The following is a 72089-nucleotide window of genomic DNA, read 5'->3' as shown; positions in this document are numbered from 1 at the left end:
TAGAAAGTCGGAGAACGTTATGCATGTAAACAAACAATGGTGAGTTCAAAGACCGCCAAAATTAGTAGGACAAAACGTCTCTGCCGAATTCTGGAATCAGGGAAGCATGTTTATTAAAAACAATGTGCTTTATAACAATTAAGGAGGTTTGTGTCATGTTTGTCTTCCTGCAGAAACCATTTTAAAAGAAAAAAATATATATTTTTTCCACCTCATCTTTTTCCATTTTTCATACATTTTTGAAAAAGCTACAGAGAGCCACTAGGGCAGCGCTAAAGAGCCGTGGGTTGCTGACCCCCGCTATAGGACGTAGGCCGGGGGTCTGCAACCCGTGGCTCTTGAGCTTTTTCGAAAATGTATGAAAATAGAAAAAGATGGTTGGAATTGGGGGTTAAATCACCAAAAATGATTCCTGGGCGCGACACCGATGCTGCTCACTGCTCCCCTCACCTCCCAGGGGGTGATCAAGGGGATGGGTCAAATGCAGAGGACAAATTTCACCACACCTAGTGTGTGACAATCATTTGTACTTTAACTTTAAAAGATGGCGGGAAAAATATTTTTTTGGTTTTAACATGGTTTATTTAGAAGGACAAACATGACACAAACCTTCCTAATTGTTAGCAATCCCATTGTTTGTTAAACATGCTTCACTGATGAGAGAATTTGGCGAGCGCCGTTTTGTCCTACTAATTTTGGTGGTCCTTTAACTCACCGTAGTTTGTTTACAAGTACAGCTTTCGCCGATGCTGCCACAGAAAGACGGGTTTTATACCACACTTTGTCTTATTTTGTCCACCAAACTTTTTATACTGTGCATAATTGCACAAAGGTGAGCTTTGTTGATGTTATTGACTTTGTATTGCTCATCATTGTAGCAAATTGGCTGTTAAAGTTAAGGTGTTTCGTGATTTCAAACTGAGTGCACCACAGGGATAGTGACAGTGTGAGTGCGTGTCTGCAAAGCGGCTGCTAACGAGGACAGTTCAGCCAGTTGTTGTAGAGTCTTTCAATAAATACTATGGACAACTGATAATTAGCTTCTTGTTATGTTTGTTTGATGTACCAGGGTTTCACTTACATTTAATCAACTATGGCTTCAATACGAACACTTCTCTATTTACGAACACAGTTCAAGAAACAATTAAGGCTGTGATTCGAGATTAGATTAAAACTAAAAGTGTGCGTGTACCTTCTTGACCATCTTGTTGCTTTCACGGCCATACATTCGCAGCAGTGAGCCCCAGTTCTTCACATGAGGATGAAGCATCTGCAAAATCTTCTGTGAGGCCAACTGTTTACCAACCCTCTTGTTCTTGCCTGAGTAAAAAGAAGAACAATTTCCGTTACACTTTTTTTTTTTTTAAAAAAACATTTTTTTTTTTCAAATTTGGAGCAATCTACATATTACATAAAAATTCTGAATCCTTTCTATTACTGCCATATGCATTTGTAAGTGAGCGATGTTTGGACAAAGGTGTGCTTTTGTGGATCAATAGATGAGGAGGGTTGATGATGCCTCGGTCTACATTATCAACAAAGAGAGTACATCCCACATATTTTAGCAACTATTTATTGTAATACTGACTATGACACTTAAACATAATTTAGTGTGGTCAGGTATTTAAGTTAATACAACAATAAACAACAGGCATGTGCTCAATCTACTATCCCCTGCTACACAAAATAAAAACAACCCTCTTAAGTCAATAACTTCATAGTCCGTTGTTAAAGTTCACAAAAAATAAAAGAGAATAAATCACTCAAATGTTGCAAACAGCCCCTTAACGGTAAAATGTCTTATTTTCAATTGCAGTCTGTGACTACCGGTACATTTATTTTTAATAAAACTAAAAAACATTTGGAGTTTGTATAAGGAGTTTATGTGCCTATTTTTCTGATGCTGTTACAAAAGTCTTTTTGTTTAAAGCTGGTGCCTGCTAACTTACATCCCCTTCACTGTGAGCCAAAGTACTATGTGCTTCACTGCAGACATTTACCTGCAGTTTGTAAGATTAAAAAGAACAATTATGCCACACTTTCATTAGGGATTCATGATGTATAATAAATGTTTCTGCAAAAACCCAGTTTATGAAGGATCGCACAATTGGAGGCTAGGCTCGACCCACGTAGCCTTATTTCAGGTTTATGCCAGGTTTTTGGTTAGGGAATTTACAAATAAATTAAAAATGTTTCTACTTCAAAAGATGTTAAAAAAAACACCTTTGGACTCATAGAGAAAATACATTTACAACACTGTTTATTGGTTGAACGTGCATTGGGGTTTTAATGTTTAATGACAGATGAGGCTCTGACTCACTGCTGTGAGGTTGACTCACTTCAGTTGCCCGTTTTTAAACATTAGAGGCATGTGTTGAGTTATTTTTAGAGGATAGTATATCTATACCATGTTACGAGCTGTACACAAACCACTCAAAGTCAGTGGTTCTCAAACTTTTTCACCAAGTACCATCTCAGAAAACAATTGTCTCTCCAAATACCACTATAATGACTAACATTAAAATACAGTAGCATAGTAGAATTACCGTATTTCCTAGAATTGCCGCCGGGTATATAGTATGCGCCTGCCTAGAAATTCTGCCGGGTCAAACTCCTTTCGCAAAATAATTAGCGCATGCTTAGCATTACCGCCGGCTCAGGATTAACGCCGGTTCAAACTTGTTTCGAAAAAAAAAATAAAAAAATGTATTAGCGCATGTCTACAATTTTCGCCGGGAGAAACTCGTTTCGCCAAATAATTAGCATATGCCTAGAATTTCCGCCGGGTCAAACTCGTCACGAGTTACACTTCACCTGACATCATTTTCAAAATGGAGGCTGATTTCAATCATTTGAAATCGCATAAAGGGAAGAAGATTAAGAGCTATTCAGTAGGATTTAAGGTCCAAGCTATTGAATATGCTAAAAAGAACAGTAAGCAGCTATGATTTATTATTATACCATAGCTGCGTGTGTCAAATATGAGTCATTAAATGACTCCCGCCTCCTGGTGGTAGAGGGCGCTAGTGATCCTTCTTGCGACTACTCGGCTGCAGAAGAAGTGACAACAAGCAGCAAGAGTGAGCAGTGATCGATTATTTTTTCCTCTCGCTTGCACTTTTAACATGGAGGATTACATATAAATCCAAAATAAAACCGTTTTCTAAACTGGACTTTCAATCGAAGCAGGAGGTAATAAAGAAAGATCTCCATCGAGACAGAGAGACTTTTAAAACTGAAGAAAGATAAGGAAGACTTCTATAAACAAGGTATCGATGCTTTTGATCAGAATGAGCTGTGTATGGACTTCATTTATAAGTAAAGGTAAGACCATAATAACATTTTTTTAATTAAATGTGCTTTTCATGATGGTATCCTTACATTACACTCAAATTTATAAGCACAGGTTTAAATTTACAGCATGCCTTTGGTAAGCGCCGGAGTGAGAATAGGTTTTAAAATAATTAGCGCATGCTTGCCTTCACCGCATGCCTTTGGTAAGCGCCGGAGTGAGAAGAGGTTTTAAAATAATTAGCGCCCCGGGGGCAATTCAAGGATTTACGGTGGTCTAAATATTCACTAAAACAGTCCTTTTAAAATCAGTTCCCCCTGTGGAATATCACTGCTCAAAGTTATATACAACTCTTATTGTACTCTCACTTCTGTAAGGTACTGTAGGCACAGTTTTTGCTTGCAAAATGTAAAGGGCAGGCAATTACTTACACCAACCACGCACAGTATGCTTGCCACAAGTCATCACATATTCACTCTTCTGATTCTTTCCCGGAATCACCTCAAATTTAATGCTGGTATCTCCCATTCCATGATTTCTGGTGACAAAAACGACAAATTAGGTCATTCTCTTAAAAGTGTTAAGTGCTGATTTCACCCTGTCCAACAACCATTTGCTTTTAAAGGCCTACTGAAATGAGATGTTCTTATTTAAACTGGGATAGCAGGTCCATTCTATGTGTCATACTTGACCATTTCGCGATATTGCCATATTTTTGCTGAAAGGATTTAGTAGAGAAGATCGACGATAAAGTTCGCAGCTTTTGGTCGCTAATAAAAAAGCCTTGCTTGTAGCGGAAGTAGCAGACGATGTGCGCGTGACATCACAGGTTGTGGAGCTCCTCACATCTGAACATTGTTTATAATCATAGACACCAGCAGCAAGCGCGATTCGGACCGAGAAAGCAATGATTTCCCCATTAATTTGAGCGAGGATGAAAGATTCGTGAATGACGAAAGTTGGAGAGAAGCACTATAAAAGAAAAAAGAAAGCGACAGCAGTGGGAGCGATTCAGATGTTATTAGACACATTTACTAGGATAATTCTGGAAATTCCCTTATCTGCTTATTGTGTTACTCGTGTTTTAGTGAGATTATAAAGTCAAACCTGAAAGTCGGAGGGCTGCGGTGACCGCCAGTGTCTCTGAGGGAAGCCATATGGAGGAGCAAAGAAAGTCACAACTGCTTTTTTGACAGCTGCTGCAGGAGGACGCAAACTCCGCTCAAGTTTCCAGTACGAGGCGACTTAATATCACAATTTTCTCATTCAAAAACTTGCTGGTTGACATGTGGTAGAGAAACATGTTCGCTTGACAGTTCTGTTCCATATTAAAGCTTCACAACAAACAAAGAAACACCGGCTGTGTTTTGGGTGCTAAAGGCAGCTGTAATCCACCAACAGCATTTTTCTTTGACGTCTCCATTATTAATTGAACAAATTGCAAAAAATTCAGCAACACAAATGTCCAAAATACTGTGTAATCATGCGATTAAAGCAGACGACTTTTAACCGTGAGTGGTGCTGGGATAAAATATCCGTTTCAACCAATAACGTCACAAGCACGCGTCAACATAAGCGTCATCATTCCGCGACGTTTTCAACAGGATACGTCGCGGGAAATTTAAAATTGCAATTTAGTAAACTAAAAAGGCCGTATTGGCATGTGTTGCATTGGTAATATTTCCTCTTTGATATATAAACTATCAGACTGTGTGGTCGCTAGTAGTGGCTTTCAGTAGGCCTTTAAAATGTGTTGTTTTCAATTTCTAAACTCTTGAATGTCTTGGTATTTTACCTTTTAAGGCACTCGTGAAGAATCTGATATGGCGAAAGGAGCCCCGCTTTGTTGGTCAGCTCGTACACTCTCGAGTCTTCTATACTGATATGGTTAAAATACTGTGGGGCAGATCACACAATGTTACTGTTGTTATTTCTAAGAAGACAAATGTATCTTTACAAAGCAACATCCACTGGATCCCTCCAGTGTATATGCGGTTCATTTAAGTTTTGAGCTCCTGACCAAAAAAGGAAAGATACAGAAGAAGCCAAAGTACCTCTAGTTCATCTGCCTCTACAGGTTTTTCCTCAGTAGTCTGCTTCACAAAGTCCGGGATAAGAATTTCCAGTGTGGCTCTTGCTGCAGTATACATGAAATTACAGGTCAGTGATGTCAAAAACCATATATAATCCCCTACTGTGATGTTTCATTGTATGTCATTGTGATAAGAGTTCAGTGAGAATTACCAGCTTTATTCTTGGCAAGTTTTTTACTACTTGCAGTGCCTGTGCCGTAAGTGACTCCGTCTATAATGACTGACGCACCAAAGGGTTCACTTGGGTTCTCTACAATGGACAAAAACATGCTCAGTGATGAAAATATAATTAAAGAAAAGAGGTATAGGTGCTTAAAATAATCAATTTATCTCAAGACAAAGCTTACCACATTCAAAGAAGTTGTAAACAGGACGAACTTTTAGGACACGCTGCATATATTCATGCAGGATGCAAACTTCAGACTTCCCATTGGGATTGATGACAAATTCTGAAGACAGAATTTTACAGAATCAGGTCAATTGTCAAGATTAATTGCACTTCATTGTCTTATTTAATTATGAAGAGTATGAATAATCTTAAGTCATTTTCAATATAAAAGAAGACAACCAACAGGAAAGACTATTTTAATCATGATTAGGGATGTGCCGATCGATCTGCCAATTTTTGTAAGAAAGTTGTGTGATTGGCAATCGCTAATGTTTGTCTTTTAGTGCCAATCACAAATAAACACAAACAATCCCGTCTGGCTGACACTGATATTGGTCCCCCAGGCTGACAAGCGGCCAGCAGCTAATTGTGTGTCTTCACACACAGTGTGGAGACGCTCCCCTAAATGAGTAATGATCACCCACATTACAGCAAATAAACTGCATTTTGTAGTTTCTTAAGTTACAAACCGAGCAACCTAAGAGCTAGCATGCTAATAGCTGGGCTAGCTTGAAACAACACAAAATACTTAGTGTTTAATAAACTTTAAGAAGTCCATGTGGAACGCTCACACTATTAACTAGATCCACTCGACATCCATTGCACTAGTCGCCCAGGGGTGGGGGTCCCCACATCTGCGGTCCCCTCCAAGGTTTCTCATTGTATCCCATTGGGTTGAGTTTTTTCTTTGCCCTTATGTGGGATCCGAGCAGAGGATGTCGTTGTGGCTTGTGCAGCCCTTTGAGACACCTGTGATTAACGGCTATATAAATAAACTTTGATTGATTGATTGAACTATGTTACAGCAGAAAGTAAGCAGCTATTACTGGAAAATTAACAAGTATGTTAAGAGTTACAGAGAAGATAATACAACTTTTGCTGCGTCAGCATTGTCACAGTCAGTACACCACACGTAAGGAGGCGGATCAATCGATAAATTGGTAGTGTCGATAACCAGGGCAGTATCAGTATATCATGGATAAAAAAGTTATTAGATAGGTTTTTTTCCCCTCAATATTTTTTTTTTTTTCGTGTTTACATCCTTCTATCCATCTTCTTCCGCTTAGACTTAGACAAACTTTAATGATCCACAAGGGAAATTGTTCCACACAGTAGCTCAGTTACAATGATGGAAAGGACAATGCAGGTATAAATAGACTAAATATAGCGATATAAAACATAACATATATACGTAATATTTAAAAAATATATGTACAGTATATTATGACTATATTATACATACATTATATAACAATTACCATGTACAATATTACAGTATATGTGAAAGCTGCAGCATAAAATGGAGTAAATCCAGCAAAAAATTGAAAATAGACATTAAAAACAAAGAGAAGTAGCTAACATAGAAGGTGCCAGGTAATAGACAGATATCATCTATTGCTGTATGGCGAATGATTATACAGCTGGATGGAGTGTGGAATGGCTCCACTTTGGACGGGACTCTCGCTACTATATTCAATCCACTTCGGACTGGACTCTCACAATTATGTTAGATCCACTATGGATTGGACTTTCCCAATATCATGTTAGATCCGCTTGACATCCATTGCATTCGGTCCTCTCCAAGGTTTCTCATAGTCACTGTCACCGACGTCCCACTGGGGTGAGTTTTTCCTTGCCTTTATGTGGGCCGTACCGAGGATGTCGTTGTGGTTTGTGCAGCCCTTTGAGACACTTGTGATTTAGGGCTATATAAATAAACATTGATTGATTGATTGATTGAATGAAGGAGTTCTTGAATCAAACACTGTGGGAATGAAGCTGAAGGAGCCTGTTGGAGTATGAACTCTGATGTCCCTCAATTGTCTGGTGGAGTGGGTGGGCAGGATTGTCCATAATGGCCGGCAGTAGGTCCAGTGCCCTCCTGTCCCTCACTGACACTAACGCCTCCAACTGCTTCCCAATAGTTTGGCCGGCTTTCCGGATCACTTTGTCAATCCGGTTTGAGTTCCTTTTGCTGGTGCTGATGCCCCAAATAATCCTGCAGCCTAAGCAGAGAAGCCCAGATTTCCCTCTCGCCAGCCACCTCGTCCAACTCCTGCCGTAGATCCCGAAGGGTTCCCAGGCCAGCCGGGAGACACAGTCTTCCCAACGTGTCCTGGGTTTACCCCGTGGCCTGCTACCGGTCGGACGTGCTCGAAACACCTCCCTAGGAAGGCGTTGGGAGTGGCATCCTGACCAGATGCCCGAACCACCTCATCTGGCTCCTCTCCATGTGGAGGAGCAGCGGCTTTACTTTGAGCTCCTCATCCTCTCTCTAAGGGAGAGCCCCGCCTCCCGGCAGAGGAAACTAATTTCGGCCGTGTTTACAAAATATAGGAGTATTTCCCTCGACACATCCATCCATTTTCTACCGCTTATTCCCTTTCGGGGTCGCGGGGGGCGCTGGCGCCTATCTCAGCTACAATCGGGCGGAAGGCGGGGTACACCCTGGACAAGTCGCCACCTCATCGCAGGGCCAACACAGATAGACAGACAACATTCACACTCACATTCACACACTAGGGCCAATTTTAGCTTCGCCAATCAACCTATCCCCAGGTGCATGTCTTTGGAGGTGGGAGGAAGCCGGAGTACCCGGAGGGAACCCACGCATTCACGGGGAGAACATGCAAACTCCACACAGAAAGATCCCGAGCCTGGATTTGAACCCAGGACTGCAGGACCTTCGTATTGTGAGGCACAGTAGGACTAAAAGGGCAAAACCCAAATAATTTAATTTAGTAAGTCATTTTATATTATGTTAAGTTATTGTATATTATTGACTTTGACAATTGTATGTAATAAAAAAAGATTAGGGAACTAGTTTAAATATTGTGTTTATATTGTCACACTGCAATACTACTCATCTTAATTAAATGTAAAAATGTAAAGTTAACACTTGTGATCAGTATTGGCCGATTGGTATCACAGAATCTGCAGCATAAAACCCTGATCGGAACATCCCTAATTATGATCATTGATGATCAAACACATTTTATATTTAACAGTATGTTGTATTTCACCTTTCTTAGTGGGGGCATCTTGGACTGACAGTGTGATGAGTTTCTGGTTTGCAGGCAGGATAGGCCTCTCCGACTCAGCCTGTTTCCTCTTCATGTCTCTGTTAAACTGTCTTCGCTCAGCCCACGTGCGGAACTTCTTCACGGTCACTTGTTCAAAGTCAAAGCACTTTTCCAGGTACAGGCGAAAGTCTTCACGGTCTGTTTAAAGGTTTTAAGACTTAGTTAACTCTGTGGTTAATTGAACCTGCGTACTACATTTTTTACAGTTTTGTTAAAAGATACATTTATATTGACTAAATATAGTAAAAGGTCTTACCTATTGACTCATCCTTGCACACCTCAACTTTTGCCCTGACTTGTCCTAATGCTCCTTGGGCAATGTCACATGGCTGGGCCTCTTTAGCAGGCTGGGGGTGGTTGGCGGTCACATCACAATCTACGCTAGCATCAGCAAGACAGGATGCAGGTGTATCAACCTGCACCCCGGCGGTGTTGTCGGGCTCCCCTGCAAGTTCTTCACCATTTTCCACCGCGCTTGACTTATTAAGAGATTCTTCAGCTCGAAGAGCCACCTCATCATTCAGTTCTTTCTCCTCTCGATCCTTCATGTTCTTATAGTGCAAGCAGGGGATGCTGCTGGTTGGAGGGTCATGTTTCTAGATTTCAAAAGAAAATTAAAGGCTGCACAAAATATCAAAAGCACACAAATATCCATTTCTGTAGATTGACTGCTATTTTAGTCTTTTTTTTTACCACATTGACAGGGAACCAGAAAAGATACACTGTAACCATACTAAAATAAAAAAAATTGTGATAAATATTTGAAGTGAAAATCCAACTTTCAGTTTTAGTGTATCTGCTATCAGAGACATACAGCAGTTGAAATATTAGTAAAAACAGCCTAACAATTGGTTGAGGCAATTTTGTCTATGTACCGTATTTTTCGGACTATAAGTCGCAGTTTCTTTTCATAGTTTGGGTGCGACATATACTCCGGAGCAACTTATGTGTGAAATTATTAACACATAACTGTAAAATATCAAATAATATTATTTATCTCATTTGCGGAAGAGACGAAGAAAATGTCAGCAATCGTCACACACATCAACCAATAAGAATTTGGCGGGGGAGGGTCATGGCAGAAGTGCATTGTGGGTCATGGAATGCTAACTGCTATATGCTACTGCCGTAGCTATTAAAGTGGATCATTTCATCGTTGGCGGTAACTTAAAAAAAATGAGAAGGGCCGAACAAAAATGGCACCGAAAAGGAAATCATGTACTGCAGATTACACAATATCAAATATTATTTATCTCATTCGTAGAAAAGACGAAGAAAATGTCAGCAATCGTCACACACACGTCAACCAATAAGAATTCGGCGGGGGAGGGTCATGGCAGAAGTGCATTGTGGGTCATGGGATGCTAACTGCTATATGCTACTGCCGTAGCTATTAAAATGGATCATTTCATCGTTGGCGGTAACTTATAAAAACTGAGAAAGGCTGAACCAAAATTGGACCGAAAAGGAAATCATGTACTGCAGATTACAAGCTGGACGTAGTGAAATATGCAGCAGGAAAGGACAAGAGGAAGCGGCGCATACCTTTGGAGTTGGCAGAGTTGTTTGGAAGCGACATCGAGGAAGAAGATTTCATGGGATTTATGGATTAGGAGTGAGAGATAGTTTGGTAAAGGTATAGCATGTTCTATATGTTATAGTTATTTGAATGACTCTTACCATAATATGTTAGGTTAACATAGCAGTTGGTTATTTATGCCTCATATAACCTACACTTATTCAGCCTGTTGTTCACTATTCTTTATTTATTTAAAATTGCCTTTCAAATCTCTATTCTTGGTGTTGGATTTTATCAAATACATTTCCCCCAAAAATGCGATTTATACTCCAGTGCGACGTATGTTTTTTTCCTTCTTTACTATGCATTTTTGGCTGGTGCGACTTATACTCCGGAGTGACTTATAATCCGAAAAATACAGTAGGTAACAGTTACCTATTATTGACAGAATGATAAGATCCTTATGCCAATTCTCACCCTTATACTGCCAGTCCCAAGGAAGTAGGGCCTGGACCAAGTTACTACTCTGGTCTCTCTGTGCAGGTACACCGGAATGCCAGAGTTGTGGAATGTCATGATCCAGCCATCAGGAAGAGGCTCGGTGGGTGGACGTCCCCGACCTGTTTAAAAAAAGAAAGATAAAGTCAAGGAAGACAGTAATGATTGGATTATTTAACAGTGCAGACCATGTGTCATCCACGCTGTAACCTACATCAATGAAACAGAGCACGGTAAATATATTTGCAGGAGTCTCCAACCTGTTGCCTAAGAAAGGACGCACGAATACAGTGCATCCGGAAAGTATTAACAGCATTTCACTTTTTCCACAGTTTGTATGCTACAGCTGTATTCCAAAATGACAGATTCAATTTTGTCTTTGGTCAATACTTTGTCGAAGCACCTTTTGCAGCAATTACAGTCTCAAGTCTTTATGGGCACACCTATGTTTGGCCCAAATTCTTCTTTGCAGCACCTCTCAAGCTCCAACAGGCTGGATTCAATGCGTCGGTGCACCAATGTTTTCAGATCTCTCCAGAGACGGTCAATTGGATTCACTCTAGAGGTATTTCACAGAAATGTCTTGAAGCCATTGCTTTGATATCTTGGCTGTTGTGCTTAGGGTCGTTGTCCTGGTGAAAGATGAACCGTCGCCCTAGATTTTAAGCGATCTGGAGCAGGTTTTCATCTAGGGTCTCTGTACATTGCTGCATTTATCTTCCCCGCTATCCTGACTAATCTCCCAGTTCCTGCTGCTGAAAAACATCCCCACAGCATGATACTGCCACCTCCATGCTTCACTGTAGGGATGGTTTCAACCTGTTGATGAGCAGTGCCTGGTTACCTCAAAACATTACACCTGACATTCACACCAAATAATTTAATCTTGGGTCTCATCAGACCAAATTATTTTTTCCCCCATGGTCTGAGAGTCTTTCATGCCCATTTTGGCAAATCTTTACAAAAGAATGTCTTCCGTCTGGCTACCAAACAGGCGTGATTGGTGGATTGCTTCAGAGATTGTTGTCCTTTAGTAAGATTCTCACTTTCTCCATAGAGTAATGCTGTAGCTCTGACAGAGTGACCATCGGGTTCCTGGTCACCTCTCTGACTAGGGCACTTCTCAACCGATCCCTCAGTTTAGACAGCCGACCAGCTTTAGGAAGAGTCCTGGTGGTTCCAAACAACTGCCATTCATAGATGATAGAAGCCACTGTGCTCATTGAGATCCTCAAAGTAGCTGATATTTTTCTGTACTCTTCCCCAGATTTTTGCCTCGAGACAACCTTGTCTTGGAGGTCTACAGACAAATCCTTAGATCTTGCCATGCACAGGACCTACCAAAACATGTCCAATCAACCGAAATTACCACAGTTGAACTCCAATTAAGCTGTAGGAACATCTCAAGGATTATCAGTTGACTCAGGGAGTCTGGTGAGCTCACTTTTGAACTTTTTGACAAAGGCTGTGATTTCTTATATTTTTATTTTTAATACAATTGGAAAAATCTCTAAAAAGTTTTCACAATGTCATTATGGTAATGTGTGTAGTATTTCAAAAGGACAAAAATGTATTTATAAAATTTTGGAATAAAGCTGTAACATAAAATGGCTGTAATGTAAAATGTGGAAATGGTGAAACGTTGTGAATACTTCCTGGTGGCACTGTACATTGATTAATACATTTGAAGGGGCAATTGTGATACTACTTAAAAATCATTCATCATGCATAGAGGTGGCAAGTCTCAGGATAAGATCAGAGACACCACGTTTTTCCTAAAAATATGCTCATTCCATTTGACTTTGCACATGCCATAAATTAACTACTACTCCTCTACGTAGTAAAATAAACAATTATGCGCTCACTAATAACACTATAACTGAACTTACAATGTGCAGTGGATGCTTGGCTGTCCAACAGCAACTACCCCAAGGCTACACAAGGGCAACATATTGGATTAATTTTATAAGTGGGACATCTTGCGTGATTTGTGTCAATAGTTGATGAATTTAGAAGTTTTATTGTGAATGATCATAATAGATTATAGCATTAAGAAATTTATAAATGCATCTTACTCAAACAATTTATTTTGTTTGCGCATGCTCAATTAACATAATGGCCAATGGTTACTTGAAAGGTAGCGCAGGTTGCTGTAAATACAGTCAGTGATCAGGTCGATGCATAGGCCAGTGCAAAAGATGAATGAGGCAAATTTGGCTTAAAAATACACAGACAAGAATGGACATAAGACTTATTGAGTTTCAAGCAAATAAATAACGAGCATTTAAGTAAAAAAATGTTCTTTTAATTTGTGTAAGATATTCTGACAACAAAAATACATTTGTGTCAAAATATTTGAGTCTATTTTAAAGATAATTAGATTTTTTAAAGTAACCGTTTGACAGCAAAACACAAACACACAGCACTATTGACAATAACAGATGCCAAATGTGAATTGAGGACACATTAGTGTTTATGTACAGACCACAAAACAAGTGCAGTTTGTTTAGGGTTGAAAAAACCCAAACATAAATGCAGCTCTTGGCCATTTTCATTTAGTAGCTCTCAAAAGAAAAAAAAGCTGCACTTACTTTTAAGGACAGTTTTAATTTTGGTCATCATGGGCTGAACGCCACCTTCTTCATCTGACTGGTGATCACTGTCACCAACATTCTTGTCTTCTGCCAGACGCATCTTTTTTGGGACTGGCATTCCCTCCTCCAACAAGGCGTCGACGTCATTGTCAAACTCCTCCTGGAAGCGGAATGTTAAGGTTGGTAGAAAGATGGGTCAAAAGCATCAGGGTGAAGAAAAATATTCCAACAACCATCATCATCAATTAAAATCCTGAAGACAGAACACACTCTCCATTTACTGCCTGGAAATACAGAAAATAGCACCGACGTATGGGCTAAACCTTTTCTTTGCTTTGTCGCGTCACACCGCCATTTTTACACATGCCGTACCATAATCATCCAATTTACTTTGCAAACTGTACATTTTGAAATTTACATTAAAATATGTATGGACCCACACTTTATTTGTATCATCACTTTCCATTGTAATTGTTATAGCAGCCAGTTGTTCCTGAATAAACTGCACGCCTGTGCTAATTGCTGCCAAATTACAAACTCGATGGTGGCCTGAAAAGCTGCAAAAAACGAATTGCAATTTTTCTCTCCAAGAATGCTATTGCGACTTGTATACTTTATAAAATGCATAAAACTGCAAAAATAACGAGTGAAGGAAGACATGCCACTTTTAGACTGTCATGTTGTGCATCTACATTGAAGCAACTTTTTTTTTTTATATTACCGCTGAAAAGGGAGGCTGCACTCATACTCGCCAACCCTCTCGGATTTTCCGGGAGACTCCCGGGACAAATTTTCTCCGAAAATCTCCCGAAATTCAGGCGGAGCTGGAGGCCACGCCCCCTCCAGCTCCATACGGACCTAAGTGAGGACAGCCTGTTTTCACGTCCGCTTTCCCACAATAAAAATAGCGTGTCTGCCCAATGACGTTATAACTTTAGAATGATCGAGGGCGAGTTCTTGGTTTCTTATGTGGGTTTATTCTTAGGCAGTTTCATTAACGTCCTCCCAGCGAGGTAACAACACACAACAACAGCAGTCATGTTTCCGTCTACCATAAAGCAGTTCGTCTGTTGTGACACTCTTAAACAGGACAATACTGCCATCTACTGTACATGCATATGGTTGGACAAATAGTGAGAGAGAATAGAATAAGGATGGACAATTCAACCCTTCACTCAACACCGATTAGATGAGTGTTATGTGTGTGTAAATATGTGTAAATAAATGAACACTGAAATTCCAGTATTTATTTTATTTATATGTACATATATATATATATATATATATATATATATAATACAATAAATATATATATATATATATACATAGCTAGAATTCACTACAAGTCAAGTATTTCTTATATATATATATGAAATATTTGACTTGGTGAATTGTAGCTGTGAATATTAACCACGGCCCGCCCCACCCAAAATCGGAGGTCTCAAGGTTGGCAAGTATGGCTGTTCTACTGTGCTCAAGACGCATAAAATGTATATTTCAAGTTTTTACCATATAGAATAAATCTTAGTAATACGTATTCCATGTGAAAAAAACAATCAGCATTAAAAAATATTAAATGACACCAAAATGAATCAACGGAATTTGTTTTAATCAACCCATAATCATTCAGCAGATATGAAACTATAAAAGAATGTTGCTGAAAAGACTGTCTAATATTTTTATTATTTCTGACCGTCCAAATATGTTGAAACATGTATGTAGCACAGAGGATTCTCTGTCCATCTTGTATCTTTGCAGCGTGAGCACTCCTTTCCGTGTTAGTTTGCGAATAATTTTTCAAACGTGCTAACGAAGACCCTAAATCGTGCATTTAAAACGGCGATGTGTGTTGATAAATCACATTGCGCGTGCTGTATGATATATTTGCATCTTCTCCTTACAGCAAGGGTGTCAAACTCATTTTAGATCGGGGGCCACATGGAGAAAAATCTACTCCCAAGTGGGCCGGACTGGTAAAATCACGGCACGATAACTTAAATATTAAAGACAACTTCGGATTGTTTTTTTGTTTAAAATAGAACAAGCACATTCGAAAAACAACTTTGTTGGCTTTTTTTTTTTACACTTACATGTTAGAGTTAATAGTATTCTATCTTTATTTGTCGTTATTTATACTTCCTGAATGAATTATTTGATAATGTTCATCAGTCATCTCATTGGTGTTAATTTTCAACCATCCATCCATCCATTTTCTACCGCTTATTCCCTTTTGGGGTAGCGGGGGGCACTGGCGCCTATCTCAGCTACAATCGGGCGGAAGGTGGGGTACACCCTGGACAAGTCGCCACCTCATCGCAGGGCCAACACAGATAGACAGACAACATTCACACTCACATTCACACACTAGGGCCAATTTAGTGTTGCCAATCAACCTATCCCCAGGTGCATGTCTTTGGAGGTGGGAGGAAGCCGGAGTACCCGGAGGGAACCCACGCATTCACGGGGAGAACATGCAAACTCCACACAGAAAGATCCCGAGCCTGGATTTGAACCCAGGACTGCAGGACCTTCGTATTGTGAGGCAGACGCACTAACCCCTCTGCCACCGTGAAGCCCTAATTTTCAACCTATCGAGATAAAAAAAAAAGTATTAAAATCAAATTACAGGATGTTATTTATGTAGTTTGATCTTTTTCGTCGACTGGTGCACTAACACCATGTGTGTTTTTTTTTTTTTTTACATGTGTAGCATATTATGCAAAGATACAACAAATTGCTATCGCGACATCTAGCGGACACATTTAGAACAGCGGTTTCTTTCATTCAAACATTTTAGCTCATTTTCATACTTAGCCAACTCATCCCGCGGGCCGGATAAAACCTGTTTGAGGGCCTGATCCGGCCCGCGGGCCTTACATTTGACAGCCCTGCCTTACAGTATTGTGGGTGACAAGTGTTTTGATGATCAGCATATAGTCATATTAATGAAGACAGACGCAAATGGATTCTGCTCACTTAACAGACACAATCCACATTGAACACGTTTGTAGATCATCTTTGCAATTGTTATCAAGTTTGCATGTTTTAGTACACTCAAACATGTAGTAAATCAGGCCGTGTGTGTGCTGTATTTAAGAGGAAACATACTGACAAAAACTGGAAGGCAATAGAGCAGACCTACCTCATACCCGAAAGCCATGGTCTCATCATCTGCTTGCTCTTGCTGAATTATGACCTCAGATTTAAAACCGCCATTTTCTCCATCTTCATTATTGACAAAATTCTCATAGATGTCATCCAACTCATCTAGGACAGCGTACTCTACTTTGTCCTCAAGGTCTACCTGCGCTTCCTCGACCCTACTTGCTCCGAATGCCATTGCTGAGCTACCCTCAGCGAGTTCCTGATCACTTGAGAAATCCAACTCACCATTGAGGTTTTCTAAAGCGTCCTCGGCACGTCGCTCTTGCCCTTCTCCTGTATATAAAACCTTCCTGTCTTTGCTACTGCTGCTTTCCGTGAAGCTGACACGAATCTTAACATCTCGAAGCAGCTTGAGGTTTGGAAGAAACTTGTTGACAGGGGGCGCGTGGCGGCCTGTTTTGGGGCACGGCGGGTTGTAAGCGACCTCGTTTGAGGGCTGGCTACAGAAAGCAACTGTGCCAATGTCGAGGGGCTGCTGTGGTTCGATGTCCCCTTCCCCTGGGGTGCATATGTATCCATCACCACCAGAGCTAACGTCCATTACCTCTGCGTCACTGGACGTTTGCAGGGGAGGTGGTGGAGGTGCTTGGCCCTCAGTTTGGCCAAAATCATTGGGGGGCTCCAAAGGGAGAGGGGGTAGAACGTCATCTATCTCCATTTTCTTTCTTATCTGGAATTCAAACCTGTTCAAATCGTATAAATTAGCTCACACTATACCCTGATGACACAACCAGAATGCATGCAGAAGCACATTCCAGAATAGGGCTCGTATCAGAGATGGACAGGCTAAGCTGACTACATTGTTCTTTTCATTAATGTAGACAGCTTTCAGAATCACTGTCTCAATTATTGGAAATCACAATGCATTCAGTCTAATGTGAAAACCTAGGCGACGTCCTCCTGTGGAGTCCTCTGGCAGCTGGGGAAAAAAGATTGGACCAGACGTCAGCAAGCATGCCTTCTCAAATATAAAGTTAAAGTTCAAGTAGCAATGATTGGCACACACACACTAGGTTTAGTAAAATTAACCTCTGTATTTGACACACCCCCTTGTTCAACTTCTGGGAGGTGAGGGGAGCAGTGAGCAGCAGCGTTGACCTTGCCCGGGAATCATTTTGGTGATTTAACCCCCAATTCCAACCCCTTGATGCTGAGTGCAAAGCAGGGAGGTAATGGCTCCCATTTTTATCGTCTTTGGTTTGAACTCACGAGCTACCCATCTCAGGGCGGACACTCTAACCCAGTGTTTTTCAACCTTTTCTGAGCCAAGGCACATTTTTTTCATTGAAAAAATCCTGAGGCACACTACCAGCAGAAAAATAACAATGAAACTTAGTAGCCGATATTGAGTTGTTTGATATGAATTCAAACCATGACCAAGAATGCATCACTACAGCTCTTGTTCCAAAGTAAGTGAACTGTCACGCTCTATCACATCACGCTGTGACTTATTCTGAGTTTTTTGGTTTTTTTCTGTGTGTAGTGTTTTAGTTTTTGTCCTGCGCTCCTATTTTGGTGTTGATTGTCATATATGGATGTACTTTGTGGACGCCGTCTGCTCCACACTCTGTAAGTCTTTGCTGTCGTCCAGCATTCTGTTTTTGTTTACTTTTCAGCCAGTTTAGTTTTAGTTAGGTTCTGCTTTGCCATCCCTAACCTTCAAAGCCCTTTGTTTATTTTTGGTTTAAGCATTAGATGCCTTTTTACCTGCACACTGCCTCCTGTTGTCATCTGCATATTGTGATCATGACAAACCACGTTCTCGACATCTACAAAGCAATTACAAACCCCGTTTCCATATGAGTTGGGAAACTGTGTTAGACGTAAATATAAACGGAATACAATTATTTGCAAATCATTTTCAACCTTTATTCAGTTGAATGCACTACAAAGACAAGATATTTGATGTTCAAACTCAAAAACTTAATTTTTTTTTTGCAAATAATTAACTAAGAATTTCATGGCTGCAACACGTGCCAAAGTAGTTGGGAAAGGGCATGTTCACCACTGTGTTACATCACCTTTCCTTTTAACAAAATCAATAAACGTTTGGGAACTGAGGAAAACTATTTTTTTAAGCTTTGAAAGTGGAATTATGTCTCATTCTTGTTTTATGTAGAGCTTTAGTCGTTCAACAGTCCGGTGTCTCCGCTGTCGTATGTTACGCTTCATAATGCGCCACACATTTTCGCCGGGAGACATGTCTGGACTGCAGGCGGGCCAGGAAAGTACCCGCACTCTTTTGCTACGAAGCCAGGCTGTTGTAACACGTGGCTTGGCATTGTCTTGCTGAAATAAGCAAGGGCGTCCTTGGATGACAACATATGTTGCTCCAAAACCTGTATGGACCATTCAGCATTAATGGTATCTTCACAGATGTGTAAGTTACCCATGCCTTGGGCACTAATACACCCCCATACCATCACAGATGCTGGCTTTTGAACTTTGCGCCTATAACAATCCGGATGGTTATTTACCCCTTTGTTCCAGAAGAGACCACGTCCACAGTTTCCAAATATAATTTGAAATGTGGACTCATCAGACCACACAACACTTTTCCACTTTGAATCGGTCCATCTTAGATGAGCTCGGGCCCAGAGAAGCTGGCGGCGTTCCTGGGTGTTGTTGATAAATGGGTTTGGCTTTGCATAGCAGAGTTTTAATTTGCACTGTACAGATGACAGTGGTTTTCTGAAGTGTTCCTGAGCCCATGTGGTGATATCCTTTACACACCAATGTCGGTTTTTGATGCTGTACCGCCTGAGGGAGCAAAGTGAAGTGAAGTGAATTATATTTATATAGCGCTTTTCTCTAGTGACTCAAAGCGCTTTACATCGTGAAACCCAATATCTAAGTGACATTTAAACCAGTGTGGGTGGCACTGGGAGCAGGTGGGTAAAGTGTCTTGCCCAAGGACACAACGGCATTGACTAGGATGCCGGAAGCGGGAATCGAACCTGCAACCCTCAAGTTTCTGGCACGGCTGCTCTACCAACCGAGCTAAACCGGTTAAGGTCCGTAATATCATCGCTTACGTGCAGTGATTTCTCCAGATTCTCTGGACCTTTTGATGATTTTACATAAATTCCTTGCAATAGCTCGCTGAGAAATGTTCTAAAACTGTTCAAAAATTTGCTTAAAAATTGGTGACCCTCCTTGTTTGTGAATTACTTAGAATTTCATGGAAGCTGCTTTTATACCCAATCAGGGCACACAACTGTTCCCAATTAGCCTGCACACTTGTGGGATGTTCCATATAAGTGTTTGATGAGCATTCCTCAACTTTATCGGTATTTCTTGCCACCTTTGCCAACTTCTTTGACACATGTTGCTGGCATCAAATTCTAAAGTTAATGATTATTTGCAACAACAACAAAAATTTGCAGTTTGAACATCAAACATGTTGTCTTTGTAGCATATTCAACTGAATATGGGTTGAAAAGGATTTGCAAATCATTGCATTCCCTTTATATTTACATGGACGGCGTGGCGCAGTGTCAGAGTGGCCGTGCGCAACCCGAGGGTCCCTGGTTCAATCCCCACCTAGTACCAACCTCCTCACGTCCGTTGTGTCCTGAGCAAGACACTTCACCCTTGCTCCTGATGGGTGCTGGTTGGCGCCTTGCATGGCAGCTCCCTCCATCAGTGGGTGAATGTGGAAGTAGTGTCAAAGCGCTTTGAGTACCTTGAAGGTAGAAAAGCGCTATACAAGTACAACCCATTTATCATTTATTTACATCTAACACAATTTCCCAACTCATATGGAAACGGGGTATGTACTACTACCTCCCTACTTTACACTCGGCATCAAGGGTTGGAATTGGGGGTTAAATCACCAAAACAAATCCCGAGCGCGGCCATTGCTGCTGCTCACTGCTCCCCTCACCTTCCATGGGGGGTGAAACAAGTTAAATGCAGAGGATGATTTCACCACACAACATATTCAATACACTGTATAGCTGCGAAACACTACTAATAGTCTGACTAACAGCCCAAATGGACTAATAGTTGTGTCATGAAGCACATAGAGAAGATCAAGCAGGGCCGCGCTATCAATGCTAAGTGGCTACTTCAGTTCAACAGTGCCTAACCTCGACGTGTTGGAGTGGGAGCTGGCGTCGAATACTCACCAATACATAGAAGGCAACAGGCGTGTTGTTGAATAAGGCGCACCTTGTCTATCTGCATTTTATCAAAGTCACTCCGCGTCTCTGCCTCGTTCGCGGTGCCGCCATCTTGAAAAAGCGCCAGACCAGACAACGGCGACGCCTGGACACTGGCCCCGCCTCTCACCACCGGCTTCTTGCTGATTGGTTAAAGAAGCTGTCAGTCAAATGTGACATCCGGGGCCTGTCACGGCACAGCTACACATAATGTTGTAAGTCAGGGGTGTCCTAACTTTTTCCACTCGGGGCCACACATGGAAAAATTAAAGCAAGCGCGGGACCATTTTGATATGTTTTTATTTCAAAAACCAAAACAATATATGTGTAAAAATTAGGGCTGGGCAATGATTACAAATTTTAATCAAAGTTAATCGCACTATTTCTCCAATTAATCGCGATTAACTGCATTGTATACACAAAGCCCAATAATGAATTCAAAAGTAGTGTGTAGTGCACCTTTATTGGAATATTCTCCCACATGAACAAAAGCGCCAAAACATTTGTTGTGCAAACACAATTTAAATCAGTCCTTGTTAAACAGTAGCAGTTAAATAGCATATTTTATGAAAATCAACTCCAAAAATGTAAATACAAACATTGAAGCTTATTGCCACTGCCAGGGTATTTAAGTTATCCTGTTTGTTATGGAAAATAAATATAATCTACATACAAATCTCTGAGCCACAATCATAACATCTGAACAGGCAATTACTGAGGTAACAGCAGAAATTTTTTTTTTTTTATCAGGGTCTTATGTTTAAAAAACCTATATTATAGGTAGTGGGCTGTTTTAGGGAATTTTTGATCAAATTATCCGTAGTAGCAAGGCACCATTAATGCTGAAAGGTACATACAGGTTTTGGAACAACATATGCTGCCTCTTTTTCATGGACGCCCCTGCTTATTTGAGCAAGACAATGCCCAGCCACGTGTTGCAACAGCGTGGCTTCATAGTAAAAGAGTGCGGGTACTCGACTGGCCTGTCTGTAGTCCAGACCTGTCTCCCATTGAAAATATGTGGCGCAATATAAACCGTAAAATACCACATCATCGGCGGTCACTTGTACGAGTACGACGATCCTCCTGATAGGGGTGTATCCCTTTATGGAGGATGCCTGTGCGTGACTTTGTTTAACGTGGAGTGGCCGTGCGCAACCCGAGGGTCCCTGGTTCAATCCCCACCTAGTACCAACCACGTCATGTCCTGAGCAAGACACTTCAGCCTTGCTCCTGATAGGTACTGGTTAGGGCCTTGCAGGGCAGCTCCCTCCTTCAGTGTGTGAATGTGTGTGTGAATGGGTAAATGTGGAAGTAGTGTCAAAGCGCTTTGAGTACCTTGAAGGTACTATACAAGAACAACCCATTTATCATTTAACGTGGGGAGACTGGTGCACAGACAGTCACCACACGATCCTAGACAGAATCGGGTCAGGGTCCAGTGGCATGGAGTCCAAGACGAATGGGGACCCTTTTCTGCTGCGGCCTTCTTCCGCCGTTGAGGTCTTCACCGTATCCCTGGCTAGGGGGCAGGCAGGTACTAGGCCTTTGCCAAGGGCCACCTGGGGCAACAGTAGTAAAGGGGATAACCACCTAATGCCCCAAAACCCCATAGGGCAGTGGTCCCCATCCTTTTTGTATCCGCGGACTGGTCAACGCTTAATAATTTGTCCCGCGGCCCGTGGGGGGGGGTTCTTTTTTTTTCTTCTTTGTCATAAAAAAGGGACGTTTGTGTCTAGAAAAAGGGAGTTTTTTTGTGGTTTTTGCACTAATTGTAAGTGTATATTGTGTATTTTATGTTGATTTGATAAAAAAAAAAAAAAAATATATATATATATATATATATATATATTTTTTTTTTTTGTAAAAAAATTCTTCTGCGGCCCGGTGGTTGGGGACCACTGCCATAGGGGATCCTCCACTGCGGGATGCACTTTAACGTCATGCCCAGGACACAAAACCTACCAACTTAACCTGCACATCAAGCAAGAATGGGAAATAATTCCATCTGAAAAGCTTCAAAAATTTGTCTCCTCAGTTCCCAAACGTTTATTGAGTGTTGTTAAAAGGAAAGGCCATGTAACACAGTGGTAAAATTGCACTTGTGCCAACTGTTTTGCAATGTGTTGCTGCCATTAAATTCTAAGTTAATGATTATTTGCAAAAAAAAAAAAAAATACGTTTCTCAGTTTAAACATTAAATATATTGTCTTTGCAGTCATTTCAATTGAATATAAGTTGAAAAGGACTTGCAAAACATTGTATTCTGTCTTTATTTACGAATTAGACAACGTGTCAACTTTACTGGTTTTGGGTTTTATATTACAAGTTGTTGTTGTTCACTATCCCCCTTAGTAGTAGCTATGCTAAATGCTGGGGAATTATTTGCTTAATAAAAGGTTCTTTTAATTTCTGTGATATTTCTAAAGGGGTGTCCAAACCAAAATGAACAGATGCTAGGGATGTACTATTTCTACATTAACGACCAATCCAATGTTGGTCAACAATATTAAAATGAGTGTAATTTACAATGATACATTTCCTGTATAGGCCAGTACAAATATCATGCTGTGATGTCTCAGCAGACCATTATTGTGTCTCTAAATTCACAATAACAGTCTATTTAAAGTATCATAATAGTATATTTTGATTGCATGGCAATGCATAATACCAAACATATTAAGACAGTTGTCAATTAATTTCAGTACATGTCTACATGTCCGCAAACTACAATCATACAAATCTTATTAAATGAAAAGCTGACGTTATAAAAAATTAAGCAGGTTATTCCTGTAAAAAATGTTTTGTTGACCTACCAGATGATTTTGTTCTAGAATGAAAAAAACTATGTACACTAGATGGCAGTAGGTACTTTAGTATGTACTGTATATATTCTAAATGGAGATGTTGAGTATCAACTACCATTTTTGTATTGTCTTAAAAAAAACGGAGTATTTTGAATAGTTAACATTAAAATGTATCAAATTTGTCAATAGAGAGAGAAAGAGAGGGAGAAGGAAAGAGAGAGTAAATATCCATCCATCCATTTTCTACCGCTTGTCCCTTTCAGGGTCGCGGGGAGCGCTGGAGCCTATCTCAGCTGCATTCGGGTGGTGGGCGGGGTACACTCTGGACAAGTCGCCACCTTATCGCAGAGCCAACACCAGGGGTCCCCTAACTTTTTGACCCGGGGGCCTTATTGGGTTAAAAAAATTTGACAAGGGACCTCTCTCTCTATCTATCTATCTATATCTATCTATATCTATATCTATATCTATATCTATATCTATATATATATATATATATATATATATATATATATATAGGGAGGAGACCCTGCCCCAAGTGGAGGAGTTCAAGTACCTAGGAGTCTTGTTCACGAGTGAGGGAAGAGTGGATGGTGAGATCGACAGGCGGATCGGTGCGGCGTCTTCAGTAATGCGGACGTTGTACCGATCCGTTGTGGTGAAGAAGGAGCTGAGCCGGAAGGCAAAGCTCTCAATTTACCGGTCGATCTACGTTCCCATCCTCACCTATGGTCATGACCGAAAGGATAAGATCACGGGTACAAGCGGCCAAAATGAGTTTCCACCGCCGTGTGGCGGGTCTCTCCCTTAGAGATAGGGTGAGAAGCTCTGCCATCCGGGAGGAACTCAAAGTAAAGCCGCTGCTCCTCCACATGGAGTGGTTCGGGCATCTGGTCAGGATGCCACCCGAACGCCTCCCTAGGGAGGTGTTTAGGGCACGTCCAACCGGTAGGAGGCCACGGGGAAGACCCAGGACACGTTGGGAAGACTATGTCTCCCGGCTGGCCTGGGAACGCCTCGGGATCCCCCGGGAAGAGCTAGACGAAGTGGCTGGGGAAAGGGAAGTCTGGGTTTCCCTGCTTAGGTTGTTGCCCCCGCGACCCAACCTCGGATAAGCAGAAGAAGATGGATGGATGGAGATATATATATATATATATATATATATATATATATATATATATATATATATATATATATATACACTGTATATATAATTTTACAATCTAAACTGTCTTTTCCTTAAACTGAACTAAAGTCATAAGTCAACTGATGTTTAAAAACTCTACACCTGGAGTTTATTTTATGTTTCCCTAACGATTTGGCCATTTTTTCCCCTCGTGCACTAATTGACTGAAAGATCGCGCACTTGCCGCCTTTGTGGCGCAAGCGTGATGACGTCCCGTTACCGCTGGGAAAATGTATTTTTAGACAATATGATTTGCCTGAGCGGCTAGCTCCATTCTGTCCACTAAAGACGCCGAGATCATTATCCATGCGTTTGTTACGTCTCGCCTCGACTACTGTAACGTATTATTTTCGGGTCTCCCCATGTCTAGCATTAAAAGATTACAGTTGGTACAAAATGCGGATGCTAGACTTTTGACAAGAACAAGAAAGTTTGATCACATTACGCCTGTACTGTATATACCTTTATATACATATATACATACATATATACCTATACTGTATATACCTTTATATACATATATACATACATATATACCTATACTGTATATACCTTTATATACATATATACATACATATATACCTATACTGTATATACCTTTATATACATATATACATACATATATACCTATACTGTATATACCTTTATATACATATATACATACATATATACCTATACTGTATATACCTTTATATACATATATACATACATATATACCTATACTGTATATACCTTTATATACATATATACATACATATATACCTATACTGGCTCACCTGTACTGGCTTCCTGTGCACTTAAGATGTGACTTTAAGGTTTTACTACTTACGTATAAAATACTACATGGTCTAGCTCCATCCTATCTTGCCGATTGTATTGTACCATATGTCCCGGCAAGAAATCTGCGTTCAAAAGACTCCGGCTTATTAGTGATTCCTAGAGCCCAAAAAAAGTCTGCGGGCTATAGAGCGTTTTCATTTCGGGCTCCAGTACTCTGGAATGCCCTCCCGGTAACAGTTCGAGATGCTACCTCAGTAGAAGCATTTAAGTCTCACCTTAAAACTCATTTGTATACTCTAGCCTTTAAATAGACTCCCTTTTTAGACCAGTTGATCTGCCGTTTCTTTTCTTTTCTTTTTCTCCTATGTCCCACTCTCCCTTGTGGAGGGGGTCCGGTCCGATCCGGTGGCCATGTACTGCTTGCCTGTGTATCGGCTGGGGACATATCTGCGCTGCTGATCCGCCTCCGCTTGGGATGGTTTCCTGCTGGCTCCGCTGTGAACGGGACTCTCGCTGCTGTGTCGGATCCGCTTTGGACTGGACTCTCGCGACTGTGTGGATCCATTATGGATTGAACTTTCACAGTATCATGTTAGACCCGCTCGACATCCATTGCTTTCCTCCTCTCCAAGGTTCTCACAGTCATCATTGTCACCGACGTCCCACTGGGTGTGAGTTTTCCTTGCCCTTATGTGGGCCTACCGAGGATGTCGTAGTGGTTTGAGTTGTGGTTTGTGTAGCCCTTAGAGACTCTAGTGATTTAGGGCTATATAAGTAAACATTGATTGGTTGATTGAATAACAAGCGGTAGAAAATGGATTGATGGATGGGCGAAAAAGGACAGATTCCAATTTTTTTATAAATACCTTTTTAAAACATTTTTTTTTAGTTGGGACTACCCGCGGGCCGGATTTTGGACGCTGTATCTGCCTAGGAGACCCAGTAACAAGCGGTAGAAAATGGATTGATGAATGGGCGAAAAAGGACAGATTAAAACAAATAATAATAATAAGAACAGATTTAAAAAATATATATATGTATATATATATATATTTTTTTTTTACTTGGTACCACCCGCGGGCCGTATCTGGCCCAACACAGATAGACGGACAACATTCACACACTAGGGACCATTTAGTGTTGTCAATCAACCTATCCCCAGGTGCATGTCTTTGGAGGTGGGAGGGGCCTATCCCCAGGTGCATGTCTTTGGAGGTGGGAGGGGCCTATCCCCAGGTGCATGTCTTTGGAGGTGGGAAGGGCCTATCCCCAGGTGCATGTCTTTGGAGGTGGGAGGGGCCTATCCCCAGGTGCATGTCTTTGGAGGTGGGAGGAAGCCGGAGTACCCGGCGGGAACCCACGCAGTCACGGGGAGAACATGCAAACTCCACACAGAGAGATCCCAAGCCTGGGATTGAACTCAGGACTACTCAAGACCTTCGTATTGTGAGGCACATGCACTAACCCCTGTTCCACGGTACTGGCGGAGAGAGTAAATATAAAACACCAAAATAATTGAAAATAAAATGCATTTCCTTATTTGAAGGTGTATTTATTGTCAAGCTGCTATAAAATGCTCCTTCTACCCTGTAAGCAAGTCACAGAGACAATGCTTTTGCAGGATTGTAAAATTTAAAGCTCGCAGACATAAGTCTGCAGTTGTTAAAAAAAACAAAAAAAAACAATTTAGTCTTTGGCAATCATTTAAATAGCTCTTAGATATAATTATATTCAATCGAAAATAAGAATTGCAAATCTGCTGTGCTACTACTGGTTACCATGACGACGTGGAGGGGGCCGTAGGACGGGGAAGGATGTTGAGCTGATAAGGATGCTGGAAGTGGTGAGGCACAATGTGAGTTTTCCTCGGTCACGTCTTCATGTGTGCAGCTTAAAATGGAAAGAGCTGCTGTGCCAGTTGTTTGTGTCGCAGTCCAGCATGGTGCGCTCTGTGAAAGTCACGTTGCTCTCCGCGTCAATCAGGATGATTGTGTTGGTCCTGGAAGAACAAACAGTATCAAAGGGAAGCCAAACAATCAAGAAAGGAACGGGGCTTGAAAACATAAATGTTTATCACTTGAATTGTTTAGTTTGTGCTAATGCTGGGCCTGAGCCTCCGCATCCATGCATTTTCTACAATTTATCCTGTTCAGTGTCACGGGGAACTTGAGCCTTTCCCAGTTGACTTCTGGAAAAAGACGGACTCCTCCCTGAACTGGTCTCCCGGTCAACCACATGCCATATACCATATTGCCTTGAATTGACGCCGGGTATATAGTATGCGCCTGCCTAGAATTACTGCCGGGTCAAACGCGTTTCGCAAAATATTATTTTTATTAGTGCATGTCTAGAATTTCCACAGGGTCAAACTCGTCACGTCACGAGTGACACTTCACCTGTCATCATTTTCAAAATGGAGGAGGCTGATTTCAATCATTTGAAATCGCATAAAGGGAAGAAGATTAAGAGCAAATCAGTAGGATTTAAGGTCCAAGCTAATGAATATGCTAAAAAGAACAGTAAGCAGCTATGTTTTATTAATATACCGTAGCTGCGTGTGTCAAATATGAGTCATTAAATGAGTCCCGCCTCCTGGTGGTAGAGGGCGCTAGTGATCCTTCTTGTGACTACTCGGCTGCAGAAGAAGTGACAACAAGCAGCGATCGTTTATTTTTTCCTCTCTCTTGCACTTTTAACATGGAGGATTACATATCTAAAATAAAACAGTTTTCTAAACTGGACTTTCAATCGAAGCAGGAGGTAATAAAGGAAGATCTCCATCGAGAAAGAGAGACTTTTAAAACTGAAGAAAGATAAGGAAGACTTCTATAAACAAGTTATCGATGCTTTTGATCAGAAGGAGCTGCGCATGGACTTCATTTATAAGTAAAGGTAAGACCATACTAACGTTTTTTTTTATTAAATGTGATTTTCATGATGGTATCCTTACATCACACTCAAATTTATAAGCGCAGGCCTAAATTTACCGCATGCCTTTGGTAAGCGCCGGAGTGAGAAGAGGTTTTAAATTAATTAGCGCCCCGGCGGCAATTCAAGGAAATACAGTACATACACATATAGTCAACCATTCACATCATCATTGGGGCTAAACCCACACCACCTACGGCTGAAGTCAAGGTGAGTCAACCACAAGACCCACCTAAAATCTGCTGGTAGTCGTGGTAACTGACCTTGTGCCATATTTAGGACTGCGAACACACACGGCTGACAGAGCCTGGACCAGGGACTTGCTGTAGCCGCCCGCAGCCTGGCTCTCCTGAGCTGGATCAGGACAATTCCTGTCGGCAACCACACACAGCACATGTGTTTTAAAGGTTATTTGTAGAGATGTCCGATAATATCGGACTGCCGACATTATCGGCCGATAAATGCTTTAAAATGTAATATCGGAAATTATCGGTACCGGTTTCAAAAAGTAAAATTGTGCACACGGACGTAAGGAGAAGTACAGAGCGCCAATAGAACTTAAAGGCCCAATCACATAATGTCAACAGCTTTTCACACACACAAGTGAATGCAAAGCATACTTGGTCAACAGCCATACAGGTCACACTGAAGGTGGCCGTATAAACAACTTTAACACTGTTACAGGGGCGGCGTGGCGCAGTGGTAGAGTGGCCGTGTGCAATCCGAGGGTCCCTGGTTCAAAACCCACCTAGTACCAACCTGGTCACGTCCGTTGTGTCCTGAGCAAAACACTTCACCCTTGCTCCTGATGGGCGCTGGTTAGAGCCTTGCATTGCAGCTCCCTCCCTCAGTGTGTGAATGTGTGTGTGAATGGGTAAATGTGGAAGTAGTGTCAAAGCGCTTTGAGTACCTTGAAGGTAGAAAAGCGCTATACAAGGACAACCCATTTAAATATGCGGCACACTGTGAACCCACACCGAACAAGAATGACAAACACATTTCGGGAGAACAACCGCACCGTAACACAACAGAACAAATACCCGGAACCCCTTGCAGCACTAACTCTTCCGGGATGCTACAATATACACCCCCTAACCCCCCAACCCAACTCAACCTCCTCATGCTCTCTCAGGAAGAGCATGTCCCAAATTCCAATCTGCTGTTTTGAGGCATGTTAAAAAAAATAATGCACTTTGTGACTTCAATAATAAATATGGCAGTGCCATGTTGGCATTTTTTTTCCCATAACTTGAGTTGATTTATTTTGGAAAACCTTGATACATTGTTTACTGCATCCAGTGGGAAATCACAACAAAATTAGGCATAACGTAGCCCGGAAGAGTTAGGGATGCATGGGATTCTGGGTATTTGTTCGGTGTCTATGGAAGCCACATACGACTCGTGGCTGGGCTGTGCTGGATTTTTGTACATGTTGTAGAGGGCGGTAAAGGCAGCGCCTTCATTGCACGCCCGTATTAGTGTTGAAGGGCGAAAATCAGCAGACATTTGAGAGAATGGTTGCTCTGAAATTAGGGAGTCTCCTGGAAAGTTTGGGAGGGTTGGCAAGTGTGATGCTGTCAAACAGCATCCATTTAAAACTTGGGGCCCCACTAACATTAAATTTTCATATTAAGGTGCGGGCCGTGAGTCTGAGACCCCTGGTCAATACATAGCACAAAGCAAAAAAAAAAACTATGTATGCAGTGTTATTTTATTTTAAATTTCAAAAGAGTTTTGTGGCTCCAATTGTTTTCTTTATTTTGTGAAACGGGTCAAAATGGCTCTTTGGGAGGTTAAGGTTGCCGACCCCGGACCTTTATATACAGTTGTGGAATGAACACATTATTATGCATAATTTTGTTGTGATGTAACAAGGTTTTCCAAAGTAAATCAACTCATGTTATGGGGAAAAAAAATGCCATCATGGCACTGCCATATTTATTATTCAAGTCACAAAGTGCGCAATTTTTTTTAACATGCCTCAAAACAGCAGCTTGGAATTTGGGACATGCTCTCCCTGAGAGAGCATGAGGAGGTTGAGGTGGGCGGGGTTGGGGGCGGTAAGGAGTAGCGGGGGGTGTATTGTGGGTATTTGTTAAGTTGTGTTTATGTTGTGTTAAGATGCGGTTGTTCACCCGAAATGTGTTTGTCATTCTTGTTTGGTGTGGGTTCACAGTGTGGCGCATATTTGTAACAGTGTTTAAGTTGTTTATATGGCCACCCTCAGTGTGACCTGTATGGCTGTTGACCAAGTATGACTTGCATTCACTTGTGTGTGTGAAAAGCCCTGTATGGTTGATGAACCCTAAGATTTTTTGTTAAAGGGGAACATTATCACAATTTCAAAAGGGTTAAAAACAATAAAAATGAGTTCATAGTGTCTTGTTGTATTTTTTGAAGTTTTTTTCAAAATTTTACCGGTCTCGGAATATCCCTAAATAAAGCTTTAAAGTGCCTTATTTTCACTATCTTCGAAACAACTATCCATTTCCCTGTGACGTCACACAGTGCTGCCAATGTAAACAAACAATGGGAATACCACAGCAAGATATAGCGACATTAGCTCGGATTCAAACTCGGATTTCAACGACTTAAGCGATTCAACAGATTACGCATGTATTGAAACAGATGGTTGGAGTATGAAAATATTGAAGAAGAAACTGAAGCTATTGAGCGAATAGCTATTGACGCTATTCATAGCCATAGCATGGCCGAATAGCTGCGTTAGCATCACCGGTAAAATGTGCGGACCAAACGATCAGGACTTTCGCATCTTTTGACACTGGAGCAACTTAAATCCGTCGATTGGTAAGTGTTTGTTTCGCATTAAATGTGGGTGGAAGGAAACGTAATATAGTTGCAAATGCATCTACAGGTTATCCATACATCTCTGTGCCATGTCTGCTTTAGCACCGCCGGTAAATAGCATGTTAGCATCGATTAGCTGTCCAACAACATCAACAAAACTCACCTTTGTGATTTCGTTGACTATCGTTGCAAATGCATCTGCAGGTTATCCATACATCTCTGTGCCATGTCTGTCTTAGCATCGCCGGTCAAATGTGGAGACACTCTGGCACATTCAATGGGGGTCTGGCGGCAGACACTTTGGCATCTTCGGGCCAGTGGTGCAACTTGAATCCCTCCCTGTTAGTGTTGTTACACCCTCCGACAACACACCGTCGAGGCATGATGTCTCCAAGGTTCCAAAAAATAGTCAAAAAAACGGAAAATAACAGAGCTGAGACCCGGTGTTTGTAATGTGTTGAAAATGAAAATGGCGGGTGTGTTACCTCGGCGATGTCACATTCTGACGTCATCGCCTCCAGCGCGATAAACAGAAAGGCGTTTAATTCGCCAAAATTCACCCATTTAGAGTTCGGAAATCGGTTAAAAAAATAGATGGTCTTTTTTCTGCACCATCAAGGTATATATTGACGCTTACATAGGTCTGCTGATAATGTTCCCCTTTAAACAAACTTAATACAAGATACAACTCTCATGAATAGTAATTTTTCATTGAGATATAAGAAGTTGTTTGTAGGCAATGGAAAATACTACTTTTGAGCATCACAAGTTTGTTATGAAAACACACAACTTCACAATACTAGTAAGTATGGCTAATGATAATTTTAAATTAAAATTCTGTATCACTTTTACATTTTTAAAGCTTAAATATATTGTCTAATTTCAAGAAGTCTTACATAGGTCTGCTGATAATGTTCCCCTTTAAGATAAAGCCAATAATGACATTTTTTGTGGTACCCTTTATTCAGAAAAGTACCGAAAAGTATCGAAATACATTTTGGTATCGGGACAACACTACTCTAGGGTAGAAGATGCTGGTTCTCCGGAATATACGAAATAAGAATAATAGTGAAGTCCGCCCCCTGTTCCTTAGCTTTCTGGGAAAGTGGCCTTTAAAACAATCTAATTGAATATCTCTGGTATACAATATCTTTGGATCATGGCTTATCTTTATATACTGTATTTGATCACATTTTTTGAAAGAGATTGAGGGTCTCCACTTACAGTTCTTCATTATTCAGTACACCCAGGAGCTCCTGCACCAGTCCTTCGCAGGACAGTGACTGGTTGTTGACGACGCTGGTGAAGTGGCGCTTTCCTTGCAGCAGTTTCTTCCACGGGGTGTCCAGCAGGGAATTACTCAAGCTGTAGATTCCTGCCGGGTGACAAATGCAAAATCTGATGCAAAAAATAAAATGCATCGAATAAACACTTGGAAAAGAAAAAAAGGCAAATAAATGTAAGGTAAGAGCAAAATGGTTTCTGCAGTGGGGGAAAAAAAAAAAGAGAAGAAGCCGGACCTGGTTTTAGATGGATAGGTTCAGTGCTGCCTCTGTTTCCATAGTAACACAGATGATCCTGCTTGGCTCTACACGGGACATAGTCAGATAAAATAAAAAAAAAAGACATTGTACTCACTGTATTCATGATAAGAGTTGAAGAAAGTTTGCTGTGAAAAACAGAACATTTCCAATAACGAAACAAATACACAAAGATTATGCGAAAAATATTCCCTGAATGGCAAATATCGCCATGTCGTGAAAGACAAAATGTGTGCCTCTAGTTTTTTATTATTCTGTCTTTGACGAGGCTTTTGGCCAAAAGTTTGCCCCGGGTTTTGCCAAACATTGCACGTAACAAACCAGTCTGTTACGTGTCTGATGTGATGTGTGATTAGTTTTTATTGTATTACAAATGTTTTTAGTTTTTAGCTTTATGATGATTTGTATGTTGTATATATTTTATGTATTTGTACCTCGTTTTTACTGTTGAACCTTGTTTTTAATGACTACTGCTGCAAACCAAATTGCCCCTCGGGGACAATAAAGATTTTCTAAGTCTAAGTCTGTTTGCAGGTGTATTATCCAGCAGAATCAACTGCCATTACAAAGAAACAAACACGGGTGACCCATTTTTATTGTAGTACAAATGCAAAAAAGGCCACCATGGGGCCAATGAAAGTAGCGAGTGTTGGCACTTTGACAAAGAAGGTACGCCAACAAGAGTCTTCAATAACAGCGAAAAGTGAAGTCCATAGACCCACTATGGACTGGACTTTCACAATATTATGTTAGACCCACTATGGACCGGACTCTCACTATTATGTTAGATCCACTATGGACTGGACTTTCACAATATTATGTTAGACCCACTATGGACCGGACTCTCACTATTATGTTAGATCCACTATGGTCTGGACTTTCACTATTATGTTAGATCCACTATGGTCTGGACTTTCACAATATTATGTTAGACCCACTAGGGACTGGACTCTCACTATTATGTTGGATCCACTATGGACTGGACTTTCACAATATTATGTTAGACCCACTATGGACCGGATTCTCACTATTATGTTAGATCCACTATGGACCGGACTTTCACAATATTATGTTAGACCCACTATGGACCGGACTCTCACTATTATGTTAGATCCACTATGGTCTGGACTTTCACAATATTATGTTAGATCCACTATGGACTGGACTCTCACTATTATGTTAGAGCCACTATGGTCTGGACTTTCACAATATTATGTTAGACCCACTATGGACTGGACTCTCACTATTATGTTAGATCCACTATGGACTGGACTCCCACTATTATGTTAGATCCACTATGGACTGGACTTTCACAATATTATGTTAGACCCACTATGGACCGGACTCTCACTATTATGTTAGATCCACTATGGACTGGACTTTCACTATATTATGTTAGACCCACTATGGACTGGACTCTCACTATTATGTTAGATCCACTATGGACTGGACTCCCACTATTATGTTAGACCCACTATGGACTGGACTCTCACTATTATGTTAGATCCACTATGGACTGGACTCTCACTATTATGTTAGATCCACTATGGACTGGACTCTCACTATTATGTTAGATCCACTATGGTCTGGACTTTCACACTATTATGTTAGATCCACTATGGTCTGGACATTCACAATATTATCTTAGACCCACTATGGACTGGACTCTCACTATTATGTTAGATCCACTATGGACTGGACTCTCACTATTATGTTGGATCCACTATGGACTGGACTCTCACTATTATGTTAGATCCACTATGGACCGGACTCTCACTATTATGTTAGATCCACTATGGTCTGGACTTTCACAATAATATCTTAGACCCACTATGGACTGGACTCTCACTATTATGTTAGATCCACTATGGACTGGACTCTCACTATTATGTTAGATCCACTATGGACCGGACTCTCACTATTATGTTAGATCCACTATGGTCTGGACTTTCACAATATTATGTTAGATCCACTATGGACTGGACTCTCACTATTATGTTAGATCCACTATGGTCTGGACTTTCACAATATTATCTTAGACCCACTATGGACTGGACTCTCACTATTATGTTAGATCCACTATGGACTGGACTCTCACTATTATGTTGGATCCACTATGGACTGGACTCTCACTATTATGTTGGATCCACTATGGACTGGACTCTCACTATTATGTTAGATCCACTATGGACTGGACTCTCACTATTATGTTAGATCCACTATGGACTGGACTCTCACTATTATGTTAGATCCACTATGGACCGGACTCTCACTATTATGTTAGATCCACTATGGTCTGGACTTTCACAATAATATCTTAGACCCACTATGGACTGGACTCTCACTATTATGTTAGATCCACTATGGACTGGACTCTCACTATTATGTTAGATCCACTATGGACCGGACTCTCACTATTATGTTAGATCCACTATGGTCTGGACTTTCACAATATTATGTTAGATCCACTATGGACTGGACTTTCACAACATTATGTTAGATCCACTATGGACTGGACTTCCACTATTATGTTAGATCCACTATGGACTGGACTCTCACTATTATGTTAGATCCACTATGGACCGGACTCTCACTATTATGTTAGATCCACTATGATCTGGACTTTCACAATATTATCTTAGACCCACTATGGACCGGACTCTCACTATTATGTTGGATCCACTATGGTCTGGACTTTCACAATATTATCTTAGACCCACTATGGACTGGACTCTCACTATTATGTTAGACCCACTATGGACTGGACTCTCACTATTATGTTAGATCCACTATGGTCTGGACTTTCACAATATTATCTTAGACCAACTATGGATTGGACTCTCACTATTATGTTAGATCCACTATGGACTGGACTCTCACTATTATGTTAGATCCACTATGGTCTGGACTTTCACAATATTATCTTAGACCAACTATGGATTGGACTCTCACTATTATGTTAGATCCACTATGGACTGGACTCTCACTACTATGTTAGATCCACTATGGACTGGACTCTTACTATTATGTTGATCCACTATGGACTGGACTTTCACAATATCATGTTCAACCCACTCAAGGTCCATTGCTTTCGGTCTCCCCTAGAGGGAAGGGAGGACTGGGTTGGGTGGGGGTTGCCCACATATGCGGTCCTCTCCAAGGTTTCTCATAGTTGTTCACATCGACATCCCACTGGGGTGAGTTTTTCCTTGCCCTTATGTGGGCTCTGTACTGCGGATGTCGTTGTGGCTTGTGCAGCCCTTTGAGACACTTGTGATTCAGGGTTATATAAATAAACATTGATTGTTTGATTGAAGATATTTATTAAATTGTCTTGGCTGCCTAAAACTATTTAATGAGCTCGTTAGATCTGTGTACAATGTCCTGAGTTAAAGAGAACATATTGTCTGGCAGCAACTGTGATCTTTCTCAAAATCAATACGTGTTGATTTAGCTAATGCTAATCTGGACATTCATTCTAACTGGGTGTTGATTGAAAAAAGAAAAAAAAAAAGAAATAAAAAAGCTTCTGCTTATGAAACCAGGAGTAAGACTTTTCTACATTTGAAGTTTCTTTGAGCACGCGGGAGGTACGGATTTTAGGTTTCGGTGAATGAACAGCAGGGGGTCGAAGCCACAGCCAGGGGGGAAAAAAACACGGTCTTTTTTATATCTGTGAGGGAAGTAATCTGCATGCTGGCAGGGACACGCTAATGAAGAGTCCTCACGACTAAAGCAGCGGAGCAGTTTCCTAATGGCCAGCTCTTATTTGGTTTTCTACAGTAACACTAAACCAGGGGTCTCAAACACGTGGCCCGCGAGCCAATTGCGGTCCCAAGATGTTATTTTGCGGCCCTCAGCTTAATATGAATGGCGACTGACAGCGTTGTGTGCGTAGCTGAAGGAAATATACCAATCACGGTGTGGTATATGGCTCTCGAGGGCCGAACATTGACGTCACTTGCGTGATGCAAGCAGAGGAACGTTTTGCCGCTTTTCCACTAGACCCGTACGTGCTCTTCCTCCCTCTGTCCCTCGCTTGCTCGCTCTCTCTGTCACTTTGTGTTCCTCTCTCTATCGCTCCCTCCCCTGGCGCCGCTGTAAACAGTCCGGGCCGGGGAGACGAGCGGTCCAGTAGCTTCCGAAGCACTCCGCCGAAGGACCGAGCGACAATATAAAACTGTGGTGCAATTGACCCCAGCGCTGGTACTTCGACAGAGAGTCGCCGGGCGAATCGGACGTGTAACATGTTAGACGTGATATTAGCCCGTTCGGGGCTAATTGTGCTATAGTAGCTGTAAACTCCACAGCGAGCCCCCCCCTCCCGTTGGCTCCAAACAGAGACGATTTTTGTTATTTGGGTCCAAAATGGCTCGTTCAACGTTCTGGGTTGCCTACCCCTGCGTTAGTGGAAAAGCGGCAAATGAGTGAAAGCGACAGAAACGTTGCCATGGAGACGAGGGTTTTCTTACGTGCCTGGCTGCAGTCACACCGCGACACCTGTCCGTCGGTAATAACAGTCCCCGATAACCTGGACCAATTCAAGCCGTTGTTTGTTTTCTTTATTGTTTAATTTGCATTGCCTCACATTACTTAATTCTCATTTTGTTCATTTATATTTTGATTTTATTTTGTGTTGAAAATAAAAATAGACATTTAAAAAATATAAAAAATAAGGCGTTGAGGGGATCTGGTTTGGTGACCGCAGGATTAGGTCTCTGCTTTTTGCAGATGATGTGGTCCTGATGGCTTCATCTGACCGGGATCTTCAGCTCTCACTGGATCGGTTTGCAGCCGAGTGTGAAGCGACCGGAATGAGAATCAGCACCTCCAAGTCCGAGTCCATGGTTCTCGCCCGGAAAAGGGTGGAATGCCACCTCCGGGTTGGGGGGGAGACCATGCCCCAAGTGGAGGAGTTCAAGTACCTGGGAGTCTAGTTCACGAGTGAGGGAAGAGTGGATCGTGAGATTGACAGGCGGATCGGTGCGGCGTCTTCAGTAATGCGGACGTTGTAGCGATCCGTTGTGGTGAAGAAGGAGCTGAGCCGGAAGGCAAAGCTCTCAATTTACCAGTCGATCTACGTTCCCATCCTCACCTATGGTCATGAGCTTTGGGTCATGACCGAAAGGATAAGATCACGGGTACAAGCGGCCCAAATGAGTTTTCTCCGTTGGGTGGCGGGTCTCTCCCTTAGAGATAGGGTGAGAAGCTCTGCCATCCGGGAGGAACTCAAAGTAAAGCCGCTGCTCCTCCACATGGAGAGGAGCCAGATGAGGTGGTTCGGGCATCTGGTCAGGATGCCACCTGAACGTCTCCCTAGGGAGGTGTTTAGGGCACGTCCAACCGGTAGGAGGCCACGGGGAAGACCCAGGACACGTTGGGAAGACTATGTCTCCCGGCTGGCCTGGGAACGCCTCGGGATCCCCCGGGAAGAGCTAGACGAAGTGGCTGGGGAGAGGGAAGTCTGGGTTTCTCTGCTTAGGTTGTTGCCCTTCGCGACCCGACCTCGGATAAGCGGAAGAAGATGGATTTAAAAATATTTTTTTAAAGAAATATTTTTTGCGGCCCAGCCTCACCCAGTTTCAGCATCCAGTGGCCCCCAGGTAAATTAAGTTTGAGACCCCTGCACTAAACGGTGATCATGTAGGTGGGGTTTAAACCTTTTTTTTTTTTTTACATTTACACATTTTTTTAAGATCACCTACACATCACTAAAGTTTAAGTATCTGATAAAAAAAAAAGCCCCAAAAAAAAGCTTCGTAACGAGCAAGATATGGTTTTTTATTCACATTTAAAAGGGGTGGTTTGTAACCTTTATGCGGATGCATAGAGGGCGCTAACTTCCCAATGTATTTGGACATCAACGTATCAAAACACGAATTGGTATGTCAGACTTAGCCCTGTCTTGGTTTAACTCTTATCTTACTGATAGGATGCAGTGTGTCTCCCATAACAATGTGACCTCGGACTACGTTAAGGTAACGTGTGGAGTTCCCCAGGGTTCGGTCCTTGGCCCTGCACTCTTCAGCATCTACATGCTGCCGCTAGGTGACATCATACGCAAATACGGTGTTAGCTTTCACTGTTATGCTGATGACACCCAACTCTACATGCCCCTAAAGCTGACCAACACGCCGGATTGTAGTCAGCTGGAGGCGTGTCTTAATGAAATTAAACAATGGATGTCCGCTAAGAAAAGGGAAATGCTGATTATCGGTCCTGCTAGACACCGACCTCTATTTAATAATACCACCTTAACATTTGGCAACCAAACAATTACACAAGGCGACTCGGTAAAGAATCTGGGTATTATCTTCCACCCAACTCTCTCCTTTGAGTCACACATCATGAGTGTTACTAAAACGGCCTTCTTTCATCTCCATAATATCGCTAAAATTTGTTCCATTTTGTCCACCAGCGACGCTGAGATCATTATTCATGCGTTTGTTACGTCTTGTCTCGATTACTAATGGTAAGAAGTATTTTATTTATTGTTGGTTAGCTTCAGAATAACAACGTTATTAAAAAGAATAAGAGACCTATTATACACAAAAAATGTTGGTCTCACTTAAAAATGCATGGATCTAGTTGTATTCAGTCTTGAATAAAATATTATATAGCTCTCATGGAAATACTTTTTAAAATATTTGGCTTGTATGGCTCTCTCGGCCAAAAAGGTTCCCGACCCCTGCTGTAACATATTATTTTCGGGTCTCCCCATGTCTAGCATTAAAAGATTACAGTTGGTACAAAATGCGGCTGCTAGACTTCTGACAAGAACAAGAAAGTTTGATCATATTACGCCTGTACTGTATATACCTTTATATACATATATACATACATATATACCTATACTGTATATACCTTTATATACATACAGTATATACATACATATATACCTATACTGTATATACCTTTATATACACCTTTATATACTTATAAACATACCTATACTGTATATACCTTTATATACTTATAAACATACCTATACTGCACCGTATTTTTCGGACTATAAGTCGCAGTTTTTTTCATAGTTTGGGTGCGACTTATACTCAGGAGCGACTTATGTGTGAAATTATTAACACATTACCGTAAAATATCAAAATATATTATTTTGCTCATTCACGTAAGAGACTAGACGTATGAGATTTCATCGGATTTAGCGATTAGGAGTGACAGATTGTTCTGGTAAACCGTTGGCTATTTATTTATGCGTCATATAACGTACACTTATTCAGCCTGTTGTTCACTATTCTTTATTTATTTTACTTATACTCTGAAAAATACGGTACATACCTTTATATACTTATAAACATACCTATAATGTAAATACCTTTATATACATACAAACATACCTATACTGGCTCACCTGCACTGACTTCCTGTGCACTTAATGTGACTTTAAAGATTTACTACTTACAGTACGTATAAAATACTACACGGTCTAGCTCTAGCCCAGGGGTGTCAAACTCAAATACAGAGTGGGCCAAAATGTAAAACTGAACAAAGCCGCGGGCCGAGGTTGAACAAATTAACCTTTTAATAGGGACCCAAACAAGTTTTGCATTGAATATTGAACAAGCAAGGCTTAAATAGGGCAACGCGGTTGACAGGGGTTAGTGCATCTGCCTCACAATACAAAGGTTCTGAGTAATCCTGGCTCAATCCCGGGCTCGGGATCTTTGTGTGGAGTTTGCATGTTCTCCCTGTGACTGCGTGGGTTCCCTCCGGGTACTCAGGCTTCCTCCCATGGAACAGGCAGAGCTTATAAAACGTAATAGTGCAAAATCAACTTTCAAAAAACAAACGAAAAAACATCAGGGGTATATTAAATAAAATGTTATTTAAAAAATTAATGCCTCTTTTCTATTTGCAGCCTTCTGAGGTAAATATCAACATTAACTTTTTCCACAGGCTAACAAATTAGAAAATAAAATAAAAATGAGGTGGGCGGGGTTTGGTGGTAGCGGGGGGTGTATATTGTAGCGTTCCGGGAGAGTTAGTGCTGCAAGGGGTTCTGGGTATTTGTTCTGTGGTGTTTATGTTGTGTTACGGTGCGGGTGTTCTCCCGAAATATATTTTGTCATTCTTGTTTGGTGTGGGTTCACAGTGTGGCGCATATTTGTAACAATGTTAAAGTTGTTCATACGGCCACCCTCAGTGTGACCTGTATGGCTGTTGACCAAGTATGTGTGTGTTGACCAAGTATGTGTGTGTGACTTGGCCAGCACGCTGTTTATATGGAGGAAAAGAGGACGTGACGACATGTTGTAGAGGACGCTAAAGGCAGTGCCTTTAAGGCACGCTCCCAATATTGTTGTCCGGGTGGAAATCGGGAGAATGGTTGCCCAGGGAGATTTTCGGGAAGGTTCACTAAACTTCGGAAGTCTCCCGGGAAAATCGGGTGGGTTGGCAAGTATGAATATTCGCTGTGAATGTGGTGTTACTGGCGGGCCAGCTCTAATGTTAATTTGATATTGCCTCGAGGGCCAAATGAAATTAAACGGCGGGCCAAATTTGGCCCGCGGGCCAGAGTTTGACATCCGTGCTCTAGCCTATCTTGCCGATTGCATTGTACCATATGTCCCGGTTGTAGAGCGTTTTCTATTGGGGCTCCAGTACTCAGGAATGCCCTCCCGGTAACTGTTAAGAGAAGTTACCTCAGTAGAAGCATTTAAGTCCCATCTTAAAACTCATTTCTATACTTTAGCCTTTACATAGACCCCCCTTTTAGACCAGTTGATCTGACCTCTCTTTTATGTTCTCCCCCCCTGTCCAATAAACGAAATAATTTCGGTTGTGCTAACCGACCTCGAAGCTATTTTATTTGGTACATGGTGAAATGATAAGTGTGACCGGTAGATGGCAGTCACACATAAGAGATATGTGTCGACTGCAATATGACTCGAGAAAACAACACCAACATTTTATATGTTCCATTGAAAATATAGAACATTACATTACGGCGCTCGAAAATCGATCAAAATGTTTGGTAAGCTATGAAGTTGCACCGCTTGATGGATAGTACTGTGCTTCAACATAGGAGTATTATTGTAGTGTGTTTATAAAGTAAGACATTATCTGCCGTTTTGTTTCGCAATTTCTGCTCAATACATAATAATAATGATACTCTTACCTAAGGACAAAAGAAGACCTAGTCCTCTTAATTTGTACAACAACAATACATTTCTTAAACAACATTAATACAAATAGACAAACATCTTACTTCAAAGAAAAGAGCTTGCAGCCCCTGATGGTAAGAAACTGAAACGCCCAAGTCAACATTATTCTGATTTTGTAAAGTAATTCTTGGGCTCCTGTGTTCTCTACTATTTATTGTTCTTTTAGCACAAATGCATCTTTGATAGGTTAGAATGTGAAAATATCTAAATCATCACAGTTTTTCCAATAAACACACAAATCTACAAGTCTCTGGGTATGAGGTTATATCAGGGGTAGGGAACCTATGGCTCTAGAGCCAGATGTGGCTCTTTTGATGACTGCATCAGCCTCTCAGATTAATCTTATTTTACATTGCATAACACAATAAGTAATGAATAATTCCACTGGTAATCAGTGTTAAAAATAACGTTCAAAATGTAAAAAATTTTTATCCCTCCATCCGTTTTCTACCGCAGTGTTTTTCAACCTTTTTTGAGCCAAGGCACATTTTTTTGCGTTTAAAAAATCCGGAGGCACACCACCAGCAGAAATGTATTAAAAACGAAACTCAGTTGACAGTAAAAAGTCGTTGTCACAATTGTTGGATACGACTTTAAACCATAACCAAGCATGCATCAATATAGCTCTTGTCTCAAAGTAGATGTACTGTCACCACCTGTCACATCACACCGTGACTTATTTTGAGTGGTTTGCTGTTTTCCTGTGTGTAGTGTTTCAGTTCTTGTCTTGTGCTCCTATTTTGGTTGCTTTTTCTCTTTTTTTGGGTATTTTCCTGTAGCAGTTTCATGTCTTCCTTTGAGCGCTACTTCCCGCATCTACTTTGTTTTAGCAATCAAGAACATTTCAGTCGTTATTATCCTTCTTGGTGGGGACATTGTCGATTGTCAAGTCATGTTCGGATGTACATTGTTTTTGCTCCACAGTAAGTCTTTGCTGTCGTCCAGCATTCTGTTTTTTTGTTTACTTTGTAGCCAGTTCATTTTTAGTTTTGCTCTGCATAGCCTTCCCTAAGCTTTAATGCCTTTTCTTAGTGGCACTCACCTTTTGTTTATTTATGTTTTAAGCATTAGACACCTTCTTTTTTTTACCTGCACCCTGCCTCCCGCTGTTTCCGACATCTACAAAGCAATTAGCTCTAGACAGTACCGACCACTCAACAACACCACATCATTTTCAGACTGTAAATTACTGGTTTGCAAAAAACTATTTTAACCCATAAAGGTGAAATTAGATAATCTCCCAAGGCACACCAAACTGTATCTCACGGCACAGTGGTTGAAAAAGACTGTTCTACTGCACCTGTTCAAGAAGTCAAGAATGGTAAGAAGTATTTTATTCATTATTAGTTAGCTTCAGAATAAAAATGTTATTAAAAAGAATAACATACGTGTTCTACCCTAATGTTGGTTTTACATAAAAATGCACACATTTAGTTGTATTCTGTGTTTAAAAAACATTATATGGCTCTCACGGAAATACATTTTTAAATATTTGGCTTCCATGGCTCTCTCAGCCAAAAAGGTTCCCGACCCCTGGGTTATATGATTCCTCTTTAATACATTGTGTTTACTTGTAAATGCATTGAACATGCAGTCTTTACTCCAGAGATCGCCAAAGAGATATTCATTTCAAATCACTCCGGTCTGGGTATTCACTTAAAAGTCAGTGTGACATAAAGGGGGATCAGAACCTAACGTTATTGCAAAATGAGATGAGATGTCGGTTATGCCTACAGCACATCAAGCGGAGCATAGCGCAGATAAGATCCAAAATATGCATGGAATACATGGCATTAACTCCCCTGAGGCCAGCCTCAGTGTTCAGGAAAAGCAAAGGCTGTCAGTGAATAAATCACTTGCATGTAGGACTTGGGAGAGGAAAAAATACTAATCAAGGCCGTGTTGGCTTAACAAGCAAGACAATCAACCCCGAGCTTTTGATTAGTCATCGCCAGACTGAACAGCTGCGTCGAAAGGGTTGTAAATGAAGACTTTGTATCTCAATGAGGGAGACCAGACACTTTTTAAAGATAGGAAAAAAACAAGGAGTGTCTTAAAACTAACATTTAATGCTGTTCTCTAAAGTAGCCTGTTATGAATCACATCTCCAACTGTACTGCCTGTCTCTATATTGAAACAAATTTCCCCCACTTTTTCTATACAGTCTCGGTTATCAGTTTTAATATCAGTTCAATCAATGTTTGTCCATCCATCCATTTTCGACCGCTCGTCTCTCTCGGGGTGGCAGGCGGTGCTGGAGCCTATCCCAGCTGCATTTGGGCCGAAGGCCGGGTACACCCTGGAGAAGCTGCCACCTCATCACAGGGCCAACACAGATAGACAGACAACATTCACACACGAGGGCCAAAGAATCCAGCATGGACACACAGAGAAGACAAGTCACTGCTTAGTCTTCTCGAAGAAAAACAACTTCTTATTCTACGATTTGACTCCCTCGAATGGCCTCGATGCGATCAGGAACAGGCTGTTCTGAAGAACTCCCCCGAGGACTCCTCAAAAATGGACGCTTTTGACCTTCCTTTTTTTTCCAACAACACCTGGTGTCGAACTTTGAGATCGGCCCCAGCCCACAAAAACATTTCACCATCTCCATCCATCTATTTTCTACCGCTTATTCCCTTTCGGGGTCGCGGGGGGCGCTGGCGCCTATCTCAGCTATAATCGGGCGGAAGGCGGGGTACACCCTGGACAAGTCGCCACCTCATCGCAGGGCCAACACAGATAGACAGACAACATTCACACTCACATTCACACACTAGGGACCATTTAGTGTTGCCAATCAACCTATCCCCAGGTGCATGTCTTTGGAAGTGGGAGGAAGCCGGAGTACCCGGAGGGAACCCACGCAGTCACGGGGAGAACATGCAAACTCCACACAGAAAGATCCCGAGCCTGGATTTGAACCCAGGACTGCAGGACCTTCGTATTGTGAGGCAGACGCACTAACCCCTCTGCCACCGTGAAGCCCCATTTCAACATCTCTCCCAAGTTAATTGGGCATACATGCACGCACACGCCCCCCCCCCCCAAATCAATGCCTTCACCACCGCTTAATTCCTCTGGGTTTGCCTTTTGCTAAAATACTCACTAATAGTCACTAGAAAAATGGCTTAAAATATCTGGTTTTGTTGCCACAATTAGATTTTTTTCTCCCTAAACTTTTTTTTTCATGCACACATGTGACTGCGACTCACTGAAAATGACACAATCCACTTTTATGTCGCGACCCAGCAGTTGGGAACCTCTGGTCAACTGTATAACAGTTACTGTAATATTTCCATGTCCGTCCAGAGTGATTGACCACTTTGCAAAAATGAAAAGGAGACGTTACAGTTTACTTCTCAGAAAATGATTCCCTGAACAGACACACAACAGTTGTTCATTTATTCTACTTCTGTGGCTTTATTGTTTTGTGTATATTTTATAGTTTTGTGTATCTGAAATAGGATTAGCCACATTGCCATAAATGGAAATTAAATAATATAAAAAGAACCCAGAGATGTAGGGGTGCTTTATTTTTTGTTTTACTTTTGTAGATGTTAAATTTGCAGATGATTACTGCAATAAATATTTCAAAAGATTCATTGCTCTTCCTTTTTGCTTTTACCAGTAGCAGTTTAGAAGTCTGGAGTAAAAAAAAGTGCACCAGTAGGTCAAATGCATGAGTTAATTTCAGGTGGTTCATCAAAGATCCATACAACATCATCTGATGTGATTTCATAGTTTAAAGCACTATTTATGTATTTTTTATGATAAATAAGTGCTAAAAATGTTTTTGCTTGCGCGCTTTGCACGCTCACATGAATTATTTGTGCCCCAGGTGTGCCCCAGTACAGTATTAGGTCTAGTGACGCCCCTGGTAAAGACCCCCAAAAAACACGATTAATCCAAAAACGCATCTTATACGTACTTGAACTCTGCTGTGAGGAGGTTGAAGCCATTGTACAAGTGACTTTCTGTTGAGATCTTCTTCAGGTAAGAGTAGCTGTCCAGCTCCTTATCCACGAGGTAGTTTGACACAATAAAACCTGTATAATGGTAAGGATGGTGTTTAAAAGTATTGTTATATATTATATTGTATATATTGAAAACATTTTGAGAAAAAAAACCTTCCCACCTCGTCCATGTGCATCTGGGTTGGGCCGTCCTTCTAGGTAGTTTGTGATTGCGGCCAACTTGCCACTCTTGTTGATGCCCAGCCATGATCCTCCTTCTTTACCAAATTCCAGGTCCAGGCCTGATTTGTGAAATAGCAGAGTAAGAATCCTTAGTGATGTGTCCGACAACAATGACCACCAATAACCATCTCTGCATGTCTCTCCGAAGTACATGTCAAACTACTTCCTTAACGTAAATGACCGCCATAACCACAACACCAGGGGGAGCTCCACAAACCACGTTAAACCCAGATTTCGATCTAACAAAGGTCTTAACTCATTCTCTTTCTATGCCACATCAATGTGGAATGCACTCCCAACAGGTATAAAAGTAAGTGCATCTCTATATTCCTTCAAAAGCGCTCTAAAACAACACCTCCAGGCAACTTCAACACTTTACTAATACCCTCCTCCATTCACATCCCATCTCCCCGGATTATAAACAACTCAAATGTACTTCTAATGTATATACTTGTTCTTATGCTATGTGAACTCACGATGTTCTCTGCTGGCTGTACATATCCTACTAAATAAGACCTACACTGTTTCAATGTCCACATTTCTCTGTTGATGCAATTGTTGATGACTGAAGTTCTGATATCAACCAAAGCTCCCCACCCACCCCCCGGATTGTAAATAATGTAAATAATTCAATGTACATACTATGATGATTAACTTGTGTGATGACTGTATTATGTTGATAGTATATATTTGTACCATGAATTGATTAACGTGGACCCCGACTTAAACAAGTTGAAAAACGTATTCGGGTGTTACCATTTAGTGGTCAATTGTACGGAATATGTACTGTACTGTGCAATCTACTAATAAAAGTATCAATCAATCAATGCAACAACACAGTGTGGTACGCCAGCTGCACTGAAGCAGACGAACAGGCGATTCAGAGGGTCATAAAGTCTGCACAAAAAAATCATCGGCTGTCCCCTGCCCTCCCTGAAGGATTTACACAACTCCCGTTGCCTCAACAGAGCAAAAAACATTACCAAGGACAGCACACACCCTGGCTTCCACCTGTTCGACCTGCTACCATCAGGCAGGCGCTACAGGTGCATCAGAGCCAGAACAAACAGGCTCAGAGACAGCTTCTAACTTAAAATAATAATAATTCACCCCTATACAATATCATGCCCTAATACCCTACTGTGCAATACTACCCTTCGAGTGCAATACGTCCGACACTGATTGTTATTTATTACTTTGGTACTCTTGTCTTGCTCTGTATATTGTACAGTATTTTGTACTTCTATAGTGTTTTCTATATTGTACAGGATTGCTTATTATTTTTATTGGATAGTAGTCTGTTTATTTCAATTGTTAGTTTTTCCTTTTTATCTCTTATGTCATTTATTTCACCCCATATTTGTTCCCACTACCGCACCTTAAGTTGGAGTCTTTAATCTCGTTATATTCAAATATAATGACAATAAAGTTAATTCTATTCTATTCTATTCTAAGAATGTCAGCTCTTTGTATGCTATTCAAACAGCTTAGACTCAGGGTGTGGCTTACTTATGCTAAAATGTATTTATTTATTTTGTGGTACCAATGACTAGGCTTTATTAATTCTGTACAGCAACTCGTAGCCAAGTCACTATGCTGAGGTTTAATATATCCATTGAATTTTTTAGAATGAAAGATCTGTGCATTGTATAACATTAGAAAAGAATCGTAAGTGAGAGTCTTGTAGTTTTTCTGACCAGGGGTTAGTAGAAGATACCACTACTTGCTAGTATTTGTGCAACTGTACTATTTCAGAGTTCTTATTAGAAAGTATTCTTAGATTTACTTTTCAGTTTCGTGATATGGCACTTTTGAATTAGTCTGGAACAGGGGTCGGGAACCTTTTTGGCTGAGAGTGCCATGAAAGCCAAATATTTCACAATGTATTTCCGTAAGAGCCGTATAACATTTTTCAACACTGAAGACAACTAAATTCGTGCATTTTTAAGTATGACCAACATTTGTAGAGTATAATAAGTCTCTTATTCTTTTTAACAACATTTTTATTATAAAAGTTAACCAATAATACATATAATATTTCTTACCATTAATGCGACATCTTGAACAGGTGCGGTAGAAAACGGATGGTTGGATTAAATTGCATGAAAATGTTTTATAATTTGAACGTTATTTTTGAAACTGTGATTACCAGCCGAATTATTCATTACTTATCGTGTTAAACAATGTCAGATAAGATTTATCTGAGAGCCATAGGTTCCCTACCCCTGGTTTAAGCATTAAGACACCTTTTTACCTGCACTCTGCCTCCCGCTGTTTCCCACATCTACAAAGCAATTAGTTACCGACTGCCACCTACTGATATGGAAGAGTATTACACGGTTACTCGGCATAGCTCGGTTGGTAGAGTGGCTGTGCCAGCAACTTGAGGGTTGCAGGTTCGATTCCCGCGTCCACCATCCTAGTCACTGCCGTTGTGTCCTTGGGCAAGACACTTTACACACCTGCCCTCAGTGACACCCACACTGGTTTAAATGTGACTTGGATATTGGGCGTCATTTTGTAAAGCGCTTTGAGTCACTAGAGAAAAGCGCTATATAAATATAATTATCTGTAGTCATCAAAAGAGCCACGTCTGGCTCTAGAGCCATAGGTTCCCTACCCCTGGTCTGGAAGATAACTCCATCTCCTAATGTTCCCTGCGGGGAGCAGGTTGTGTGAGGTCTGTGTGTGGAAAGTCGTAAAGAGAGAGAAAGGATTGTTTTTTTTTGGACATTTCTTAAAGTTTTCAATGCAATCCATCTATATTTTTTTGAGTTATGGTGCTAACAAAGAGACAAACAAACCCTGGTGAAAACACAACCTGTTTGGTCTGCGTACCGCAAGGCAAAATCACCACTTTTGTCTGGAGTGTTTCCAAGAAGCCAGTTTGGACACAGCTTCTCATTCAATGCGTTTTCTTTATTTTCATGACTATTTACATTGTAGATTGTCACTTGAGGAATCAAAACTATATATGTGGAGTTATGTACTTAACAAAAAAAGGTGAAATAACTCAAAATCTGTTTTATATTATATATAGCCACACTTTGCTCTGATTATCAATCAATCAATGTTTACTTATATAGCCCTAAATCACTAGTGTCTCAAAGGGCTGCACAAACCACTACCACATCCTCGGTAGGCCCACATAAGGGCAAGGAAAACTCACACCCAGTGGGACGTCGGTGACAATAATGACTATGAGAACCTTGGAGAGGAGGAAAGCAATGGATGTCGAGCGGGTCTAACATGATACTGTGAAAGTTCAATCCATAGTGGATCCAACACAGTCGCGAGAGTCCAGTCCAAAGCGGATCCAACACAGCAGCGAGAGTCCCGTTCACAGCGGAGCCAGCAGGAAACCATCCCAAGCGCAGGCGGATCAGCAGCGCAGAGATGTCCCCAGCCGATACACAGGCAAGCAGTACATGGCCACTGGATCGGACCGGACCCCCTCCACAAGGGAGAGTGGGACATAGGAGAAAAAGAAAAGAAACGGCAGATCAACTGGTCTAAAAAGGGAGTCTATTTAAAGGCTAGAGTATACAAATGAGTTTTAAGGTGAGACTTAAATGCTTCTACTGAGGTGGCATCTCGAACTGTTACCGGGAGGGCATTCTTGAGTACTGGAGCCCGAACGGAAAACGCTCTATAGCCCGCAGACTTTTTTTGGGCTTTGGGAATCACTAATAAGCCGGAGTCTTTTGAACGCAGATTTCTTGCCGGGACATATGGTACAATACAATCGGCAAGATAGGATGGAACTAGACCGTGTAGTATTTTATACGTAAGTAGTAAAACCTTAAAGTCACATCTTAAGTGCACAGGAAGCCAGTGCAGGTGAGCCAGTACAGGTATATATGTATGTATATATGTATATAAAGGTATATACAGTACAGGTATATATGTATGTATATATGTATATAAAGGTATATACAGTACAGGTATATATGTATGTATATATGTATATAAAGGTATATACAGTACAGGTATATATGTATGTATATATGTATATAAAGGTATATACAGTACAGGTATATATGTATGTATATATGTATATAAAGGTATATACAGTACAGGTATATATGTATGTATATATGTATATAAAGGTATATACAGTACAGGTATATATGTATGTATATATGTATATAAAGGTATATACAGTACAGGCGTAATGTGATCAAACTTTCTTGTTCTTGTCAAATGTCTAGCAGCCGCATTTTGTACCAACTGTAATCTTTTAATGCTAGACATGGGGAGACCCGAAAATAATACGTTACAGTAGTCGAGGCGAGACGTAACAAACGCATGGATAATGATCTTGGCGTCTTTAGTGGACAGAATGGAGCGAATTTTAGCGATTACTGCTTTGCACACTCTTTGCATTCTCTCGATGATCTTCAAGAGGTAGTCACCTGTGACTACCTCTTGAAGAGGTAGAGTGGCCTTGCTAGCAACCTGACTACCTCTTGAAGTGACAAGGTAAATAGTCATGAAAATAAAGAAAACACATTGAAATGAGAAGGTGTGTCCACAGATCCACAGAACTTTCCTCCAGAAGGTCTTACCTTTGTCCATGTGATGTCATATGAAACAAAAATTGAGCTGTTTGGCCACAACACCCAGCAATATGTTTGGATGGATGGATGGATGGATAGATAGATAGATAGATAGTACTTTATTGATTCCTTCAGGAGAGTTCCTTCAGGAAAATGAAAATTCCATCAGCAGTGTACAGAGTTGAGATCAATTTAAAAAAAAAAGTAAAAAGTAAATAATGGGGGTTTAAATGGAAACAAAATAGAGAAATATTACAATAAGAATAAAAACTAAAAAGACACAATGGGAATAAAAATATAACGGTAAAATAAGAATATAACAAGACAAAGTAGGCAGTAGTGACCATGTTTTGAAAACGTATTGCACTGTTATTGTTTTGCATCCCCTGTCATCCTAGTACCCCTCAGAGAGGAGGAGGAGGAGGAGAAAAGGTGATAAAGGCCTACTGAAATGAGATGTTCTTATTTAAACGGGGGATAGCAGGTCCATTCTATGTGTCATACTTGATCATTTTGCCATATTGCCATATTTTTGCTGAAAAGATTTAGTAGAGAACATCGACGATAATTTTGCAACTTTTGGTCACTAATAAAAAAGCCTTGCCTGTACCGGAAGTAGCAGACGATGTGCGTGTGACGTCACGGGTTGTGGAGCTCCTCACATCTGAACATTGTTTATAATCATGGCCACCAGCAGCGAGAGCGATTCGGACCGAGAAAGCAACGATTTCCCCATTCATTTGAGCGAGTATGAAAGATTTGTGGATGAGGAAAGTGAGAGTGAAGAACTAGAGAAAAAAAAAAAGAGGGCAGTGGGAGTGATTCAGATAGGGAAGATGCTGTGAGAGGCGCCGTGGCAGCCGTGGGGGTGGCAGGACCACTCGGCCAAGCCCAACCGCAACAAGGGATAGAGCCATACCGCTTTGAACCCGACGGTGACGGTCAGGAGGACGCATATTGATGCTGGACTAACTAGCACACGACATAGATCGCCTTCAGAAAACAGAATGGTAAAATGTTTTTTATTAATACACATAATACACTGTATTTTGTGTTCAATCCACCAGTGTTCGCTTGACATCTCTGTTCCATAGTAAAGCTTGACTGTCATCAGTCGTCGGGGGCGGCATGGTGTAGTGGGTAGAGCGGCCGTGCCATAAACCTGAGGGTTGCAGGTTCGCTTCCCACCTATTGACATCCAAGTCGCTGCCGTTGTGTCCTTCAGCCTTTGCCCCCGGTGCCGCTCACACTGGTGAATGAATGATGAATGAATGATAGGTGGTGGTCGGAGGGGCCAAACTGGCAGCCACGCTTCCGTCAGTCTACCCCAGGGCAGCTGTGGCTACTGATGTAGCTTACCACCACCAGGTGTGAATGAATGAGTATCTAACGATAGAAAAGCGCGATATAAATCTAATCCATTCCGCCCGATTGTAGCTGAGATAGGCGCCAGCGCCCCCCGTGACCCCAAAAGGGAATAAGCGGTAGGAAATGGATGGATGGATATTATTATTATTATCTTTCGGGAATGTAAACAATGAAACACCGGCTGTGTTTGTGTTGCTAAAGCCGGCCTCAATACAACGCTTCCCACCTACAGCTTTCTTCTTTGATGTCTCCATTGTTCATTGAACAAGTCGCAAAAGATTCAGCAACACAGATGTCCAAAATAATGTGGAATTTTGCGATGAAAAATGACTTAATAGCTGGGAACGATGCTAGAACGAAATATCCTCTACAATCCGTGATGTCACACGCACGCGTCATCATACCGAAACGTTTCAGCGGGATTTTTCTGCGCCAAATTTAAAATGGCAATTTAGTAAACTAAAAAGGCCGTATTGGCATGTGTTGCAATGTTAATATTTCATCATTGATATATAAACTATCAGACTGCGTGGTCGCTAGTAGTGACTTTCAGTAGGTCTTTGATATATATATTAGGGGTGGGCAAATTAATGCGTTAATTACGCGTTAACTCATCAATCTATTAACGCCGACAATTATTTTTATCGCACATTTGCATATGTTGTTTACATGCTTTTATTTTGTTAACGCCTTTTCTTAACAAGATGGCATCTCCCGGATGTACTTCGGTGTCAAGGGGCTCTTGGTAAAGATGGAACATTTGGCAAAAATACCGGACAATTCTGCAAATGTCATGGCTGGCTTACAGCGTGGTCACTCCGGGATCACTTACGACCGCCAGACAATTCTGGATGTGGATAGATCGGGCCGTTTTGGACTGAATGAGGCGTGCTTGCTAGACCGGCTAGCTAGCATGGGAATACTTTGCCGGCTACATCCAGCGGCCTGTGAAGCAGCGGAGTATATGTGTTGTCTGTCTATTTATGAATAATGCAGACCAGGAGTGTTGGCTGAGTTCTTAACGTTTACTTTCAGAGCGTGCATATCACAACATACAAGATGTCGTCATGACGACACAACCTATACCGGGCTACCGCGCATGCTCGTCACTCCTGTTGCATGCTGGGTAGGGTAGTTCTTTTTTTCCCTGGCTCATAACATCACAATATAGTACCATGTATATGATGCCTTCAGTTTATCAAAGCACCAAGCAAACAATCGGAAAAGTCCCATCATATCAATTCCTAGATATGGTCATAATTATTTTAAGTGCACTACGCAGAATAAACACAGCATTATTAATATTGCTACCACGGATAATTTGATCAAAAATTCCCTAAAACAGCCCACTACCTATAATATAGGTTTTTTAAACATAAGATCCCTGATAAAAAAAAAAATGTTTCTGCTGTTACCTCAGAAATTGCCTGTTCAGATGTTATGATTGTGGCTCAGAGATTTGTATGTAGATTATATTTATTTTCCATAACAAACAGGATAACTTAAATACCCTGGCAGTGGCAATAAGCTTAAATGTTTGTAGTTACATTTTTTGAGTTGATTTTCATAAAATATGCTATTTAACTGCTACTGTTTAACAAGGACTGATTTAAATTGTGTTTGCACAACAAATGTTTTGGCGCTTTTGTTCATGTGGGAGAATATTCCAATAAAGGTGCACTACACACTACTTTTGAATTCATTATTGGGCTTTGCGTATACAATGCAGTTAATCCCGATTAATCGGAGAAATAATGCGATTAACTTCGATTACAATTTTTAATCGATGCCCAGCCCTAATATATAGTCAATATACCACAGTTTAGTTATAGTGATCATAAAAAATAAAGATAACAAATTAATAAATGTGATTTTTTTCCCCCCTGACTTTTAATGCCAGGAAAAAAAACGTTAGAATCCATTGCACTTCCTGATGATGAATAAAAAGAGGCCGCTTACAGTGACAGTGACATGTGGAAGCAAATCATCAGACTGCTCAGAGGCTGGATAGAAAGCTATAGCCTGATCCCACTGGGAGCTATAGCTTACTTCCCTTCTCGTCATGCCACGTCCCCTCCGGGTCCCCCCCCCCCTTGTGCCACAGACAAAGCAGTGCCATTTACTCCTGTCACATCGCATAAAAGCAGACATCAATTGAGGACCCGATGCTTTAGTCCTGACCCTTCTATTATAGAAGGAAGAAAAGCATCAGATGACCAACGAGGCTATCTCTGCGCTCCCCCCTTCAGAAGAAAGGAAAGGATGATTGATTTCTTCTGCAAAGCTATAACGTATATTGAACATTAGTCAATTAAATATAGTTTACTGCTGGAGGGGATGTTCTGTGATGGACTATTGGAATATGTGGTGCAAGAAGTGCACTATTTCTTCATTATTGAAAACTGTGTAGCCTTGAATTAAATTGCGATTCCAAACAAGATTACTTTTTATATTCCCTTACATTTGATGAGATAGCAGAACCACAGGTGACCTGGCATGCCATTAATTTACTGAAAGTAGCGAACTATCTTCCTATTTGACGGCTGACCTTTTGCATGATAACCAATGTGAGACATACTGTATCCGTCTAACCAACGCAATGAGGGCAAAGGTTGGGACAGTAAATGGAACTGAAAATGCTCCTTCTTTCCAGCTCAGACTGCTGGAGTGTGTACAGGGACAATGTTTTGACATTCATCCAGCAGATTTAGGAACTCAAAGTTGATCTGCCGTTTCTTTTCTTTTTCTTCTATGTCCCACTCTCCTTTGTGGAGGGAGTCCGGTCCGATCCGGTGGCCATGTACTGCTCGCCTGTGTATCGGCTGGGGACATCTCTGCGGTGCTGATCAGCCTCCGCTTGGGATGGTTTCCTGCTGGCTCCGCTGTGAACGGGACTCTCGCTGCTGTGTTGGATCCGCTTTGGACTGGACTCTCGCGACTGTGTTGGATCCATTGTGGATTGAACTTTCACAGTATCATGTTCTCATATGTTCTCATAGTCATCAGTATCATCAGTATCATTGTATCATGTTCTCATAGTCATCATTGTCACCGACGTCCCATGGGCCTACCGAGGATGTCGCAGTGGTTTGTGCAGCCCTTTGAGACACTAGTGATTTAGGGCTATATAAGTAAACATTGATTGATTGAAAGGTCACTGATGTTGCATTAAGATGGCCTGGCTTGGTCTGCTTCATCCCAAAAGGTATTTGATAGTCTTGAGTTCATATACTTTTGGACCTTGCTGTGTGCACTGGGGCACAGCCATGCTGGAACAAAATTATAGCACGGTTTTTGTTGTTAATCCTTTCTTAAAGGTCCGATAAAAACCAAATCTTAATAAAACTAAAGCGAAATAACCACGGAATATCCAATAAATCCGTTCCAGACACCCAAAAATATGAAAACAAAACACATTTTATCGAGATTAATTCTAGTTTTAGCCCTGCGATGAGGTGGTGACTTGTCCAGGGTGTACCCCGCCTTCCGCCCGATTGTAGCTGAGATAGGCACCAGCGCCCCCCGCCACCCCAAAAGGGAATAAGCGGTAGAAAACGGATGGATAATTCTATTTTTACATGCAGAAAGCAATGTGAAAAACATAAAAATGGATAAACTAACATTTAACATTATGATTAGCTTTATTAAAGACTCCTGAAAGGCAATCAGTCTGCTTGCTGTGTGGATTTTACATTCAATAAATATTATTTATATTAAAAAAATGTCAAAAGTGTGATACAGAAAAACCACCACTGTGTGTCAGGGATACATAATCTAGCATCCAAACGGCTTCTCCAACGACAGGTTTTTTTTCTTACCGTACCAACTTAAATGAATTCAACAGCGGTTGTTTGTAAAGGGCTTAATAAATAATGTCATCGTCTCATTGTCTTTATCCCAGTGCTGACATTTCCAAATCAATGAAAAAAAAGCACGTAGTATACTTTGCTTGGCACTTGATTCCGCACGATGATACGTGGACAAACAAACATTTTTGTTACCTGCAATATTTGGCCGTAAAATAACTGAACCATGAACTAAAACCTAAGCAAAATTTTCTTTAAAACCAGATCAGCCAGAAGTGGGATATACAAAAACCAAGGAACCACTGTAGTTTAAAGCAAATAATTGATATTCTAAAATTAGGAGTGAGCTAAGTGGTCAAATCCAAACCATGATTAAGTAATTGTTTATTAGGGGTGAATCTAGGAGTGTAACAAATAACCGATATGAAACAGAAAATCAGTTTTAATTTAAAATATGTGAGTGCATCGGTACACGGGTCCCTGGATCGTAAATAAAATCTACTAGCTGATGGTCCCATTACAAAGTTATGAATTGGTTTAAAGGGGAACATTATCACAATTTCAAAAGGGTTAAAAACAATAAAAATCAGTTCCCAGTTGCTTTTTGTATTTTTTTTCAAAATGTTACCGGTCTCGGAATATCCCTAAATAAAGCTTTAAAGTGCCTTATTTTCGCTCTCTCCGAAGACACTGGCCATTTCCCTGTGACGTCACACAGTGCTGCCAATGTAAACAAACAATGGGAATACCACAGCAAGATATAGCGACATTAGCTCGGATTCAAACTGGGATTTCAGCGACTTAAGCGATTCAACAGATTACGCATGTATTGAAACAGATGGCTGGAGTATGAAAGTATTGAAGAAGAAACTGAAGCTATTGAGCGAATTCATAGTCATAGCATGGCCGAATAGCTGCGTTAGCATCGCGGGTAAAATGTGCGGACCAACGATCAGTACTTTCGCATCTTTTGACACTGGAGCAACTTAAATCCGTCGATTGGTAAGTGTTTGTTTCGCATTAAATGTGGGTGGAAGGAAACGTAGTATAGTTGCAAATGCATCTACAGGTTATCCATACATCTCTGTGCCATGTCTGCTTTAGCACCGCCGGTAAATAGCATGTTAGCATCAATTAGCATAGCATGTTAGCATCGATTAGCTGGCAGTCAACATCAATAAAACTCACCTTTGTGATTTCGTTGACTATCGTTGCAAATGCATCTACAGGTTATCCATACATCTCTGTGCCATGTCTGCCTTAGCATCGCCGGTCAAATGTGGAGACACTCTGGCACATTCAATGGGGGTCTGGCGGCAGATTTCTTGCCACTTTCGCATCTTCGGGCCAGTGGTGCAACTTGAATCCCTCCCTGTTAGTGTTGTTACACCCTCCGACAACACAACGTCGAGGCATGATGTCTCCAAGGTTCCAACAAATAGTCAAAAAAACGGAAAATAACAGAGCTGAGACCCGGTGTTTGTAATGTGTTGAAAATGAAAATGGCGGGTGTTACCTCGGTGACGTCACATTCTGACGTCATCGCCTCCAGCGCATTAAACAGAAAGGCGTTTAATTCGCCAAAATTCACCCATTTAGAGTTCGGAAATCGGTTAAAAAAATAGATGGTCTTTTTTCTGCACCATCAAGGTATATATTGACGCTTACATAGGTCTGCTGATAATGTTCCCCTTTAACTAATCTGCTACTCAGCTGGAAACCCTGTGAACCCGTGCTCTGATTTGTTATCTCGCTCTCCTTGCGTATATTGCTGCGTTGCAACTATGTGACGAAGCTGCGGTTTCTCTCCCCGATCGATGGGAAACATTCAATATGGATACTGTAATAGTTACCTTACTAATAAGGTAGTACACAGATGTGAGTGTATTTGTGTCAACATTGCCAATTTTTCTCATTAGATTTCACCTCATTCCAATTTTTTTCAAATGTTTTTTTTAAATTTTTGCAATCCTATCAATTTTGCAATTTTTGCAGAATGTGTGGCGGGCCGGTAAACGATTAGCTGCAAATATATATCATTATGTGGCCATCTTGATTTCCGACTTCGCTACTGGAACGCTCATAACTCGGCTGTGACGTCATTCCAAGATCCAAATTCAAATTCCGAGCTTAAAGGAACGAACCATTAGCTGCTTCCCTCTTGCACTGGCTTCCTGTGCACTTAAGATGTGACTTTAAGGTTTTACTACTTACGTATAAAATACTACACGGTCTAGCTCCAGCCTATCTTGCCGATTGTATTGTACCATATGTCCCGGCAAGAAATCTGCGTTCAAAAGACTCCGGCTTGTTAGTGATTCCTAGAGCCCAAAAAAAGTCTGCGGGCTATAGAGCGTTTTCTGTTCGGGCTCCAGTACTCTGGAATGCCCTCCCGGTAACAGTTCGAGATGCTACCTCAGTAGAAGCATTTAAGTCTCACCTTAAAACTCATCTGTATACTCTAGCCTTTAAATAGACCTCCTTTTTAGACCAGTTGATCTGCCGCTTCTTTTCTTTCTCCTATGTCCCCCCCTCCCTGGTGGAGGGGGTCCGGTCCGATGACCATGGATGAAGTACTGGCTGTCCAGAGTCGAGACCCAGGATGGACCGCTCGTCGGGACCCAGGATGGACCGCTCGCCTGTATCGGTTGGGGACATCTCTACGCTGCTGATCCGCTTGAGATAGTTTCTTGTGGACGGGACTCTCGCTGCTGTCTTGGATCCGCTTGAACTGAACTCTCGCGGCTGTGTTGGAGCCACTATGGATTGAACTTTCACAGTATCATGTTAGACCCGCTCGACATCCATTGCTTTCGGTCCCCTAGAGGGGGGGGGTTGCCCACATCTGAGGTCCTCTCCAAGGTTTCTCATAGTCAGCATTGTCACTGGCGTCCCACTGGATGTGAATTCTCCCTGCCCACTGGGTGTGAGTTTTCCTTGCCCTGATTTGTGCAGTCCTTTGAGACATTTGTGATTTGGGGCTATATAAATAAACATTGATTGATTGATTGATTGATTGTCCTGTCATGTTTGGTTTCCAACAGTATTTAGTGATGTCAAGATAAATTATGTTTTTGCTATGTAATACGCGATCTACAATAGATTTATTAATATAGTGTATGAATATTGTTTATTTGGGTTTTATTGATGCTAACATTGCAGCATGCAAGCCACAACAACAGCACACAAATCTATTCCTTGTGGAAATGTTCTAAAGAAAACTGCTCAAATGTAGTAAATACAGTATATAACAAATTAATACTTTAAACAAGAAAGTATACCAAACGGTATAATATTGCAAAAAAAATCAATTTGGATCAAATCCCACCAAATACTAAAATGTATCCTTTCTGAATGGTATCATTCTTCATGTTTCCAGATACGTATTGAATCGGTTCAAATTGGAGCTATAATCCCCCCTAGGGTGCATCTGCAAACTTTGGTCTTTAAAGTGAGCAACATTTGGCAGCGTCTTGTATGACTTACCACTGAGAACTTCATTGTTGGGCCCCCAGAAGTCTGCAACCTTGGATGGCCTGTTGTAAAACTCATCTCTGTTTGCAGCCAAAATCAGCCTGGGGATAGAGGAGGTCATTTAGTTAGTGTTTTTTCTGTGATTCAGGTAGTAGTTTGTGAACCAACCAACATTGTCTTACATATATCCGACATGATATTCAATTGCAAATATTTTCTAGTGTGTGAGGACAACACACATTTATATTGGCTGTTACTTCTGCCGCACACTTTGTAAATTAAGGTAATGTTAAAGTCCTACTGAAAGCCACTACTAGCGACCACGCAGTCTGATAGTTTATATATCAATGATGAAATATTAACATTGCAACACATGCCAATACGGCCAGGTTAGTTTACTAAATTGCAATTGTAAATTTTGCGCCGAAAAATCCTGATGAAACGTCTCGGTATGATGACGCGTGCGTGTGATGTCACAGATTGTAGAGGACATTTTGTTCCAGCATCATTCCCAGCTATAAGTCGTCTGCTTTAATCGCATAATTCCACAGTATTCTGGACATCTGTGTTGCTGAATCTTTTGCAACTTGTTCAATGAAAAATGGAGACGTCAAAGAAGAAAGCTGTAGGTGGGAAGCGGTGTATTGCGGCCGCCAAACACAGCCGGTGTTTCATTGTTTACATTCCCGAAAGTTGACGGTGAAGCTTTACTATGGAACAGAGCGGTCAAGCGAACACGGTTGGATTGGACCACACACACAAAGTACAGTGTATTATGCAGCGATCATTTCGAAAGATCGTATTTCGAAGAGGGTCCCTTGCGAAGGGCAGAGATGAGCATCGCCACCACCCGTCGACTGGTGCTGAAGAAAGGTGCGGGACGGAACTTCAGGTTGTAGAGGTACGACCGAATAATCTCACTAAAACACTAGTAACCCAATAAGCAGATAAGGGATTTTCCAGAATTATCCTAGTAAATGTGTCTAATAACATCAGAATCGCTCCCACTGTTTAGTCTTTCTTTTCTTTCTAGTCCTTCACTCTCACTTTCCTCATCCACAAATCTTTCATCTTCGCTCAAATTAATGGGAAAATCGTCACTTTCTCGGTCCGAATCGCTCTCGCTGCTGGTGGCCATGATTGTAAACAATGTTCAGATGTGAGGAGCTCCACAACCCGTGACGTCACGCGCACATCGTCTGCTACTTCCGGTACAGGCAAGGCTTTTTTATCAGCACCTAAAGTTGCCAACTTTAGCGTCGATGTTCTCTACTAAATCCTTTCAGCAAAAATATGTCAATATCGCGAAATGATCACGTATGACACATAGAATGGACCTGCTATCCCCGTTTAAACAAGAAAATCTCATTTCAGTAGGTTAAAGTCCTTATGTGCCCAAGGACTTATTTTCTGATTTTGCAAACAATAAAAAAACAACAAAAAACGAGTTTGGTAGTAAAATAAATCAAACTAATTACTGCCGTATTGACAATACTGTATACTGATGCTATACTTAATATCTTTACTATCAATATTTGTATTGATCCACCCACTTATTGTGTTTTCCTACGGTGTGTATAGCTGTACAGTAGCTATACTGGCTCACCTGCACTGGCTTCCTGTGCACTTAAGATGTGACTTTAAGGTTTTACTACTTACGTATAAAATACGACACGGTCTAGCTCCATCCTATCTTGCCGATTGTATTGTACCATATGTCCCGGAAAGAAATCTGCGTTCAAAGGACTCCGGCTTATTAGTGATTCCTAAAGCCCAAAAAAAGTCTGCGGGCTATAGAGCGTTTTCATTTTGGGCTCCAGTACTCTGGAATGCCCTCCCGGTAACAGTTCGAGATGCTACCTCAGTAGAAGCATTTAAGTCCCACCTTAAAACTCATCTGTATACTCTAGCCTTTAAATAGTCCTCCTTTTTAGACCAGTTGATCTGCCGCTTCTTTTCTTTTTTCTCCTATGTCCCCCCCTCCCTTGTGGAGGGGGTCCGGTCCGATGACCATGGATGAAGTACTGGCTGTCCAGAGTCGAGACCCAGGATGGACCGCTCGTCGGGACCCAGGATGGACCGCTCGCCTGTATCGGTTGGGGACATCTCTACGCCGCTGATCCGCCTCCGCTTGAGATGGTTTCCTGTGGACGGGACTCTCGCTGCTGTCTTGGATCCGCTTTGAACTGAACTCTCGCTTGGAGTTGGAGCCACTATGGATTGAACTTTCACAGTATCATGTTGGACCCGCTCGACATCCATTGCTTTCGGTCCCCTAGAGGGGGGGGTTGCCGACTTCTGAGGTCCTCTCCAAGGTTTCTCATAGTCAGCATTGTCACTGGCGTCCCACTGGATGTGAATTCTCCCTGCCCACTGGGTGTGAGTTTTCCTTGCCCTTTTGTGGGTTCTTCCGAGGATGTTGTAGTCGTAATGATTTGTGCAGTCCTTTGAGACATTTGTGATTTGGGGCTATATAAATAAACATTGATGTGTAGCTATTGCTAATCCTTGTCCAAATTGGACATGAATGCGGCATATTTGCTTGTGCAAATAGTATTCCGAATACAGCCGGGGAAAAACAAGGACACACGGGTTCACCTTTCCCCAGGTTCATGTCTGAGTCAGTGCACAAACACCTCTGATCTGATCTCCTTAGGCAGGGTCAGACTCCCGGAGACAAGGACAAAGATGGACTAAGTCCAGGTGGGACGTTCCCTCTCAGGCTTTGGGGGCTTTAAAATAAAGCCTGGCTCCACATCACACCTTAATTCATATGGATGGCACACAGTGCAGGAGTGCACGCATTTGTGCTATTTCAGACACCGACAACAAATGTTGATAGTGGGTTTTAAAGGGGAGTTGCACTTTTTTGGAATTAGGCCTATAATTCACAATCCTTATGAAAGACAAGGACATATATATGTCTTTTTTTTTTAAAACATTCAAACTCCTACATAAACGGAAATAAAAGTCAGCTTACAACAGAGCCTATGGGAGCAATGAAGTCGTTGAATCTAGTCCCACCATAAAACCCAATAAAACAACATTCAAAAAGTGCCAACATTAAACTATTTACATTCTGTGACCTGAATATTAACCAAGTATTGGTTATATTGTTATTGTAAGCGCTATGCATTTCAAAGCATATCGTATCTGGGACCTAAGAGCCTTTAAATAGACTCCCTTTTTAGACCAGTTGATCTGCCGTTTCTTTTCTTTTTCTCCTATGTCCCACTCTCCCTTGTGGAGGGGGTCCGGTCCGTTGGCCATGGATGAAGTACTGGCTGTCCAGAGTCGGGACCCAGGATGGACCGCTCGTCTGTGTATCGGTTGGGGACATCTCTGCGCTGCTGATCCGCCTCCGCTTGGGATGGTTTCCTGTTGGCTCTACTGTGGACGGGACTCTTGCGGCTGTGTTGGATCCGCTTGGGACTGGACTCTCGCGGCAGTGTTGGATCCACTTTGGATTGAACTTTCACAGTATCATGTTAGACCCGCTCGACATCCATTACTTTCGGTCCCCTAGAGGGGGGGGGTTGCCTACATATGTGGTCCTCTCCAAGGTTCTCATAGTCATCATTGTCACCGACGTCCCACTGGGTGTGAGTTTTCCTTGCCCTTATGTGGGCCTACCGAGGATGTCGTAGTGGTTTATGTTGTGGTTTGTGCAGCCCTTTGAGACACTAGTGATTTAGGGCTATAAAAATGAACATTGATTGATTGAACAGGGGTGTCCAAAGTGCGGCCCGGGGGCCATCTGCGGCCCGCAGCAAATCGTTTACCGGCCCGCCACACATTCTGCAAAAATTGCAAAATTGATCGTATTGCAAAAATTTAAAAAAACATTTGAAAAAAATTGGAATGAGGTGAAATCTAATGAGAAAAATTGCCAATGTTGACACAAAGCTGCCATGCAGGCAGTTTTTTTTGTTCCTTTTGTCTTTATTTTCTTTTTTTTCCATTGCTCAAAAAAATCTGTTATAATGAATAATTACTTAAAAATGATCACTTTAAAATGTTTTATGTGGAAAAAATATTGCATACGTTGTGTGGTTGCCATATAAAAACATCAAAGTCTTGACAAAAGATCATAAAACAAACAAAATAATAGTTCAAACTTAAAATCGACAGACATATCGGAAAGTTGATCTTGAAATTTAAGTGTTAAAAGTAAAAAAAAACCTAATAAAAATGTATCACTTTATGAGTGGGGGACCTTTCGCATCTCAAATATATTTAGTAGGATTTTATTTAACTTTTCACTGTGATTACTCAAAAATATTAAATAATTAAAATCAATGGTGTCCTGAATTATTGATCTTTGAGGGCTTTAATTGCTAAATAAAGGAACTCTCCTGATGGAATCAATAAAGTACTATCTATCTATCTAAATACTGCATATTTCAGTTTTACTATAGAAAACAAAGTTTTATTTGACAGAAAAGGCATAAAACCTTATTTGTTTGACTTTATATCAACCTCAAGTTGATATAGAGATTTACTGTAAGCATTAAATTAAAAAAAATAATAATAATTTGACTTATTTTAAAAATTTTAGTGACTGAGACCCTCTATGCTCCCCAGGAGCCCTGAGGATTAAAAAAAAAATCCATATATTTTGTTATGGTTTGAAAATGAAAAATATCAAAATGCTTAAATTCTTCTGTGTGCGGCCCTCTGTGGAAAAAGTTTGGACACCCCTGGTATACAACATAGTACATCAATACAAGTTAGAGTGCATAAACAAGAGGCACACCTTTTAAAAAATACAGTTTCTCTCTTAAAAGTGACTGCTGTACTATATATGCTGGGAAAACATGATCTTTTCATTAAACATTCAGAGATGGTTTAAGAACATCTACCTGTAGGCATTTTTTGATGCGGGCCTCGGGTCAAACTTGAAAAAAATGATACACATGGATGTCTTGGGGGATTGATGACAGGCTTTTGTCCGTTCAAAACTCAGTCATATCTGGCGGAGACAAGACAAAAGCAAAAACAAACAACACATATTTGTTTAAAATGAATGCACAGAAGGAGTGTGTCCAGAGAACCATGTTTAAATTAGATCAGGGGTAGGGAACCTATGGCTCGGGAGCCAGATGTGGCTCTTTGGATGACTGCATCTGGCTCTCTGATAAATCTGAGCTGATGTTGCTTAAAACGATAAGTAATGAATAATTTCACTTGTAATCACAGTGTTAAAAATAATGTTCAAAATATAAAACATTTTCATGCATTTTTAATCCATCCATCTATCCGTTCAAGAAGTTGCGTTATTGGTAACGAGTTATTTATTTATTATTGGTTAGTGTGGGGCTTGCCCTCCTGGGGGTTCTTCAGACCCCCAAGCACCGACATGATAGCCTGTTTCAGGGTTACAATATTGTTTTATTTTTCAACAAGTCTCTCAGTTGTTTTCCAGCAATTGTATTTCCAGCCCCAACCCCGTCTCTCCTCCTGGCTGCTGCTTATAACAGAGCGACAGGTGATTAGATAACAAGGCCCAGGTGGGCCGTCTACGCACCTGTCGCTGCAGGCCCGCAGGCCACGCCCCCTCCACAGTTAGCTTCAGAATAACAATGTTATTACAAGGAATAAAAGACCTATTATACTCTAGAAGTGTTGGTCTTACTTAAAAATGTACATGTTTAGTTGTGTTCAGTGTTAAAAAAAATATTATATGGCTCTTACGGATATACATTTTAAAATATTTGGCTTTTCGGCTCTCTCAGCCAAAAAGGTTCCCGACCCCTGAATTAGATCATTGCACTGTTAGAATAGAACAGTGTTTCTAAAACCTTTATTTATTTATTTTTCTAACCAACTACCAGCTTGGAAAACACTTGGCTCTTCATGATAAGCATTCATTCAAAATCAAGGCAGAGGTTGGATTTAATAAATATATTTAATATTTTGGCCAAAACGTCTACCCCACACTCCTCAGCCATCCCGGTAAGGTCTATTCAGGTGTACTGCAGAGGAGGCTATGCCGGATAGTCGAACCTCGGATTTAGGAGGAACAGTGTGGTTTTCGTCCTGGTCGGGGAACTGTGGACCAGCTCTATACTCTCGGCAGGGTTCTTGAGGGTGCATGGGAGTTTGCCCAACCAGTCTACATGTGCTTTGTGGACCTGGAGAAGGCATTCGACCGTATCCCTCGGGAAGTCCTGTGGGGAGTGCTCAGAGAGTATGGGGTATCGGACTGTCTTATTGTGGCGGTCCGCTTCCTGTATGATCAGTGCCAGAGCTTGGTCCGCATTGCTGGCAGTAAGTCGGACACGTTTCCAGTGAGGGTTGGACTCCGCCAAGGCTGTCCTTTGTCACCCATTCTGTTCATAACTTTTATGGACAGAATTTCTAGGCGCAGTCAAGGCGTTTGCGGGATCCGGTTTGGTGGCTGCAGGATTAGGTCTCTGCTTTTTGCAGATGATGTGGTCCTGATGGCTTCATCTGGCCAGGAGCTTCAGCTCTCACTGGATCGGTTCGCAACAGAGTGTGAAGCGACTGGGATGACAATCAGCAACTCCAAGTCCGAGTCCATGGTTCTCGCCCGGAAAAGGGTGGAATGCCATCTCCGGGTTGGGGAGGAGACCCTGCCCCAAGTGGAGGACTTCAAGTACCTCAGAGTCTTGTTCACGAGTGAGGGAAGAGTGGATCGTGAGATCGACAGGCGGATCGGTGCGGCGTCTTCAGTAATGCGGACGCTGTATCGATCCCTTGTGGTGAAGAAGGAGCTGAGCCGGAAGGCAAAGCTCTCAATTTACCGGTCGATCTACGTTCCCATCCTCACCTATGGTCATGAGCTTTGGGTCATGACCAAAAGGACAAGCTCTGCCATCCGGGAGGAACTCAAAGTAAAGCCGCTGCTCCTCCACATGGAGAGGAGCCAGATGTGGTGGTTCGGGAAACTGCTCAGGATGCCACCCCAATCATCCAACCGGTAGAAGACCACGGGGAAGACCCAGGACACGTTGGGAAGACTATGTCTCCCGGCTGGCCTGGGAATGCCTTGGGATTTCCTGGGTGGAGCTGGAGGAAGTGGATGGGGAATGGAAAGTCTGGGCTTCCCTGCTTGGGCTGCTGCCCCCGCGACCGGACCTCGGATAAGCGGAAGAAGATTGATATATATATATATATATGTATATATATATATATATATATGTGTATGTATGTATGTATGTATGTATGTATGTATGTATGTATATATATATATATATATATATATATATATATATATATATATATATATATATATATATATATATATGGCGGGCTTGGGATAGTGGTCATGCAAGCAACCTGAGGGTTCCTGGTTCAATCTCCACCTACTACCGACCTCGTCACGTCCGTTGTGTCCTTGATCAAGACACTTTACCCTTGCTCCTGATGGGTCGTGGCTAGGGCCTTGCATTGCAGCTCCCGCCATCATTGTGTGAATGTGTGTGTGAATGGGTGAGTGTGGAAATAGTGTCTTTGTGTTCCTTGAAGGTAGAAAAAAGCGCTATACAAGTGTAACCCATTTACCATATATACTGTATATAGATAGATGTGTGTGTGTATGTATATATCTATATATATATATATAGATAGATAGATACATATACATACATATACCATATTTCCTTGAATTGCCGCCGGGACGCTAATTAATTTAAAACCTCTTCTCACTCCGGCGTTTACCAAAGGCATGCGGTAAATTTAGGCCTGTGCTTATAAATTTGAGTGTGATGTAAGGATACCATCATGAATAGCACATTTAATTAAGAAAAAACGTTATGATGGTCTTACCTTTACTTATAAATGAAGTCCATGCGCAGCTCCTTCTGATCAAAAGCATCGATAACTTCTTTATAGAAGTCTTCCTTATCTTTCTTCAGTTTTAAAAGTCTCTCTCTCTCGATGGAGATCTTCCTTTATTACCTCCTGCTTGGATTGAAAGTCCAGTTTAGAAAACGGTTTTATTTTAGATATGTAATCCTCCATGTTAAAAGTGCAAGCGAGAGGAAAAAATAAACGATCGCTGCTTGTTGTCACTTCTTCTGCAGCCGAGTAGTCGCAAGAAGGATCACTAGCGCCCTCTACCACCAGGAGGCGGGAGTCATTTAATGACTCATATTTGACACACGCAGCTACGGTATATTAATAAAACATAGCTGCTTACTGTTCTTTTTAGCATATTCAATAGCTTGGACCTTAAATCCTACTGAATAGCTCTTAATCTTCTTCCCTTTATGCGATTTCAAATGATTGAAATCAGCCTCCTCTATTGTGAAAATGATGACAGGTGAAGTGTCACTCGTGACGTGACGAGTTTGACCCGGCGGAAATTCTAGGCATGTGCTAATTATTTGGCGAAACGAGTTGGACCCGGCGGAAATTCTAGACATGCGCTAATAAAAATAATATTTTGCGAAATGAATTCGACCCGGCGTTAATCCTGAGCCGGCGGTAATGCTAAGAATGCGCTAATTATTTTGCGAAACGAGTTTTACCCGGCAGTAATTCTAGGCAGGCGCATACTATATACTTGGCGGCAATTCAAGGAAATACAGTATATACATGTATATACACACACACATATATATATATGTATATATATATATATATATACATACATACACACGGTATAGCTCGGTTGGTAGAGTGGCCGTGCCAGCAACTTGAGGGTTCCAGGTTCGATCCCCGCTTCCGCCATCCTAGTCACTGCCGTTGTGTCCTTGGGCAAGACACTTTACCCACCTGCTCCCAGTGCCACCCACGCTGGTTTAAATGTAACTTAGATATTGGGTTTCACTATGTAAAGCGCTTTGAGTCACTAGAGAAAAAGCGCTATATAAATGTCATTCACTTCACTTCACACACACACACACACACACATACACACACACATATACTTATACATATACATATACACACACACACACACACACACACACACACACACACACACACACACACACACACACACACACACACACACACACACACACACACACATCCAAATTCTACCGCTTGTCCCGTTCGGGGTTGCAGGGGGTGCTGGAGCCTATCTCAGCTGCATTCATACATACATATATGTATATATAAACAAACACGTACACACACACACACACACACACACACACACACACACACACACACACACACACACACACACACACACACACAGTATGTCATTGTACAAATCAACAAACGCATTTTTAATAGCTACTTCAAATACAGTTCAAACAGTAGATCATGAATGACTAAACCAAAACAATTTACATTTACTAAATTAGCCCTAACGTGATGCTAGAAAATGAGCTTGTATGTGCAAGAAAAAGAGCTATGGAAAACAATTAATTTACTCAACATCCTGCTTCTTCTTCAACTAAACAAACAAGTTACGTGTTTACCTTAGTGACGAAACCTAGAAAACACATGCAGTACTAACTAGTATGTCTGCGTCCATGCATCCATTTCCTACCGCTTGTCCCTTTCGGGGTCTACTTCCCAGGCAATATTTCGACTACTTAAAGCATAACAGCGCAAGCTAATGTTAGCAACAGTACAGTCAATAGTATTGTATAAAAAAACAACAAGACACAAACATTAGTAGTTAATGGCTGTTGAAGTATTGTAAGTAGTTGCTCACCGGTTATATTCAGCAGTACTCGCCGGCACAAAGTTGTTTTATTGCACTTTTGTACCTCCTGACTCCACACTTTCTGTGGCTGTTTAAAGGTGGCAGTGCCATTGGTCAACTCGATTTGCGACTCCGGTCGTTTTTTATTGACTTTATATATCGAGTGTCACTGGTTAAGTCTAGAATCCGCCCGCGATTGTATTTTCGGCACATAAAACGAGCGCACTCCTTTTTCAGGCTCATGTGTTGGCTCTGATTGGCCAAATCAGCCGGTAGGAAGGAGAATACATTTTATTTCCGGTATTTGATATTACCAGAATAAGAGAAAAATGTGTAAGGAACCAAAAAAATATCAATGATAATTGGTAATTGTTCTGACTATTTTGTATTACAGAAAATAAAAAAAGAGTTATATACATGACTCTACACGAATTTGACCATAAATAAATGTACGGCGGTATTTGTTTGGCTTTTATTCTGAAAAGCCGAAATTGAATACAGTCTATCTATTTGCGTGTACTTTACGGTGCAATAGAAAACAGTAAATTGTTATTAATACTCTTCCAAAATTTTACTTACGTTTTTACAAGCGTTGTTCGAAAAAAATTTTTTTTTTCATAAATTGATATTACCAGAATAAGAGAAAAAATGTGTACGAACCAAAAAAATATCAATGATAATTGGTCATTTTTCTGACTATTTTGTATTACAGAAAATAAAAAAAATCGTTATATACATGACGCTACACGAATTTTACCATAAATAAATGTACAGCAGTATTTGTTTGGCTTTTATTCTGAAAAGCCGGAATTTAATATTGTTTATCTATTTACGAGTACTTTACGGTGCAATAGTAAACAGTAAATTGTTATTAATACTCTTCTAAAAATTTACTTACGTTTTTATAAGCTTAGTTCGAAAAAAAATTTAAAAAATCATAATTTGATATTACCAGAATAAGAGAAAAAATGTGTACGAACCAAAAAAATATCAATGATAATTGGTTATTTTTCTGACTATTTTGTATTACAGAAAATAAAAAAAATAGTTATATACATGACTTTACATGAATTTGAACATAAATAAATGTACAGCGGTATTTGTTTGGCTTTTATTCTGAAAAGCCGGAATTGAAAATTGTTTATCTATTTGCGTGTACTTTACGGTGCAATAGTAAACAGTAAATTGTTATTAATACTCTTCTAAACTGTTACTTCCATTTTTACAAGCCTAGTTCGAAAAAAAAATGTTTTTCATAATTTATTATTACCAGAATAAGAGAAAAAATGTGTACGAACCCCAAAAATATCAATTATTAATTGTTTTTTTTTTTTTTACTATTATGTATTACAGAAAATAGAAAAATAGTTATATACATGACTTTACACGAATTTGACCATAAATAAATGTACAGCGGTGTTTGTTTGGCTTTTATTCTGAAAAGCCGGAATTTAATATTGTTTTTCTACATACGTGTACTTTACGGTGCAATATTAAACAGTAAATTGTTATTAATACTCTTCTAAAAATTTAATTACGTTTTTACAAGCGTTGGTCGAAAAAAAAAAAAACATTTTTCATAAATAGATATTACCAGAATAAGAGAAAAAATGTGTACGAACCAAAAAAATATCAATGATAATTGATAATTTTTTTTGACTATTATGTATTACAGAAAATAAAAAAAATAGTTATATACATGACTCTACACGAATTTGACCATAAATAAATGTACTGCGGTATTTGTTTGGCTTTTAGTCTGAAAAGCCGGAATTGAATATTGTTTATCTATTTACGTGTACTTTACGGTGCAATAGTAAACAGTAAATTGTTATTAATACTCTTCTAAAAATTTACTTACGTTTTTACAAGCGTAGTTCGAAAAAAAAAATGTTTTTCATAATTTCATATTACCAGAATAAGAGAAAAAATGTGTACAAACCCCAAAAATATCAATGATAATTGGTAATTTTTTTTTACTATTATGTATTACAGAAAATAGAAAAATAGTTATATACATGACTTTACACAAATTTGACCATAAATAAATGTACAGCGGTATTTGTTTGGCTTTTATTCTGAAAAGCCGGAATTTAATATTGTTTTTCTACATACGTGTACTTTACGGTGCAATAGTAAACAGTAAATTGTTATTAATACTCTTCTAAAAATTTAATTACGTTTTTACAAGCGTAGTTCGAAAAAAACAATTCATAAATGTTTCCCCTGCCTGGGAGAGGCAATGATGAGAGATATAGCAGATTAGTCTCTCTTAACAGGTGGCTGGATAGCTTCTGCAGACAACAGGGATTTACGTTTATTGATAATTGGCCCTCTTTCTGGGGCAAACCTGGCTTGCTGAGGAGAGACGGCCTTCACCCTAACCAGGAAGGCGCTATCCTCTTGTCTCGGAACATAGACTTCGCATTGAGCCACATTTGACTAACTGCACTAGAGCAAGCCCGGTCACAGGCAATTACAGAGCCTGCTAGCCTGGGTATGGAGTCAGTTAAGTTAGAACTAGCCAGCGCCAGGCTGGATGATCCCTGTACACATAGCAATTTTCGTAGAATAATACACAACTCACAAAATGTTTTTTCTACTGTGTCTATGACTTCGTCAGAGTTAGACATGCGTTCTACTGAGGTGGCAAATTATGATGCGTTCAGTTTATCGCAGCGCCAAGTAGACAATCTGAAAATTCCCGTCATATCAATTCCTAGATATGGTCGTAATTATTTTAAGTACACTGCGCATAATAAACGCAACATTATTAATATTGCTACTACGGATAATTTTACCAACAACTCCTTAAAACAGCCCACTACCTATAATATGGGCTTTCTAAACATCAGATCTTTGTCTCCCAAAACATTATTAGTCAATGAGGTCATTAGAGACAACAACCTTAACGTCATCGGTCTTAGCGAAACCTGGCTTAAACCAGACGACTTTTTTGCGATAAATGAGGCATCCCCTCCTAACTATACGAATGCGCATATTGCCCGTCACCTCAAAAGGGGAGGGG

At 40.9% G+C, this 72089-nt stretch overlaps 2 protein-coding genes across 4 annotated transcripts in view; both read right to left on the bottom strand.

Annotated features, from left to right (window-relative positions):
* dgcr8 (DGCR8 microprocessor complex subunit) overlaps positions 1-20921 on the bottom strand; it is a 23158-nt gene extending 2237 nt beyond the window's left edge. The window contains exons 1-12 of the mRNA XM_061907103.1: positions 20763-20921; positions 16610-17551; positions 13465-13627; positions 10853-10995; positions 9113-9452; positions 8797-8994; positions 5733-5834; positions 5537-5635; positions 5347-5429; positions 5088-5188; positions 3724-3830; positions 1193-1320 (exon numbers count right to left, since the gene is read on the bottom strand). Of these exons, the coding sequence (XP_061763087.1) occupies positions 1193-1320; positions 3724-3830; positions 5088-5188; positions 5347-5429; positions 5537-5635; positions 5733-5834; positions 8797-8994; positions 9113-9452; positions 10853-10995; positions 13465-13627; positions 16610-17290 (2145 nt within the window). The 5' untranslated portion in view covers positions 17291-17551; positions 20763-20921. The remainder of the gene's footprint in view (positions 1-1192; positions 1321-3723; positions 3831-5087; positions 5189-5346; positions 5430-5536; positions 5636-5732; positions 5835-8796; positions 8995-9112; positions 9453-10852; positions 10996-13464; positions 13628-16609; positions 17552-20762) is intronic.
* A 6178-nt stretch (positions 20922-27099) lies between these two features.
* Positions 27100-69225, bottom strand: tango2 (transport and golgi organization 2 homolog (Drosophila)). 3 transcript variants are annotated; one of them, XM_061907101.1, is made up of 10 exons: positions 69071-69191; positions 67225-67362; positions 64296-64405; positions 59446-59534; positions 46166-46285; positions 45959-46076; positions 32826-32892; positions 32529-32683; positions 28760-28867; positions 27100-27567 (listed from the first exon to the last, which is right to left on the bottom strand). In XM_061907101.1, exons 3-10 carry the CDS (start codon positions 64349-64351, stop codon positions 27447-27449), a joined length of 834 nt encoding a protein of 277 aa, XP_061763085.1. In that variant the 5' UTR covers positions 64352-64405; positions 67225-67362; positions 69071-69191; the 3' UTR covers positions 27100-27446. The 3 variants fall into 3 exon arrangements, with proteins under 3 accessions (XP_061763085.1, XP_061763086.1, XP_061763084.1); XM_061907102.1 differs by lacking the exon at positions 67225-67362 and having other exon boundaries at positions 32529-32679; positions 32825-32892; positions 69071-69225; XM_061907100.1 differs by lacking the exon at positions 67225-67362 and having other exon boundaries at positions 69071-69225.
* Positions 69226-72089: the final 2864 nt, after the last annotated feature.

This window comes from Nerophis ophidion, linkage group LG07, assembly GCF_033978795.1.
Source record: "Nerophis ophidion isolate RoL-2023_Sa linkage group LG07, RoL_Noph_v1.0, whole genome shotgun sequence".
NCBI lineage: Eukaryota > Metazoa > Chordata > Actinopteri > Syngnathiformes > Syngnathidae > Nerophis > Nerophis ophidion.
The sequence above is the reverse complement of the archived record's forward strand: the minus strand, read 5'-3'. Positions and strand labels throughout refer to the sequence as shown.

Coding starts and splice junctions, on each gene's coding strand:
- tango2 (XM_061907100.1), bottom strand. CDS start 64,351: ATGTGTATCATTTTTTTCAAGTTTGACCCGAGGCCCGCATCAAAAAAT. Junction 46,077..46,165: donor CCCAGATGCACATGGACGAG/GTGGGAAGGTTT, acceptor ACCATTATACAG/GTTTTATTGTGTCAAACTAC. Junction 32,893..45,958: donor CTCCTCACAGCAGAGTTCAA/GTACGTATAAGA, acceptor TGTCCCGTGTAG/AGCCAAGCAGGATCATCTGT.